At 37.5% G+C, this 72,089-nt stretch overlaps 2 protein-coding genes across 2 annotated transcripts; one reads left to right on the forward strand and one right to left on the reverse strand.

The window, feature by feature from the left end:
• The first annotated feature begins 23,952 nt into the window (after positions 1-23,952).
• LOC101441973 (olfactory receptor 7A10-like) lies at positions 23,953-24,921 on the forward strand. Its single transcript, XM_004484411.4, has one exon. The coding sequence runs from the start codon at positions 23,953-23,955 to the stop codon at positions 24,919-24,921; it is 969 nt and encodes a 322-aa protein (XP_004484468.4).
• Positions 24,922-54,455: 29,534 nt separating this feature from the next.
• LOC105746784 (olfactory receptor-like protein OLF4) lies at positions 54,456-55,464 on the reverse strand. The gene has a single exon (XM_058290411.1). The coding sequence runs from the start codon at positions 55,452-55,454 to the stop codon at positions 54,456-54,458; it is 999 nt and encodes a 332-aa protein (XP_058146394.1). The 5' UTR covers positions 55,455-55,464.
• Between the last annotated feature and the right edge of the window lie 16,625 nt (positions 55,465-72,089).

A 72,089-nucleotide genomic window follows, 5' to 3' on the forward strand; every position in this document is an offset into this window, starting at 1 on the left:
ACAGAAACTGAAAGAGTATACCAACAAGAAACCTCCCCTTCAAGAAGTTCTAAAGGGAGTTCTGCAGGAAGAAAGGAAAAACCAGGAAAGGCAGAGTTGGAGGAGAGTATAAGACCAGCAACAACAACAAAAAAGACAAAAAAAATATACAAACAAAATATGAGAAAAACAAATCCAATCAAAATATGGCTAACACAAATAATTCCTTGATAGTAATAACACTGAATGTCAATGGATTAAACTCACCTATCAAAAGATTCAGACTGGGACATTGGATAAGGAAATATGACCCATCCATATGCTGTCTACAAGAGACACATCTTAGACCCAGAGACACATGGAGATTGAAAGTGAATGGCTGGAAAACAATCATACAAGCTAACAATAACCAAAAACAGGCAGGAGTAGCTATATTAATATCAGACAAAATAGACTTTAAATGTGAAACAATTGTGAGAGACAAAGAAGGATACTACATTTTAGTGAAAGGGAATATCTGTCAAGAAGATCGAACAATCATAAATATTTATGCCCCTAACAAGGGTGCCTCTAAATACGTCAGGCAAACGCTGGAAAAACTAAGTGAAACAATAGATACATCTACAATTATAGTGGGGGATTTTAATACAACACTATCAACTCTGGACAGAACATCTCAAAAGAGAATCACCAAAGAAACAAAAATCTGAATAGTATATTAGAGGAGCTGGATCTAATAGACATATATAGATCGCTACACCCAAACACAGCAGGATAGACATTTTTCTCAAGTGCACATGTATCATTCTCCAAGATAGATCATATGCTAGGCCACAAAGAAAGGCTGAACGAATTCAGAAAGATTGAAATCATACAAAACATTATCTCTGACCACAGTGGAGTCAAGCTGGAGATTTGCAAGGGACAGAAGCCCAGATTTCACACCACAATTTGGAAATTAAACAGCACACTCTTAGAAAAACAGTGGGTCAAAGAGGAAATCTCAAAAGAAATCAATGACTACCTTGAAACAAATGATAATGATAACATAACATACCAAAATTTATGGGATGCAGCAAAAGCAGTACTGAGAGGAAAGTTTATAGCCATAAATTCATATATCAAAAAAGAAGAAAGAGCAAAAATTGAAGATCTAACTGCACATTTGAAGGAATTAGAAAAACAACAACAAAGTAACCCATCAGGAAGAAGAAGGAAGGAAATAACAAAGATAAGAACAGAACTAAATGAAATAGAAAATAAGAAAGCACTTGAACAGATAAACAAGACCAAGAGCTGGTTTTTTGAGATTAACAAAATTGACAAACCTTTAGCGACAGTAACAAAAAAAAAAGGGGGGGGGGGAGATGCAAATACACAAAATAAGAAATGAGAAAGGCAATATCACCACTGACCCCACAGAAATAAAGACTATCATAAGAGGATATTTTGAAAAACTATATTCCAACAAAAATGACAATCTTGAGGAAATGGACAAATTCCTAGAAACACGTAAGCAGCCCATATTGACAAAACAAGAAATTGATGATCTTAACAAACCAAACACAAGCAGAGGGATAGAATCAGTTATTAAAAATCTCCCAACTAAGTAGAGCCCAGGGCCAGATGGCTTCACAGGCAACTTCTACAAAGCATTCCGGAAAGAACTGACACCAATCCTGCTGAAACTATTCCAAAAAATCGAAACAGAAAGAACATTACCCAACTCCTTCTATGATGCCAACATTAGCCTACTACCAAAGCCAAACAAAGGCATCACAAGAAAGGAAAATTACAGACCAATTTCTCTAATGAACCTAGACGCAAAAATACTTAACAAAATACTTGCTAATCGTATTCAACAACACATTAAACGAATTATACACCATGACCAAGTGGGATTCATCCCAGGTATGCAAGGATGGTTCAACATAAGAAAATCAATCAACATAATACACTATATAAACAGATTGAAGGAAAAAAATCACATGATTATATCTATTGATGCAGAAAAAGCATTTGACAAAATACAGCACCCTTTCTTGATAAAACACTCCAAAAGATTGGAATACAAGGAAATTTTTTGAACATGATAAAGAGTATATATGAAAAACCTAAAGCCAATATTGTGTACAATGGAGAAATTCTAGACTCCTTCCCTCTAAACTCAGGAACAAGACAAGGATGCCCACTGTCTCCGCTCCTATTTAACATTGTCTTAGAAGTACTTGCTCGAGCACTGAGGCAAGAACCAGAAATAAAAGGCATTCAAATTGGAAAGGAAGAAGTCAAAATTTCATTATTTGCAGATGACATGATCCTATACATAGAAAACCCTGAGAGATCTACAACGAAGATTCTAGAACTCATAAATGAGTTTAGTAAAGTTGCAGGTTATAAGATCAATGCGCAAAAATCAGTAGCATTTCTGTACACCAATAATGAGCAAGATCAGGAGTAAATCAAGAAACAAATACCATTCACAATAGTAAATAAAAAAATCAAATACTTAGGAATAAATTTAACTAAAGAGGTAAAGAACTTATACACCGATAACTATACAAGATTGTTCAAGGAAATCAAGGAAGACCTAAATAAATGGAAGACAATTCCTTGTTCATGGATAGGAAGACTGAACATTATTAAGATGTCTATCCTACCAAAACTGATATACACATTCAATGCAATCCCAATAAAAATCAACACAGCCTTCTTTAAGGAACTAGAAAAACTAACTATGAAATTTATTTGGAAAGGAAAGAGACCCCGAATAGCCAAAGACATACTGAAAAAGATAAACGAAATTGGAGGAATCACACCACCTGACTTCAAAACATACTACAAAGCTATGGTAGTGAAAACAGCATGGTATTGGCATAAGGAGAGACACATAGACCAATGGAATCGAATTGAAAGCTCTGATATAGAACCTCACATATATAGCCACATAATATTCGATAAAGCCACCAAACCCTCTCAACTGGGAGAGAGTGGCCTATTCAACAAATGGTGTCTGGAGAACTGGATAGCCATATGTAGAAGAATGAAAAAGGATTACCATCTCACACCTTATACAAAGATCAACTCAAGATGGATCAAAGACCTAAATATAAGAGGCAAGACCATAAAAACATTAGAAAGCAGTGTAGGGAAACATCTACAGGACCTTGTAATAGGAAATGGATTTATGAATATCTCACCAAAAGCACGAGCAGCAAAAGAACTTATCTATAAATGAGACTTCCTCAAAATTAAAGTCTTTTGCACCTCAAACGAGTTTGTTAAGAAAGTAAAAAGGGAGCCCACACAGTGGGAGAAAATATTTGGCAACCATATATCTGATAAGAGACTTATAACTTGCATATATAAAGAACTCCTATATCTTGAAAATAAAAAGATAAACAACCCATTTAAAAAATGGGAAAAAGACTTAAACAGACACTTCTCCAAAGAAGAAATACAAATGGCAAAAAAGCACATGAAAAAATGTTCCAAATCTCTAGCTATCAGGGAAATGCAAATCAAAACCACAATGAGATACCATCTTCCCCCCTAAGATTGGGAGCTATGAAAACAACAGAAGAATACAAGTGCTGGAGAGGATGTGAAGAAAGGGGAACACTCATCCACTGCTGGTGGGAATGCAGAAGGATCCAACCATTCTGGAGGACAGTATGCCGGTTTCTCAAAAAACTAGCCATAGATTTGCCATATGACCCAGCAATACCACTGCTGGGTATATACCCAGCAGAACTGAAAACAAGGATGCAAACCGATATATGTACACCAATGTTCATAGCAGCACTGTTCACTATCACCAAAAGTTGGAATCAACCCAAATGCCCATCAACAGATGAGTGGATCAATAAAATGTGGTATATACACACAATGGAATACTACTCGGCTGTAAGAACAAACACACTACAAACACATGTGATAACATGGATGAATCTTGAGAACCTTATGTTGAGTGAAGCAACCCAGACATTGAAGGACAAATACTACATGACCTCAATGATTTGAAATAACCAAGCTGCCCTAGATAGCAAGAGACTGAACGATAGGCTTACAGGAAATCGGAGGGTGGAGGAAGGATGTGAGCCGATGTCTGCAGGGTTGGAATTTAAGACGAGATGGTCAAGAGGAGGCTCAGATTCCACCTGGATGCTGGATGCAATCCTCCCATTTTCAGTTGATTAGGGGACATAATGGACAAAGGGTATGGGGAAAGGCAGGAAGAGATGAGAGGTGCAGGCGTCTTCGGGACATGGAGCTGCCCTGGATGGTGCTTCAGAGGTAATCACTGGACATTGTAAATCCTCACAGGGCCTACTTGATGGAATAGAGGAGAGTATGGGCCATGATGTGAACCAATGTATATGAGGTGCAGAGGTGCCCAAAGATGTACTTACCAAATCCAATGGATATGTCATGATGATGGGAACGAGTGTTGTTGGGGGGGGGGAGAGGGGGGTGGGGGGGTGGGGTTGAATGGGACCTCACATATATATTTTTAATGTAATATTATTACAAAGTCAATAAAAAATAAAAAAATTTAAATAAAAAAAAAAAAAGACGAGATGGTGGTAAGTATGAACACAAAGAAGAGATAAAAGGGGGGCAAGGGGTTGCCTTTGGTTGGGGCTTTGCGGGTTTGAGGGAGGCTGGGGATGGTTGGATGGGTAACATTGCCCAAAGGTGGGTGGAGGGAGGGGTAGCATACGAACACAGGAGAGGGTCAGGTGTTGGTGGAGAGTAGAATGCCGAGAAAATCATATCAAAATATAATAAAGAGGGTTACCTGTTTAGAATGCTCGGAGGGGAGGGTCTGATGCAGGACAGTCTCCTGGGGAATGTCTAAATGCTCATTCTGCCAGAGTGGGTGACACCATGGGGTAGAAACCCAAGTAGTGAGAGTGGGGGTGGACCCACATCCTGGGGAGGACTAATGCCATCAAATAGAGGGAACTGTATCCCTCGAAAGAAAGGGTGGCTCCCAGGGCATTGGGGTAGTTGAGCAAGTTAGGCCCTGAACACTATTCCATCTATATCTGGAAGTGGCTCCTCGGGAAACGGAGGTTGGCTGTCACTGTGGGCAACAAGGTGGAAGGGAAAATGGACGTTAAATGTGTGTAACCAAGGTAAATGGGGGGTAAGAGAGGAGTTTCGTGAGAGTACACAAGGATGGATATAAAACATGTAATATTACACCATAACATATAGGAGATGACAGACTGATAATGTAAACCATAATGTAAAACATAGGATAACTAAGAATGTAAAAAACTGTGTATCCTAAAGTATGCACCACGATGTAAGCACAGATGTCACCTTGTTTGAAAACTATTGTCTCAGACTCTGTACATCACGTTAAGTAAATATTATGTGAATAGGGCGTAAGAGTATCGCTGTGGAAGGGAAAAGGTTTTGTGATAGATGTATGGGAGTGCTGTATACTATATATATGCATTTCTGTGGTCTAGGGCTCCTGAGAAGAGAAGCTCAATAATTGGGTGTGGGGGGGGGAAAGATAGGATGTAGAATTTTTTCCAAGTCAACACGTATTCTTTATCTAACCTTTAAACCCATCGCTATGTGCCATTTCCTAGTAAAGACCCTGACATTATATTGGGCTTCAAATTTCAGGGAGTTCTGGATCACAGAGTGGTTCAACAAAGGCAATGGAAGAATACTGGTATGGGATACCATTGACAGGGGATATATGGCTGACAGGGAGCTGTACAGAACATATGTCCAGGGTGCATGGCAATGTTTGGATATACTCATAGTGACAACAATTAAAAACCACAGCAGGGGGGGTACTGGGTTCCTGGTCAGTGGTGCTCTGTCGTGGTCCCTAGGGGAGCAGCGACAGTCTCCAAGGTGCAGCGGCGGGGACCGGGAGGGAGTGAGGGTTCAACAGTGAGCCCATAACGCTAATGACTATGCTTGTGAGCTGATAAGCCTAAAATAAGAACAAGGCCTAGAGCAGCATTGTGCCTGGGAATTTCCTCCTGTCAGCCTTCATGTTACTCAAATGTGGCCAGTCTCGAATCCAAACTCAGCATGTAAATGCAATGCCTTCCCCCCAGCGTGGGACATGACACCCGGGGATGAGTCTCCCTAGCACCGAGGGACCACTATCAACTACCAACTGATGATGCAACTGGAAAATGACCTCATACGGAAGGTTCAACGCGGATCAGCGGAATATCCCTGTCTACATAAAATAACATGACTTTAAAATGCTGTTTGACCTAATGTAAGGGGGAAATGGAAAGGAGAAATGAGTTTATATGGCTACGAGTCTCTAAAAAAGAGTCTGGAGGCTGTCAGAAGGATTGCCCTTATGCACAACTGAGCAGAGTCAGAGAAACAGATAAAGCAGATACAACCCCCAGATATCGTTTCCTTTGAGGGCTAAAGAGACCCATGGGAGTTATGGTCATGGCCGATGGAGTTAACTACCAGGTCAGATGGCCCCTCTTTGGAATTGGTGTTTATGTGTGACGAATCTGGACTCAGATGGGATCTCTCTTCATAAGACTTTCATGCTAATGTGCTGGAGGTGCAGTTAGTGTCGGGGTTTAAGATATATTTAGGGGATTTGAATCTCTGGACTGACAATGTGATAGCCAGGTCCTGAGCCTCAACAGACTCCAGCACCTACAATCTGACTTATTGGGCTCGCCACACTCAGCTAAGATGGAGTTGAAGAAGGACAACCACCACACCATGCAGCCTAGAGTGATTACAACTGAAAGTGGGAGGATTGTATCCAGCATCCAGGTGGAATCTGAGCCTCCTCTTGACATAGAGGTGCAATGGACACAACCAATCCAATGTCCACATAGAAAAGGTGGCATTGGATTGAGAAAAGTGGACATGATGGCTGATGGGTATGGGGAAAGGCAGGAAGAGATGACAGGTGGAGGCATCTTTGGGACATGGAGCTGCCCTGGCTGGTGCTTCAGGGGCAATCACCGGACATTGTAAATCCTCACAGGGCCCACTGGATGGAATGGGGGAGAGTGTGGGCCATGGTGTGAACCGTTGACCATGGGGTGTGGGGGTGCCCAGAGATATACTTGCCAAATGCAATGGCTGTGTCATGATGATGGAAGGGAGTGTTGCTGGGGGGGGGGAGAGGTGGGGTGGGGGACGTAGGGTTCAATGGGACCTCATATATATATATTTTTAATGTAATATTATTACAAAGTAAATAAAATAAAAAAAAATAAAAAAATAAAAAAAAAAAGAAAAGATGTTTTTAGAGCAGGTCCTGAGTGAGTGATGGAGACTGTTTCAATCCTACTGTACACTACAAGATTTCTACTAATTTCCAAATTCTTCCTCTTCCTATTTTTATCTCATCAAATAGTCTCTGGACGTTAGCAATGAAACTGTATTCCTCTCCAAAACTCTTAAAATATGTAGTAACAATAATGATTCATGTTGAATTGAGGGCATAAATTTGTTCCCACAGAAAACTAAATTTTATTCTTGAAGAATCTATAAATGGCTTAAAGAAAAGTAATCCAAATGCTTGTTATTTGTAAAACCTTGGAGTTTGGATTTTGTTAAAGGGATAACATGAAGAGAGATATTTTAATATTAATTTCTACTAAAGACACTTTTTCGAATTGAGTGAGAGATAAATATCATGTTACTGAGGGAAATACTATTATTTTCCTGGAGAAATGGGGGATTTGATTGCTGTCTTTGAACCATAAATATATGTTATATAGAAGGAGCAAAAGATTCATTTAGTTTTCTTCAGCATTTAGGTTATATTTTAATTTCTTTATTTCTTATTTTTTAATTTTCTTTTTTTAAGTTAATAGATCAGATAAAATGTTACATTAAAAAACATAGAAGGTTCCCATATATCCTACCCCACCCACCCAACCCATCATTTTATGGTATTTTTGGAAGATACACAGATCACAAAAAATGTTACATTAAAAAAAAACACAAGAGGTCCCCATATACCCCACACCCTCCCATCCTCACTCCTCCCACATCAACAACCTCTTTCATCACTGAGGCACATTCATTGTATTTGGTGAATACATTTTGGAGCACTGCTGCACTACATGGATAATAGTTTATATTTTAGTTTACACTCTCACTCAGTATATTCAGTGGGTCATGGTAGGATATATAATGTCTAGCATCTGACCCTGAAATATCATTTAGGACAACTCCAAATCCCAAAAATTCCCCCACAGCACTTTTTTTCTTCCCTCTTCCTGCCCTCAGCAACTACTGTGGCCATTTTCTCCACATCAATGCTACAATTTCTTCCATTACTAGTCGCAATAGTTCTATAGGAGAATATCAGTAAGTGCACTCTAATCCTATTTTATTTTTCCATTCTGTGGACCCTCAGATGGTGATGTCCACCTCTATATTGAGAGGGGGCTCAGGTCCCACATGGATGATGGATGCAATTCTCCTGCTTGCAGGGTAGGCACTCTCACTTCCCTGGTGTAGTGGTTGACCATATTCACATCCCTGTTAGCTGACCTGAGAGGTAAGTCCAACCAGCCAGAGAGTAGGAGTTGCGACTCTGTTGAGGCTCAGGGTCCAGATGGCACATGGATAGCCCAGAGATTCAAGTCTCCTTAGTATACATCAACCCTAGCACCAACCACTGGTTCAGTAAAAGTGACAGAAGAGGCATGTGTAGAAAGGTCACATCTGATTCCAACTCCATCAAACTCAGGAACACAAATTCCAAAGGAAGGTCCACTGATGTGGCACTGAACACCAGAACCATCTGCCATGACCAAAGAACCTGTGTGTGTCTGTAGCCCTCAGTAGCACCAGTACCTGGCCTTGTATCTACTTTGGCTGTCTCTGGGGTTCTGCTGAGGTGTGCATAAGTGCAACCCCTCTGATGACCCCCAACTTTATTTTGAAGATTCTTAGTCATGTAAACTCACTTGTCTTTGCCATTTCCCCCTTGTATTCAAGGTCAAAAAGCAGTTTTTGACTCATGATCCGACATGAGATATTCTGGTGGTGTATGTTGACCTTTTTATTCAAGGTCTCTTTCTAATTGCAACACCACTTATTGTTTTGTAGTAATCCTTCATGATCTCTGTTCTTTTGAATTGTATTATGTTGAGTAATTTGAATAATTGTTTATTGGAACCCATCCAATTTCAAAAAAGATGAATGATTTTCCAGAGTTTGGAATTCAAAATAAAGGTACATGGGTAGAGAGAACACTATTTAAACTAAAACCCAGAAAGCAGTAAAAGAGCCCTTACCTTTTATAGCATGTCATAAATATGTAGCTAGAGCCAAAATATGTATATATCAAACATAGGAACAGTTATTCCATCCTCCACCACAAAGAGCTGAGTTTCCAAGGGAAGCAAATGTTTAGGTGTATTGCCTGAGAAGGTCTTGGATATCATTGCCTAGTGTCTTTTACTAATTTTAACCTTCTATTTTCTGCTCACTTCCATTTCACTCTTCTCAGAGGAACTGGAAGAACTCACATATTTTTGATATACATCATACAAACTGTAGTTCATATCAGTTTTATTGCTTGTGTTTCCAAAAAGCACATCTTTTGTACTTTTCTATTATCCAAGGAGGAAAGAGCAAGTGGGACAAAAAAAAAAAAATCTCTGGAATGAACTAGAGCATCTCTGTTCTGTTGTGTGGTGTAAATATCATGGGAGGGGATGCTTAACAGGTATTAAGTGCAGAGCACAGAAAAATAGATAGAGAGAAAATTCAGAGATATAAATTTGTTTTATTTTTTAATTTCTGCTTAATGGTGGGGAGGGACTTTGGTTTTAATTGTACTTTCATTTCTCTCAGTTCCTCTACATGGATATTTTTAATTTAACATGGTATATTTTGAACATACAGGTTCTATTTGATTCACTATTTAAATTTTCATGTCTTTTTAGATATTTACAATATTGTTATAACTTTCAAATACTCATTAAAAAGAGTTGTTTCATGATCTCTGCCTGAATAATGTCAACATCTTTAAGACGTAAAAGCTCTTTTCCCCACTTATACTTTTCTTCTGGCTCTGATCTATTGTACCATCTTTTTAGTGAATATGGAGACTTTAAAAATTGTGTTCTGTTTTATTTTGTGGGCCCAAATATGTGAGAATTCTTTGAGGAATAGACAGAGGGGAGAGGATGTACATTTGATTTCATTTTGCCATTAACATGTTAGAAGAAATTAATGTTAAGGTTTCCACCTAGGGCTTTTAAGGTCACATAGCTGCTGTGATTTCAGAATGCATGCTAACTGGTCATCCAGAGTGCTTTTCGCACCAGGTAGCACCAAGGTCATAGAAAGTGTGTAGCTTGATACACAATGTTGATTACTGTGTCTTACATCATTAACTTTTAAATTGCAGCTATAAAATCAAGCTGTCTTAGAGCTGTAGACTGGACAACGGGCTTACAGGAAAGTGGGGGAAGGTAAGGTTGTGAGCTGATGCCTACATGGGCAAAATCTATGATGCAGTGGAGGTAAGTCGTTGTGCAGTGAAGGGATAAGATAGGGGCATTGGGATACTATTGGGCAGGGATTTGCAGGTTTGAGTGGGGCTAGGGTTGGGGGGAGGGTCACATGGCCCGCAAAATTCAGAGGAGGGTTTGGGGTGAATGGGTGAACCTGAGAGATTGTCAGGTATATGGTTGAAACTATAATGTTGAGAAAACACTTTAGAAAATAAAATAAAAGGAAGTGTTACTTGTTTGGGGTATTTGACAGCAGGCATTTGCAGAGCGTGCATGTGGGGCAGTCTTCTAGGGAGTGTGTGATTGTTCATCTTGTCATGTTGTATTATATCAGTGGATGGAGAAACCTACAATGAGGGAGAAAGTGTAATACCCCCATCCTGGGGAGGCTTGATGTTCTTAACCTGAGGAGAGGTTGTCTCTCAAGAACATGAGTGGCTCCCAGTTGGGGAGGACAGACTAGAAAGTCAAGCATTCAGCATTGTTTCAAATATCTAGGATTCCTATCCTTCAAGAGGTGAAGAGTCGTTGTCACTGTGGGCCCTGAGAGGAGGAGCAGAGAGGGACAGAATGTGTGGAAGTGGGGGTAAGTGGGGAGCAAAGGAAGTGTCCAACAATTTTGTGAAATGATGTATATATAAGCCATGTTAAATTTCACCCAAAATTTGTAAAAGTGCATAGCCTAAAACTTAAACCACAATGTAACCAAAAACTTAGAAAAAGGTACAGCCTCAAATATAAACCGTAATATAAACTATAATGGAACCATGATTGATAGCTATGTTTCAATATCTGTACATAGCTGTAGCAAATCTAAAATCTACATGTAAAAAGGTCGTTGCTGGGGAAGTGGGAAAAGGTTTTGATGTTGGATAAAAGGTAGTCCCCTATATTGTACATGTGAATTTACTATTATCTAAAACTTCTTGGAAGGCAAAATTAAAGACATAAAAAGACTATAGACACTGAGGTAGAAATGGGGGAGATTGCCTGCCCACTCTACATGCAGGGAAACACCTATTAGTGTAACGAAAGGCAAAATGTCAAAAACAAAGATTTATGATATTTTTCATTTTTAATTCACCATTTTATTTTTTACTTTCTTTTAGTATTTCTAAATTATTACATGTTCTGTTTCTAATCTTTATTCTTTCAAAATTATTTCATTATCCTACTGATTGAATTTGACAATATATTAGGCTTCATTTTTGACGAAGTTTTGGATCACAGAGGGGTTCATCTATGGCAGGGGAGGAGCACTGGTGTGGTGTGTCCTTCATGGACAATGCATGGGGATGAGGGAGTTCTCCATGGCATGCATATCTAGGATAAAGACATGTTCGGATGTTTGTTAGGTATTTTCATAGTGGATAGTGTTACACATGACAACTGAGGGAGTACTGAATTCCCATATGGGGAATTTCTGTCACATTCCCCAATGGAACAACAAAAATCCCTCAATTGCAAAGGGCAAAGACCAGTGAAGAAGGATGGTCCAATGATGGGCCCTTGATATTGACGATTATGCTTATGAGTCTGTGTGCTTGAAATTTCATCTAGGCCTAGAGATGCATGGTGCCTAAGAGTTACTTCCTGAGGGCCTCCATGGTGCTCAAATGGGGTCATTCTCTAAGCCAAACTCAGTAACTAAATGCATTACCTTTCCTCCAGCATGGGGCATGACTCCTGGTGATGAGCCTCCCTGACACTGAGGGATTACTACCATCAATAGCTAGTGATACAACTACAAAAAGATATTGAATAAAAGGGGGAAATGTAAAGACAACTGAATTTGTATGGTTAAGGACTTCAAAATGATTTGGAATGTCATCGGGGGCCACGCTTAAACACATCTCAGAAGGATCCCAATAGAGAGCCAAAGTAGACACAAGCTGAGTTAGTGGTACTTCTGAGGGCTATGGAGACACCCAGGTTCTATGGTCATGACAGATGGCTCTGGAGTTCTATGCCTTGCCAGTGAGCCCTATTATTGAATTTGTGCTCCTGAATGTGATGGACTTGAACTCATATGTGACCTTTCTACACATGCCTCTTCTGTGAATTTTACTGAACTGTGATTGGTACTGGGATTTGTTTATGCTCAAGAGACTTGAACCTCTGAACAGTCCATGTATCAGCTGGGCCCTGAACCTCACCTGAGTTGCAAATCCTACTATCTGATTCATTGGATATGTCCAGATCAACTGATGGGGAGGTGAGAATGGTCAACCACTACACCAGGGAACTGAGAGAGTCTCCAACTGCATGCAGGAGAATAACATCCATCAGCCATGTGGGACCTAAGTTCCACCTCGATTTAGAGGTGGAATGGACATTGCCATCCCAGGGTCCACAAGGGTAGGATTTTAATATCAATGGAGTGGGTTTGCTGGTATTCTTGTTTAGAATTTCATGACTCTAACACTTGAAGTACTTGTATCGTTGATGTGGAGTCAGTAGCCACAGAGGTTCCTGAGGGCAGGAAGAAGGGGGAAGAGTTGTGATGTCGGCTGTTTTTGGGACTTGGAGTTATGCTGAATGATATTTCAGGGACAGATGTAGGACCTTGTTTATTCTGCAAAAACCCACTGGATGGACTGGTGGAGAGTGTGAACTATAATGTAAACTATGGTCCATGCAGTTTAGCTGTGCTCCAGGGTGTGTTCACCAAATGCAAAGAATGTGCCCTAAGGATGAAAGAGGATGTTGATGTGGGAGGAGTGGTGGGGTTAGGAAGTCAGGTATACAGGAATCTCCTATGTTTTTTAATGTAACTTTTTTTGAGATCTATTTATCTTTTTCAAAAAAAGAAAAACAATAAAAGAATATATTCAACAGGAAAAAAAGTGCAGCTATAATTCCAAGGGCCCCACATTTAACCAGGATTTTTTTTAGTAGAATTTCCACTTAGGAGAGATGTGGGATTTTTCTTATTATGGACCCTATTCACTAATGTAGAATCTAAAGCCCTTCGGAGTTAACAGTCTACCAGAACTGCAGCTGGCATTTGAAGTGCTCTCCCTAGCAAGGTTCATTTCAATTTTTCATTTTGTCTTAATTAAATCCTTTCATTAGATCATATTAGGGATGCACTTAAAAGAATCAGAGAAATTATAGATATGAGTGCCCATGTTAAAGAAGAAGAATGATCTTTAATCAGTAAGCTATCTACGGATCTGGGTGAGCTAGAAAAAGAAGGGCACACTGAACCTAAACTACCAAATGTTATTGCTGCCCAAGGTGGAGAAAGGAAATCGATGACACAAGGGAAAATTCTCTTAAGAGATGGTGGCCCCATGCATGGAAGCCAACTCCAGAGGAACAGACTGGAGGCAGAAGGTATCTTCATGTACCCAGATTCCCTCTCCAAATCAAAGGTAAAGAAATCATTTTGGAAAATCTTGCAATATTAGAGCACACATCTATAGAGAGATGACAACATCTTGAGAGGAAGGAATCCACCGAGATAAGACATGAAAATGGAGCTCCATAGCTGTCTCCCATGGGACAAAACTGGCACAAGTTTTCATTGTATTTTTCTTTCTTACCTCCAGAGAAGTAAATTACAGAAAGTAGAAAAACAAAAGAATACTTCATTAATGAGACATATGGGAATGAAATCCCTAAAGGCACGGAATCTCTAAATGTTTCCTCTGCATTCTCTCAAATCTATTTTACTACTAACTGGTCTTGAGAAAACAGATTTCTTCTCCCTGCCCTTCCTGGAGCAGAGTTTCCAATTTCATCCACTTCATTCAAAGAATAATCTGTATTGGTGAACTCAGACTCTGCTTTGATAATTTCTAGGTAAGTCACAGAGTCTTCAAAGGTTTTGGGGGAATATATCATGGCTTCAGGGACCCTGTTATTGGTAGAAACGTTAGGGACATCAAAAGGTTATGCACATAAAGAATGCTTAAAATATAAAGTTCTGCCTTCTTAAAAAGCCTGATCGTGGAGGGAGATAATGGATACAACAAATGATCTTCTCTCTCCAATCTGATTCCTCGGCATTAGCTCTCATTCATGGGGCTTCACTCTCCAAGCTGCATTTTTCACTGCTTCTTCTTTGTTTACGTTGTTCCAAGTATCTGCTTAACCACATTCATTCATGTTTTAAAGATATATTTTATTTATTTCTCCCTCACCCCAATGCCCCATTGTCTGCTCTCTGTGACCATTTGCTGCGTGTTCTTTTCTGTGTCTGCATGTATTCTCATTAGGTGGCTCTGGGAAGTGATCCTGGGACCTTCCAGAGTGTGAGAGAGGAAATCTTTCTCTTAGCACCACCTCAGCTCCCTGTTATGCTTTGTCTTCTCACTCTCTCTCCTCTTTGTCTCTTGTAGTGTCATCTTGCTGTGCCAGCTTCTCCGTGTTGACCAGCATACACACATGGGGCTGTATTCCTGTGCAAGGCAGCACTCCCATGTGGGGTGGCACTCCTACATGAGGTGGCCCTCCTGCTTGGGCCAGCACTCCGTGGGGCCCAGCTCACCATGCAGGCCAGCTTGCCTTCTCCAGGAGCCCTTGGGCACTGAACCCTGGACCCTCCATATGGTTGACAGAAGCCCAAATACTGGAGCCACATCTCTTTCCCTCATTCATCTTTAATTTTTGTCATTCAACAACCATTTATTCATCAAACACCTCATGGTAGTCACTAAGTAATACTTTGTGAATAAAGAGATGAGTTAAACATTGTTCCTTATCTCAAAAGTTATGTGCAACAAGAAATAGAATTGACTATATGAAATATCCTCTGGTTATTGATATCCTGTTGAAGTGACTCCAAAAGTTTAAACTCATTCTGTGAAGACTAGTGAAGCCTTCACAAGGGAGACGATTGCACTGTGTCTGGAAATTGGGATTGGGGTAACTTCAAGAGGAGAAAGGGAAAGAAGCATGCCAAGAAGAAGTGAGAGGAACAAAGACCAATCGATATAACCATATGGTGTTGTGAGGTTTTAAAAATAGGGTGGGGTTATATGGGGACCTCTTATATTTTTCAAATGTAACATTTAAAAAAATAGAGAGAAAAAAGTACTTCTTGATATCTGATGAAAAATGAAGGGGCAGGATGTGAAAAGGGGAAAATGAAGCTGGCCGGTTTGGCAGCAACCAGATAATTGAGAGCCGGGTGTTTTGTCCACAAGGTGGATATTTATGTTTGAAGTTATTGAGAGTCAGAGCAGGTTTATAGATGGTGATGATTGTGAAATGACTTGCTATGATAAAATCTCACTCTGGGTCAATGTGACTATCACTGTTGCCAAAACCCTGCAGAGAGTAGAAGGGAAGGAAATAGCGCAGTGATTGTGGGAAGTGAATTAGTGTGGGCTTGAACTACAATGGAAAAATATTCATTATTATACTAGGCACAAAGTAAAATATTTTATATTCATTATTTTATTTAATTCAATTATTTGGTGAAATTGTTTTTCACTATTCTGGTTTAATGGAAAAATAATGTGAGACATAAATGCTGCATTCTTATCCAAAGTGTGCAAATGTAATTGTGATGGATTGAATCTTGGGATTCAATGTTTCTAGGATTTTGCACTTCACTAATAATTTATTTCTTATTAAAATTAATATTTTAAAACAGTGTTAGATTTACAGAAAAAAAATTGCAAGGATAGTACAGAGGATTTTCAAGAAATTCTCACCTACTTTCCCTTCTTCTTATGCCAGAATAGCACATTACATTTATTTTCAAAAATTCTTAAGCCATTCAGGCAGTGATGGCTTCTCAGTATCACCTATTTTTGATGACCTATATGCTTTTGAGGAATATAGGTTGGGTATTTTGTGAATCGCCCCTCAGTCTGAATTTGCCTGATGTTCTTCTCTTGATTTGACTGGATAATGGGATTTTGGAGCAAGACACCAGGATAATGTGCCATTTTCAATGCATCATATCCAGGCTGCACCCTCTCAAGGTGACTTATTTTACCACTGTTAATGTTGACTTTGATCAACAATGTTTTGAGGTTATATTTCCTCAATTCCCTGCATTTCCAAATATGACCATTGGAAAGAAATAAATATGTGAATCCCACATTCAGGAGTGTGATGTTTGTGACACTGCCTTGAGAGAAATGTATCTCCAAATATTATGGAATTCATCTTCATAGTAAATATATATTATTTATTTATTCAATTATTTATATCAGGTTTAATTCATGACATTTATTTTTTTACTTTAGTATGTGATACAGTACTACTTTATTTCGTTTTTCAGTTTATTCCAATTTTGAACATTGGGGCCCTCTTGGCTGTGCCTTGTGTCTATTTGAAATTATTCCCATAATTGCCAGTTTTATTTTTCCACATATTTACTTTTTGGTACTACGAGATGTTCCACGCTCTTTTTGTTAATTTTTCGACGAATTCCTGCAGGCAGCTATTTTTCTAAGAAAATACTTGCAAAGAAGTTGTTAATATCCAAAGTGTGGACACTATATGTGCCTTGCTACTGAGCCATTTCCATGGATATTACAAAGAAATACACATATGTACACAATTCTATGTATATACATTTATTTGTAAATATTTCCACACACAACTCTGTGGAGCTATATTCACCTCCACATGAGTTCGCACTGATGTGTCTACCTCTAAACCATTCACAGAACACTCCAGCATCCTCCCCGTGATTATCTGTAATCCTTAACACCACAGAGAGTAGCATATTTCCCATATTCTATTCATTTACTTCATTACTTGATTCCAGTGTATATGTATAGAAGTAAAAGAATTTTTAACCCATACCCTGATGGGAGACATTGTTAACTAGAGTACCATACTGGTGTACAGTGTCCACTGATTTCATTTTACAGACTCTGCTCATATCTAATATTACTATGTCAGCATCTTTTCCTCCCATTCCCTTGTCAGGGTATTTCATGCCTTAGCAATACAGTTAGATTATTTGCAAATTTGGATGTTGTCAATTTCAGTAGGTTTTAACAAATGCATCATGTCATATGTGTTCAGTTACAGTATAATAGAGTCTCACTCTTCTGAAAATTCCTGAGCTTCACCTATTCAATGCCCCTTCCCTCTCCCTAAAGCCTGGGCAACCAGTGATCATTCTAATGTCCCTGTTTTTTAGTCTCATCCTATTTAGACTGGTTTCTTTTATTTTAAATATTTTTTTAAAAACTTTTATAGATACAAAGATTACATAAATGCTCCATGAAAAGCATAGGTCTGAGTATACACCAAACTCAGTGCCAACCACAGGTCCAGTAAAAGTAACAGAAGAGGCATGTGTAGAAAGGTCACATCTGAGTCCAACTCCATACTCAGGGTCACAAACTCCAAAGTAGGGCCAACTGACATGGCACTGAACTCCAGAGTCATCTGCTGTGACCATAGAACATGTGGGTCTCTGTAGCCCTCGGGAGAACCAGTACCGGCTTGTATATATTTGGCTGTCATGACAGCCAGGCCCTGAACCTAAGCAGACTTAAAACTCCTACCGTCTGGTTTATTGGCCTTACCCCAGCCAGCTAACATGGAGGTGAAGATGGTCAACCATCACCACAAGGAGTCAAGAGTGCCTACAACTGCAAGTAGAATTGCATCCATCATCCACCTCTCGATAAAGAGGTGGAGTGGACATAACCATCCCAGGGTCCACAGGATGGAAGAGGCGAGTATAAATTAGAGTGGACTTACTGATATTCTACTATGGAAATATTGTGATTAGTAATGGCATAAATTGTAGCATTGGTGTGGAGAAAGTGGCCACGGTAGCTGCTGATGATGATAGGGAAAGGGAAGAAGAGATATGAGGTGGGGGCATTTTCAGGACTTGGAGTTGTCCTGACTGCTACTGCAGGGACAGATGCTTGATGTTATATGTCCTGCCATGGCCCACTGGGTGGACTGGGGGATAGTGTAAACTACAATATAAACCATTATCTATGTGGTGCAGCAATGCTCCAAAATGTAATAACCGAATGCAATTAATGTCCCACGATGATGAAAGAAGTTGTTGATGTGGGAAGATTGGGATCAGGACAATGAGGTGTATATGGCGATATCTTAAATTTTTTGAATGTAACATTAAAAAAAATAGAGAAAAAAAGCATAGGAATTTTCATATATACCCCAATCCCCATAGCTCCCACGTTTTCCCAAAGATACAACATCTTTCATTAGTGAGGTACATTCATTGCAATTGATAAACACATTTTGGGACATTGCTACTGAGCATGTATTATAGTTTATACTGTAGTTGACCCTCTCTCCCACACAATCCTTTAGGTTATGGGAAGATATATAATGGCCTATATCTGTCTTTATGAAGTTATTCAGGTCAAGGTCAAGTCCATGCCCACAAAATGCATCCCTGTAAAAAACTGTTTTTCCCTCTCCTTGCCCTAAGAGCCTCCAGTGGTCATTGTCTCTATTTGAGAACATCAATGGGGCCTCTCCTTTATGGGCGTACAACAATTCCTATTCATTGTATTGGTCTACACTCACTGATATAACATGCTGGGTTGGATGGTCCATGGAATTGTGAGTGTGTTGGGTGTGGAACAGGTGAACACAGGGGATTGGTGGGTGAGGGTTGAGACTACAATGTTGAGAAAATGTTTTAGACAATATAATAAGGAAGGGTTACTGATTTAGGGTATTGGCTGGGTGCCTCTGACACAGGGTGCAACTGGGGCAAGCTTCTAGGGAGTGTGTGAGTGCTCATCCCTTGGCTTTTAAAACTGTGAACAGTTTGTGAGGAAACACAGTACCTTTGTCTTCTCTTCATTACCAGAATGTAGTATAGGTTTACCAAATGGTATTACTGAATAAATATTTGTTGAATGACTGAGAAATCAAATGGTTGTCTGGGTTGAACAGATATTGATATCTATGGGGGAGAAAGGAGAAGCAGTTAGACAAGAGGAAATCCTCTTGTGAGTGGGTGGCTCCATTCATTAGAGCCAACTCCAGAGAAGAAAAATTGGGAAATAAAATAATTTAGTGTACCCAGGATCTTTCTCCACAATCAACAAGAGGGACATCAATATGGTAAACCTGGCAATACTAGATCCCGCAAGTTAATAGGGGTGACCTCCTTCTGTGAGGTAGGTGTCCACAGGGATAAAAGGTAAACAGGGAGCTCCAAAACTGTCAAAAGTGACAAAACTGGCACAAGTTTGCATTGTGATTTCTTTTCTTATTTCCAAAGAATAAATTATCTTAGTGAGTATTGAGACAAAAGAATACTTCATTAATGTGGCTCATGAGAATGGAATCCCTAATTGCACAGAAACTCTATGTGCTTCCTCTTCCCTATATCAAATCAAGTATGCTTATCTCTGGAGAAAAGAAAACACAATTTGTCTTCTATAGACCTTATGACTCTTTCCATCTCACTTTTATTCCTGGGAGCAGCGCTTCCAACTTCTTCCATCATTCAAGGATGAACCTGCATTGGTGAACATAGACCCTGTCTTGGTAATTTCAATCTTGGTAATTTCAAGCTTGGAATCTTTGCAGGCACTGAGGGAAAGTATTTTGGCTCCAAGAATGCCATTTATTGGTAGAAGCTTTAAGGACATCAACAGATTATGACCATAGAGAAAACTTAAAACACAAAGTCCTGTCTTATTCAAAAGCCTGAGCAGAAATAGATAGCAGATACACTAAAATAGATTTTTTTTCCAATCTGTCTTCTCTGACCTCTCATTCTTGGGTCTACCCTCTCTCAAAAGCATTTTTCCTTGTTTCACTTTTTCTTCTTTCTCTACAATTCCTGAAATTATCTCTTTAACTGCATTTTTTCATTTTTTTCTTTTAGTCATTCAACATATGTTTAGCTATCAGTTACTTCATGGTGAGCTGTAAATATGATTTTGGGGATAAAGAAATGAGTAAGATTTTGTTCCTCATGTTAAGGAGATTACATCCAAATGGGGTTACACACATAGAAATGAGTATGTCCAATATCTTGAAGTGGCTCTGGAATCCTGGTGAAGTGGATCAAAAAGTATAGACTCATCCTGTGGGGGTTAGTGAAGTCATCACAAGGGAGATTTTAATTGTAATAAGAATTGAAGGAGGATTTTGAGTAATTTCAGAAGGAGAAGGGGATAGAATTGCACCAATAATAGATGACATGGACACAAAAGTACAATCAATATAACCATAAGATGTGGTGAGGGTTTAAAATAAGTTCTTTTTTATTTAAGGATACAATTCCTCTTATATGCACAATCTGTTGTATTTGAAATGATTACATAGTTGTGCATTCATTACTTCAGTCATTATTAGATTATGTTCACTAAGAGATGAAGACTTTCCTTGTTAGTTTTTATAAATGGGCTAGGAGATTTTTTAGCAGATTTTAAAATTGTCTTCTTTATTAAAGATACACATATCACACCAAATTTTAACTTTAAAAATATAAGAGTTTCTCATATACCCAACTCCTCATTCTCCCCAATCCTCCCCCATTAGCAACTTCTTTCATCAGTGTGGCACCTTTCTTTCTTTTGATGAATAGATTTTGGAACATTGCTACACAGCTTGGGTTATAGTTTACATGTGAGTTTACATTCTCTCAGTCTATTCAGTGCGTTATGTCAGAATATATAATGCCCTGCATCTTTCCCTGTGATATCATTCAGGACAATTCCAAGTCCCAAAAAAGCAACCATATCTCATCCTCTTCATCCCTCTCCCTGCCCTCAGCAACTCCAATGGTCACAGTCTCCACAAAAATGATACAGTTTCTTCCATTGCTAGAGTCACAATAAGTCCATAGTAAAATACCATTAAGTACACTCTAATCTTTATTTTATTCCTCCATCCTGAGGACCCTGGGATGGTGATGTCCACTCCACCTCTCAATCTAGAGGGGCCTTAGATCCCACATGGATCTAATTCTCCTGCTTCCACTCTTGGTCTCTCTCAGTTCCCTGGTGTATTGGTTGAGCAACATTTTGTTTGCTTTCAGATTTGGAGGTTACAAATACATCTTCTGTAAACATTCACGTGTGGACTTTTGTGTGGACTCCAGTTTTCATATCACCCACATATATACCTAAAAGCACAACTGTTGGATTGTATTTTAAGACAATGTTTAGTTTTAAAAGAAACTGCTTAACTGTCTTCTGACAGAAAAATTTTGTGTTCTCACTAGCAATGAACAAGAGATGTATTGCTCCACATACTCAATAGCAATTGATATTCTTAGTTTTTAGGTTTTTATCTCTTCTAATAAGCATGTGGGCCTATATCATTTTGGTTTTCGTCTTGCAATTCTCTAATGACAAATGGTGTTTAACTGTTTAAAAGATTTTAATTAATTTATTTATTCATTTATTTATTTAAATTTTTAAGTTTTTAAAGTAAGTTTAGCTTACTGAAATGCTACATAAAACAAAGAGGGGTCCCATATGCCCCACCCCTTCTCTCTCCCACTCTTTTCCATTGTAACATCTTTCATTAGAACAGTACATTGGCTACAATTGATGAACACATATTGAAGCAGTACTATTAACTGTGGACTATAGTTTATATCACAGTTAATATAGTCTGTCCTGCAAAAATGTAGGTAATGACAAAACATATAATGGCCTGTGTCCATCATTGCAGCGTCATGCAGAAAATCCCAATGTCCTGAAAATGCCCTGACTTTACACCTATTCTTCACTCTCCCTCCTCTCAGAATCTCTGGTGGCCATGGCCTTTATATCAATGATAAACATTCTTCCATTGCTAGAATAATAATGTCTATAATAGGAAAATATTAAGTCTGCTTTAGTCCATTGTTCATTCCCCATTCTTGAGGATTTTGTGATCGTGATGCCTACTCTGTTTCTAATTGAGAGGGGGCTTAGGCCCCATGTGGTATATGGGCGGTACTATCTTGCTTGCAGTTGCAGACACTCTTACTTCCTTGTGATGGGTGTTGTCTATTATCATCTCCTTGTTAGTCATTCTGCATATGTCCAATGAATGGAGGAGAAGGTTTTGAAACTCTGTTTAGATTGACGGCTCAACAGGCACATTGAACAGACCAAAGATTTAAGGCTTTGGGACATATATTTAAGAAGGATAGAGCCAACACATGGTTCTTATGTAAATAAAATGTAGAGAAGAGCCACATGTTGGAAATCTACAAATGAGTCTAACTCTTTTACACTGGAAAGCATAAATTCCAAAGTAAGGCCTACTGATAGGGTGCCAAATTCCTGAGATTTTCTGCACTGCTTTTAGTGTCTAGGTATCTGTAGAACCATCAGGATTCCTGCTGTTTGAGGCACTGTTTACTGTAACAGTCAGTGAGATTCTGCTGAGACGTGTATTACTGTAACCTCTGAAATGACTTCCAAACTCACTTTGAAAACTCTTAGTCATAAAACTCATCTGCCTTTAATATTTCCCGTTTTTGATCAAGGTCATTTTCCAGATGCATTGCTAGTTGGCACTTGGTAATAATACCTAGGTGCCAGTGAGGTTGAATTTCTTTTTGTATGCTTATTTGGGAAGTGTATATCTTCTTATATTAGGATTCTGTTCATATGTATTGACAATTTTTTTTTAAAAATTCAGCATTAGCTTTCTTATTTTGTGGTATTAATATTAATTTGTACATTTGTATGTGTAGATACAAAATCATTTATCAGATATATTTTGTAAATATTTTTCCATATTTGTACATTTTCTTACAACCCCTTACCAATGTCTTTTACAGAACCAATCTTTTACATTATAATAAACACTGACTTATAAATTTTAATCTCTCATGGATTATGCTTTCATTACTATACCTAAAAACTCATTACCATCCTATGGATCCTTAGATATTCTTTAGGTTTTAGTCTAGCACTTTTACAATGCATTTTACTATAAAGTGGTATGATTAATTTTTATTCAATTTTTGTGAAATAAATTCAATCAGTGCCTAAATTCCTTTTTTGTTTGATATCAGTACATCCTATTTTTCCAACAATGCTTTTTGAGAAGACCATACTTTCTACAATGAATTGCCCTTGTCCTTTGCAAAACATCAGTGGAACCCATTTGCATGAGGTCATTTGTCCATTACACCAATAGGATTATTTTAATTATTTTTTTAAGTAACTTGCAACCAAATAATATGGTTCCTACAACTTAGTTCTTCTTCTTTACTATTTTGTCACAGGGTATCAAATACTGGTCATAGCGTTTGTTGCTCAAAATAAAGTCTGAGAGTATTTATCATGGAAAATATTGCCTTGCCAAAATCATGGACAGGGATTTCTAGTCAGCAAAACTATCAAGGAGAAGGAGGAACATATGTTTTTTCTGACATGTTCAGAAAAGAGTACGAAATCTATATAAAATACATAAAAATATTAATTTACTGTAATTACAATACAAACAATACCATTTATTATATTTTTCTGATCACTGCTTGTGGCTAAAATTGCATTGCTTTGATATCTCTTCCAGGAAATTCAACATCTACATGGAAACAGAAAACCAAACATATGTTTTAGAATTCATCCTCCTGGGGCTCTCAGAAGATACAGAGGTTCAGTCTCTACTCTTTGGGCTGTTCCTGTCCATGTACCTGGTTACCTTCTTTGGAAACCTGCTCATCATCCTGGCCATCATCTCAGACTCCCACCTCCACACACCCATGTATTTCTTCCTCTCCAACCTGTCTTTTACAGATATCTGTTTCACCTCCACCACTGTACCAAAGATGCTGCTGAATATACGGACAGGAAACAAAATCATAACTTTTGAAAACTGTCTCACCCAGATGTATTTTTTCATGTTTTTTGGACAATTAGATAACTTCTATTTGACTGCGATGGCTTATGACCGCTTCGTGGCAATCTGTCACCCCCTGCATTATACGGTCATCGTGAACCCACAGGTTTGTGTACTCCTGCTACTGGCATCCTGGTTATTGAGTGTGCTGAACTCTCTTTTGCTTGACTTAATGATTTTGCGATTGTCCTTTTGTACAGAGTTGGAAATGTCCCACTTTTTCTGTGAACTTAATCAGGTAGTCAGACGTGCTTGTTCTGACACCTTCCTCAATGACATAGTGATGTATTTTGCAACTGGACTTCTGGGGTTTGTACCACTCACTGGGATCTTTTTCTCTTACTATAAGATTATATCCTCTATTTTGAGAATCTCAACAGCTGGTGGTAAATATAAAGCATTTTCTACTTGTGGGTCTCACCTCTCAGTAGTGACCTTGTTTTATGGTACAAGTCTTGGAGTGTATCTTAGCTCTGCTGCTTCCCAAAACTCAAGGGCAAATGCAGTAGCCTCAGTGATGTACACGGTGGTCACTCCCATGCTGAACCCTTTTATCTACAGTCTTAGAAACAAGGACATAAAGCAGGCCTTTAAAAAGCTGAGAAACCTTCTGTCTATAAAAGGATACTTTGTCTCAACTTTACAAAAGTGCTCATGATTAACAGAAATCAAACCCTAGGGTTTTTTTTTTTCCCCTTGGGAATGAAATTTTTGTTGTCCTTTTAAAGATACATAGATCTCACAAAATGAAAGAGTAAAAAATATGAGTTTCCCATATATGCAACTCCCCATCCCCCACTCCTCCCACATCAACAACCTCTTTCATCAGTGTGGCACATTCATTGCATTTGATGAGTACATTTTGAAGCAATGCTGCACAGCATGGATTATAATTTGCATTGTAATTTGCACTCTCCCCCAGTCCATTTAGTGGGTTATGGCAGTATATGTAATATCGTGCATCTGTCTCTGCAATATCATTCAGTACAACTCCAAGCATTGAAACTGTCCCCATATCACACCTCTTCTTTGCTCACCCTGCCCTCAGAAACTCCCATAGCAACTGTCTCCAGACAGAATAGTGTATCAAACCCTCTGCATTGTTGCAATATCTGTGAATCTTGTCCTTCAAGCAATGAGGCTTGGTTGTCACTGTGGACCCCAAGGGGTGGGGAAGAGAGGAATAGAATAGATGGAAGAGGATTAACCAAGGGCAATGGAAGTGTTCCACAAAATCATGCAATGATGGATATAGGCCATGTTAAATTTCACCAAAAAATTTTAAAAGTGTGTAGTCTAAAATATAAACCATAACACAAACAAATTGTTATAAAATTGTAGAGTTTAATATGTAAAACATAGTGAAACCACAGTTAGTAGCTCTGTTTTAATAACTGTACATCAGCTATAGCAAATATTACATCCACCTGTTAAAAGATAATGGCTGAGAAGGGAGAGAAGCATTTGATGTTGGGCATATGGGAGTCCCCTATATTGTACATGTAACTTTATTGTGATCTAAAACTTTTTGAAGACCTAATAAAAATTGTTTTAATAAAGGATGAAAACACTGATAAAGGAATGGAAGAGATGGCTTTGCTACTGTACATACAAGGCAACGCTTACTACAATAATGAAAGGCAAAATTTCAAAAAAGTTTATGATATTTTTCATTTTTAATACCCAATTTATTTTTCACTTTATTTTAGTTTTTCTTAATTAGTATGCATTCTATTTCTAATCTTTAAACCTATCACTACTATTTCATTTTCCTACTAATTGCATTTAAAAATATATTACCTTCCATTTTTTTAAGAAGTGTTGGATCACAGAGCATTTTAACCATTTCAGGGCAGGAGCACTGGTGTAGGATGTCATTGATGGGGATGCATGGGTGAGAGGGAGTTCTCCAGACCATTCATATAGGGTATATAGATATATTTGGATATTCATTGGATATTGTCATTGTAGGTAAAGATTCACACAGTGAAGGAGTACTGAGTTCTGATTCTGGAAAACTATGTTGCACTCCCCAATTGAGGAGCAACTATCCCCCAAGTGTAAGGACAAAGACCAGTGAGGAAGGATGGCCCAATGATGGGCCATTGATACTGATGACTATACTCATGAGCCTGTGTGCTTGAAATTTCAACTAGGTATAGAGCTGCAAGGTGCTTAAGTGTTACCTCCTGAAAGCATCCATGTTGCTCAAATGTGGCCACTCCCTAAGCCAACTCAATATTACCTTCCCCCCCCCAGTTTGGGACATGACCCCTGGGTTGAGCATCTCTGGTGCAGAGGGATTACTAACAAGCATCAATTGGAGATACAACTAGAAAAAGACCTTGAATATAAAGGGGAAATGTGAAAGACAAATGAGTTCTTGTGGGTAAGAGACTTCAAAATGAATCAGGAGGTCATCCGATGGGTTGGGCTTATGCACCCCTCGGCAGGATTTCAGAGATAGCCCAAGTAGATACTACCCCAAGTTGTGGTGCTCCTGAGGGCTACAGAGACACCTCATTCCTATGGTCATCGCAGATGGCTCTGAAGTTCTGTGCCTGGTCAGAAGGCCCTACTTTGGAATTTGTGCTCTGAAGTGTGATGCAGTTGGACTCAGATGTGACCTCTCTGCACATTCCTCGTCTGTCACTTTTACTGAACCTGTGGTTGGTGCTGGGGTTGTTGTATGCTCAGGAGACTAGAATGAGTCACAACAGAATTACAACACCTGCTCCCCAATTCATTGAACTTTCCCGTGTCAGGTAACAGGGAGGTTAGGATGGTCATCCACCATACCAGGGATCTGAGAGAGACTACAACTGCAAGCAGGAGACTTCCATCCATCCACCATGTGAGATCTAAGCCTTCTCCCAATTTAGAGTGGAGTGGACACTGCCATCCCAGGGACTACAGGATGGAGGAATAAAATATGGGTTAGAGGAGGTATTAATCTATGTACATTATAAGTGTATAGAGAGATGATCTTGTATTTGCTTAAGAAAAAATATATATTTCTTAATTTTTGTACATCAAGGATACCTGTTTATTTTGTATTATTTTACATCATGTGTTCTCTCATTGTATTCCCCAGGATCATGATTGAAGGTAGAAACTGCTGACTGGATTTTCAGCAGTAAAATTTTTCATTCAGGTTATTCTGTATATAAAACTATAGCAGGTGCTGGAGGGATGAAGGTGTACTACATTCACTGCCAGATGAAAGAAACTGCTTGTGTTTTATGGTGTGAGTGAAAAATAAGCTCACCTAACAAAGGCTCTGTACCAGCTACCAAGGTTTTTGTTCATTGGTTCCTGAAAGAGGTCATATCCTGAACTGGAGATATCATCTGACTGCTTTACAATAATCGACATTCCATCTGCAATATGTGCCTTTCTCCTGCACATTCAATATCATAAGTTAAGTGAGGTTGTAATCAACAACACAATCCCTGATTCTTCAAACAATAATGGTCTCAATATATTCTATCATTCTTCTGGTGACATAAGGCTGCCCTTTAAAAATTATTTTCATAATGAAGGATATTATCTGGGAATTTCTTTCAGCACTCCCTATAATACTTGTCTCATTTACACACTTTAAAAAGCAAACGTGTGCTTTTCTCCACCTCCTACTATATCTATTTCTACTATTAAAACTAGATATTAGGACATAATTTCAGATTTTTATGTAGGCTTGCTATTTTCTTTCTAAGGTAGACTAAGATGAATGTGTCATTCATCAACTGATTTACGTGCCATCTTTACAAATGTCAAACCAGAGTGGCATTTTGGAATTAGTGATTTCTCTGACCTAATGGTCATTTTTGAAAATATTCAGAATTGCTTATATATTTGTATTCACTTCATATTCTTTGGGAATGCTGTGAATTCATTTTCAATTGCACTTTACTAATGCACTGGTTCAGTCTATTATGTAAGTCATAAACACATCAGAACTGCAATTTTCTATGAATGATAGTTCATTCATGTAGTTTCATAAAATGTCTATGTTTTGATTGCACCATAATCTGAGAATTAAAAATCCTCAGCTTGTCATTTCTTTGTGGAATTCCGTCCAGTGTAAGAGCCCCATCTTATTACACATTACTTGAATTAGGATTCTCAGTAAAATTGTTTATCACATAAACCTATTTGTCAAAATCTTTCCTAGGTACTCTCTTTAGATGTTACTGCAAACGATGTATTATGAATCATTTTTTCCAAGCTATACAAGCATAATCATTTACATTTATCCAGTGGAAATAGTATCATTAGTCTTCTCACCGACAAGAATTTGACGTATCAATTTCCAGTTACTACCCTACAAGACTGTTATTTTGCAATCAGTTCTTGTACAAGAATAGTTTATATGAAAGGCTTATTTTTAAGCAGAAATCTCTTTCCAAATAAAAGCTTTTAAGAATTTTGACTTAATCCTGTTGTTCATTATAATAAATAGACTTATTTCTTTTTCTATTATAGATGGATATTCCATCAATGGAAGAACATTTATCATTGATATAAAGGCAGAGGCCACCAGAGGTTCTGAGGGGAGGGAAGGGAAGAAGAATAAGTGTAATATTGGAGACATTTTGGAGACATGGGAATTCTACATGACATTGCAGTGATGGAAACAGGGCCATTATACTTTTTGTCATAACTTAGAAAGTTGTGTGAGACTGAGTGTAAAGTATAATAAAAAATATAGTCCATGGTTAGTACTAATATTTCAATATGTGTTCTTCGAGGTTAACAAATGTACAACTCTAATGAAACATGTTGTTAATGTGGTGAAGTGTGGGAGGTTAATTGAGCGTGGCATATGGGAATCTCCTACAATTTTTAAGTAACATTTATATAATCTAAAGCTTCTTTAAAAATAAAAAAGGTCAACTAATTTTTGAAAAAGAATTTTGAGAAAAAAACATAGTAAGCATGCACACTTATCTTATAGAAGAAACTAGAGTTATATCTTTCAATAATTGGAAGTTAGATAACACCGAAAACAGGCCAGGTATGAAAGTTGATACTTCTGTTATAATCAGGAACACCGTATAATCAAGAAGACTCAACCGAAATTGTTGGCTACACAAATATGCCCCCTTTCTGCAGTCAGGTAGGAGGAGGCTCATGACTTTAGTATTGATTAAATAGGCATCACATCTGCAATTTCCCCGTCTTCTGGAGGACAGCAACACAAGCCACAAAGAGGGAGAAAAGGCTGCTAAGAGCCTTGTACGGTAACACCCTCACAACCTAAGAAGACTCAATTGTGGATGCCAAACTTACTTAAAATTTGCGTGTATTTTTGGAGAGAGGGTGATTGTATATCTTTCAAAATCCACTAAGAAGCTTCGCTGTTGCCTTTCTAAATACTTAGCTGGTAATTTGAGTCATAAGATTTTTTATTAAGTAAATGTCATCTGTGAGTGATGGAGACCTTTTCAACTCTATTATATTTTCCTAGAACTTATGTTTTACAAATATCTTTTCTTACTTCCCCATTCCTGCATGTTCTCTTTTTCTCCAAAAAAAAAAGTATTCCTGGTGTTGTCAGTAGAATCCAGGACCCTAAAACATGTGGAAACAATGATTCAATCTAAACTAAGGATATAAATTTGTTCTCCTGTAAAACTAAATTTATTGTTTAAGAATCTATAAATGACTACAAGGAAAAAACAAAACATCATATTGTCTATTACCAGTGAAACTTAAGTGAAGTTTAGGGTTTTTTGTGTGTTTTCTTTAAAGGGAAAACTTGAAGAGAGTTCCTAAAATATAGCTTTCAGCCAAAGGCACTTACATAAATTCAGTGAGGGATAAATACCAAGCTACAAAGGGAAACATGAGCATTTTTCCTGGAGAAGTGGGAGATTTGATTACTGCCTGTAAACCATGAAATGTATGTTATATAGAAGGAGGACAAGATACATTTTGAGTGAACTCTGTTCTGTTTAATTGTATTATATTCCAAGATTTGAATAAATATTTTGGTACTCTATCATGAGAAATTTAGAAAAGATCAACACTGTCACTTCCAGAGGGTGGAAGTGAGAATAAACGCTCTCAGGTACAAGGCAAATCATTTAAACCAAGACACAGTAGAAAATTATGGCAGAGCCTTTGCCTCTTATAATGCATCATAGGGTAGCCCCCGTCTAAGTGAGTATATTACAAACATAGAAGTAATAATTCCTTCCTCCATTGCCAAGAACTGAGTTTAAAAGAGAAACAAATTCCAGAGTAGCAGTATTGGATGAGAAGTTCCTGGATTTCACCTCTTAATGTCTTTCCCCAATGCCACTCTTCCCATTTCTTCTCACTTCCAGTTCACCCCTCTTAGAAGAATTGGAAGCACCCACATATTAATAGCTCTAAGATACATCATCCTAAGTCTGGTTAGGTTTATGTTTCATCTCCTGGAGTTTCCTGAATAAAGACATATTGTATTTATTTATTATGGAAGGAGGAAACCATCTGTGGAACAATAAATGACTGAAATCAGTCTGTGGATCTGTTTTGCTGTGATAAGAAAATATCATGAGAGGCAATGTTTTATGGGCAATAAATGGAAGGACACAGAGAAATTGTCAAATGTAGGAAAGTCCACAGAAATAAATTTGGTTTATTTTCCATTTCTGCTTCAGGGTTGGTGGGTCTTTGGTTTCCACTGCAAATAAATTTCTCCCACTCCCACTAGTTGGATATTTTAAATTTTCATCATTGTAAATTTCAGCTTAAGAGGTTCTCTTTATTTCATTATTGAAATATACTATTTTATATAATTGCAACATTTTTAATTTTCTAAAACTCATTAAAAAGCGTTGTTTCATATTCTCTGAATATTTTCAAAATCTGAAACACTTAAAGACTTTTTTCTTACTGTTTTTTTTTTCTGTTTCTTAGCCATCGTAACTTGCTTTCTCAGGATCTATATTGATTAAAAAATATTTTAAAAGTTACTTATATTACACAAATATCACATTAAAAAGAGGGGATTCTCATATGCCCCACTCACCACACCTCCCTCATTTTTCCTCATTAACATCTTTCATTAGTGAAATACATTCATTGCAATTGATAAGCACATTATGAAGCATTGTCACTAAGCATGGACTAATATTTACATTGTAGTTTACACTCTCTTGCACTCAATTCTGTAGGTTATTGTAAGATATATGATGGTCTGCATCTGTCACTGCAATGTCTTTCAGGACAATTCCCAAGTTCTTAAAATGCCCCCGTATTACACCTGTTTTTCCCATTTCCTGCCCTCAGAACCTCCAGTGACCACCACCTCCATATTCCCTACACGTTGCTTTTCTGCCCTTTCATTTGAACCTAGAATTAGTACTAGAGTTGGTAGGAGTACGTACAAGAGACTAAAATCTTGGTGCTGTCCCTGTGCCAGCTGGGCCCTGAATCTCAATGGAATTCCAACACCTACTCTCCAGTTCAATGATTTCACCAGGACAACTGGCAAGGAGACGATGATGGACAACTACCATACCAATGATCTGAGAGAGTATACACCCATAAGTAAGAGAGTCCCATCCATCAGCCCTAAAGGATCACAGCTCCTCTCAATTAGGTGTGGCATAGACATCACCATCCCAGAATTCTCTGGATTGGGGAATGAACTTTGGACTACAGTAGACATACTGTTATCCTACTATAGACATATTGTGATTTTAGCAATGGAAGAAATTATGGATTGATATATTGATTTTTATTTGTGGGAAATAGAAAAAGAAGGGCAAACTGGACCTATATCTTGTAGAAGGAAAGAAATAATATAGATTAAATGAAGAGAAATGACATAGAATATAGAAAAAACAATTGTGTAAACCAATGAAATTGTTTCTTGGTAAAGATCAATAAAATAGCGAAGGTTTATTTAGATGGAAAAAGAAACAATAAATAGCATGTGAATTACCAAAATCAAAAATGAAATCAGGGATGTTGCTAGATATTGCTGACATTAAAGGTATTATGAGTGAAATCTATGAACAATTGTCTGCCAACAATCTAGAAAATGTTGAAGAAATGGACCAAATCCTAGAAATGTGCAATTTGTCTAAATTGACTGAAAAGAAATAAAACTCAACAAAAACATAATAGTGAAGAGATTCAATTAGTTATCAAAAAAACTCCCAAAACTAGAAGTCAAGGATCAGCAACTTCCATAATGAAATCTATGAAATAGTCAAATAAGAATTAATTACAATATTTTTCTAAACATTGCAATTTGAATTCAAGATATATAAAGCATACAAACTCATTCTATAAGGCTAAAGCGATTGTGATGCCAAAACTACGTAAAACATAACAAAGAAAAACAAGAACATTTTCTCTCATAAATATAGAAGCAAAACCCTTATCAAATGCCAGCATGTCAAATCCAAGAGAATATTACAAGAATTATTATCCAAGACAAAATGGGATTCAAAATGGGTGTTCAATTTAAGAAAATCAATGTAATACACCCCATTAACCCAATGAAGAGGAAATCACTTGAAAATCTCAATTGGTGAAGAAAATGTGAATAATAAATTCCAACACCTTTTTCTGATAAAATACTTAGAAAAATAAGAATATGAATAACTTCCTGGACAGGATAAACAAAATATATATTAAAAACACAGGTAATCTTATCCTCAATCCTGAAAGAGTAAACACCATCTCCTTGAGGTCTGAAAGAAAACAAGGATTACTGTTTTCAATATTGGTATTCATTATTGTCCTGGAAGTTAAGAAATTAGATCATAAAACTAAATAATGTGTACCCAAATTAGAAACGAAGAAGTAAAACCATCTGTTTTCAGAGATGTGATGAGTCTTTATATAGATCATGACAAGTTTCTCTGAGTAAACTTTAGAGCTCATAAATGAATTCAGCCAAATGAAACTTATCAGATTAACATGCATAAATTAGTTGTGTTTTATACACCATAAAGAACATTCTTAAACGGGCAATAAAAAAACCCATTCAACATAGCATCTAAAAGAACAAAATACATAGGAATAATTATAACTAAGCAGGTTGTGCAATAAAAACTTCAAAAAATGTTGGAAGAAATTAGAAAAGAGCTAATTAAATGGCAAGGCATTCTGTGTTAATGAATAGGAAGAATTAATTTTACTAAGATGTCAGTACTATCCAAAGTTATTTATAGCTTCAATACAATTCCCGTCTAAGTCCTAAGAGCCTTTTTAGCTGAACTGGAAAAGCTGATCCTGATTTATATGTAAATAAACTTCAGGAGTACTCCAGTACATCTTATGGTGTTGCATTTATTTATTTGCTTATCTCTTGCCTTATGAAGACTGTGAGGTGTTTGAGCTGAAGCAAAATATCTTACTCTTCTATTCATTCCCAGAACACAACTTATTATTTACCATACAGTAATGCTGTATTTACCATAGAGTAATGTTGTATTTGTTGAAATACTGAAAAATAAATGATTGAGTGATTTCAACATATATTGCTAAGTTTTTGGGAGAATTCAGAATCAGTGAGAGAAAAGCAAATCCTGTTGAAAGAGGGAAGTCCCATGACTCCAGAGGAGACAAACTGGAAACCGAAGATATTTTATTGTACCCAGAATATTACTCCAGAATCAGTGAGAGAGAAACCATTTTTGGGAAACCTTGTAATATAAGAGTTCACATTTAAAGAAAGGCAACTTTCTCCTGGGAAGGAAGGAGTTCACTTGGAAAAAATATATGATAATGGAGCCCTATGGCTGTCTCCTAAGTGTCGAAACTGGCCCAAGTTTTGTTGTGTTTTTCCTTCTTAGCCCAAGAGAAGTAAATATCTTATGGAGAAGAGAGACAAAAGAGTGCTTCATTAATGAGTTTCATGGGAACAAAACCCCTAAAAGGCCTGTGTGGCAGGTTGATACAATTCACGAATTCCAATAAAGAGATTTAATTTATGTTTGTAAACTGCTCTGTTCCTCTGCATGATACCAGTTGATTGATTTAAATAAAAAGTTTTTACATTTATTTGATTAAATCAAGTTGGGGTTTTGATTTGAGCATATCATTAGTGGGACTCAGGGCTGAGTTCTGCCCCCTTGGTGTCTTATATCACTTAAGAAGATAGGCAAGAGAAGATACCCAGAGGAACAGAGAGAGCTTCATAGATATAGAAGAGGAGAAAAAGTCATCATTTTGGTTCTGCCATGAGACAGAAAGGAGAAGGCTCAAAGAGCAAAGGACCTGGGAAGAGAAATGAGCCCTATGCCTGGCTACAACTGACACCAGAAGAATCTAGAACCATGGAACCTTAAGAGGTAGAAGGAAGGTGGAACCCTTGCAGAGCAGCAATCATCTTTGTGAGTAAGTACCTCATATTGTACAGTGATTTGGACTCTTTATGAACTGGTAACTGTAAGGTTTTACCCCAAAAATATACCATTTATAGAAGCCTACAAACTTCTGGTACTTTGCATCAACACCCCTTTGGCTGACTAATACAACATGGAAAATCTAAATTCTATTCCTACAATTTCTCAAGTCTACTTTACTAATCTCTGGTGAAGAGAGAACACAAACACTTCTTCTAGAGACTTCCTGGGTTGTTTCATCTCATTTCACCCCCTGGCAGTTAAGTTTTTGCTTCATCCATCATTCTAGAAATAGTCTGCATTGCTGAACACTGCCATGACAATTTCTTGATGAGTCAGAGAACCTTAACAGTTGCTGGGGAAATGTGATATGGCCGCATTGACCCTTTATTTTTGGTAACTTTAGGGGATTAACAGGATAAATACATAAAGAGAATAAGCATTACAAAGCCCTATAGTTTAAAAAACTTAAGGGAGGGACATAACATACACACACAAAAAAACTTCTTTCTCTGATTTCCTTCTTTGGCCTTATTTTTCACTCATGTGACTTCCATCTCCCAGCAAGATTTTTGTTTCATTGCTTCTTTTTCACAATTTTTGGAAGAATCTGGTTCAACACATCTATCCATTTTTTCTTTTAGTAATTCAACTGACGTTTAGTTATCAAACAATGTGAGAATTAAATATTAATCTGGGAATGCAGGAATGAGTAACACATTGAGCCTTCTACAGGGAGATTATATCTAAACAGGTTAAGATACATAGACATGAGTACATGCAATATTCTGAGCTGGCTTTGAAATCCTGGTGAAGAGGATCTAGAAATTTGGACTCACCCTGTGGAGGTTAGTGGAGGTGTCACATGGGAGCTAATGATTGAACTGAGTCTAGAAGAAGGAATTGGAGTAATTCCATGAGGAGGTGGAGGTCGAAGCACAGCAAAAAGAGATAGCAGGGGCACAAATGTGGGTTCAGTATAAGCATAAGATGTAATACGGTTTGAAAAATAGTTCTCAGTATCTGATGAACAATGAGAGGCATGCATGAAAAGTGGAAAATGAGCCTGGACAGATTAGAAGCAGTCAATTAACAGAGAGCCTTGTATTCTTTCCACAAGTTGGATATTTTTGTTTGAGGTTATTGGAGAGTCTATGTAGGATCTAGAGACAATGATGCTCATGAAAATCCTTGCCCAGTAGAAAGATTTCTCTGGGTTCATATGACTCTAGCTTTTGTTAAAACTTTGGAGAGATGATGAGGAATGAAAATCGAACAGTTGACGTGGTGAAGGAGGTTTGATGAGTGAGTGTACCTGGGGTTGAATCATAATGTGTAAAGTATTCACTATTAATACTAGGCACAATTCCAGTCATTTCATATTCAACATTTTATTCAGTTATATCAATTACTCTATGAAATCAAAGTAATTTTCCAATGCATGCAATTGTGTCTGGATTGAATCTTAGAGTTTGATGTTCCTAAGAATTAGCACTTCACTAAAAATTTTACTTCTTAATAAACTTAATATTTGGAAGAATGTTCGATTTTCTGAAAGTGTGGAAGGATGTACTGGATAGTTTCTAAGAACCTTCCAAACCCCTTCCCTTGTTTTTAACATTTACCCTATAAATTAACATATATACATCTGTTTCCATAACTTCTCAGTCACTTTGTGATAGTGACAGCTTCTCAGACTCAACTTCGTTTTGATAACCTGGATACTTTTGAGGAGTGGAGGTGAGGTATATCGTAAAGTCTCCTTCAGTTTGAATTTTCTGATTTTCTTCTCATGATTAGACTGAGTTTATGTTTTGTGCTTGTGTGGTAATACACCAGAGATAAAGTGTCCTTTTCATCATATAACAAGCAGGGTTCATCCTATCAACATGACTTATAACTGTTGATATCGACTTCTTTCAGCAGTGTTTTGAGGCCCCCCAGTGTCAAGTTCCTCATTTCTCTGCCCTACCTTATATCACCCTTGGAAAGAAGTAACTAAGTTAATCCCATACTTGAAAAGTGGGATATTTTTCTATCGCCTTGTAACAGAAATATCTATATACATTTTAAAAAAATTTTTCTGCGTGAGAGATTTGTTTCTTCTTATTTATTTAATCAATAATTTATTAATATCAGGATTGACTCATGACATTTATTTCATACTTTGGGTTGTGATACAATACTACTTTTCTTGTTTAATTTATTCCACTTTTGACAATGGGAGAACTATCAGCTATACTCTGCATCTCTACTATAACCCCATCATTGAGAGTTTGATTTTAGTACCTATTTACTTTTTGGTACTACAAGTTGTGCCAGTTACTTCTTGCATATTTCTCTCCTAGAGTCAACAATTTCTCCAAGAAGATACTTATTGGATAATGGTAATAAATTCCAAGTTTTGAGCTCCATGCTCTTAGCCTTCTAGGGCTTCTCTGCAGAGAGCATCAGGAAATATATGTGTGTGGCATACTAAGCTTGTATGTACACATGTATAGAAATATGTCTCCATACACTCTATATCTATATTTATCTATACATAAGTTCATAACTCTAAACCATTATCCCATAGAACATTCTAACCTCCTCACCTTGTTTATCTGTAAGCTCCTACTTCACAGTATGAAAAACATTCCCTCATCTGTCAACTATCTATGAAACTTGATTCCAGTGTAAGTGCATGGATGTATTAGAATTGTTAATCCATATATGGAGGAATGCTACATTATTAATTAGAGTGCTGTACTTTTGCAGTTTCTTTTTACTTTATTTTACATACTTCATTCATATCCAAATTATTACTTTCAGTACATTTGCTCCCATCCCCTCCGGTAAGGACAAGTTATGCATTTGTAATATGCTAGTGAGATTTGCAACATTTTCATTCTATCTGGGATTCGCTTGACTTGTAAATGTTTTTTTCATTTGCATACATATGGTTCACTCTCTGTGCTGTCAAGTTCTCTGGGTTTGAAACCCTGCATAATGTCAGGCTGCAGATAGTTCTGGATGTTTTCTAACAACCCTGTAGCAGGAGCTGACTCTAGGAGCTCTTTACTCCACTGCCATCTTGCTTGTTGCCTCACAGCATTTTTAAAGAACTAGAAAGATTAACTATGAAATTTATTTGGAAGGAATGGAGTTCCTGAATGGCGAAAGACATATTGAAAAAGAAAAATGAAAGTGGAAATATCACACTACCTGACTTTAAAACACACTACAAATCTATAATGATTAAAATGGAATGGTATTGGCACAAGGATAGACATACTAAACAATGGAACCAAATTTACAGTTCCGATATAGATCCTCACATATACAGTCATCTAATATTCAACAAGGATAATGAGGCCACTCAACTGGGAGAAAATGGGCCCTTCAACAAATAGTGCCTGGAGAATTGGATATCCATATGCAAAAGAATGCAAGATGATTACCATTTCACACTTTATACAAAAACAAAGTCATGATGGATCAAAGATCTAACCCCAGTTACTGGTGCTCCAGAGGGCTATGGAGAAACACAGGTTCTACGGTCATGACAGATGGCTCTAGTATTCAGTGCTTTGCTAGTGGGCCCTACTTTGGAATATGTGTTTCTGAATGTGATGACGTTGTACTCAGATGTGACCTCTGTACACATGACTCTTCTGTCACTTTTACTGAACCTGTGGTTGGCACTGGGATTGGTTGTATGTTCAGGAGACTTGAATCTCTGGACTGTCCATGTGCCAGCTGGACTCTGAGCCTCAACAGAGCTAGAGTTGCAACACCTATACTCCAGTTCGTTAGACTTACCTAGGCCAGTTGGCAGGGAGTTGAGAATGGTCAACCACCACACCAGGGAACCAAGGGAGTCTATAACTGAAAGCAGAAGAATTGCATTCATGAGGATGTGGGATCTAAGGCCCTCTTGTTTTATAGGTGGAGTGGACATCTCCATCCTAGGGTCCACAGGATTGAGGAATATAATATTGCTTGGAATTGACTTCCTGATATTCTATCATAGAACTTTTGTGACCCTAGCAATGGAAATAACTGTATCATTGATGTGGAGATGGTGGCCATGGGAGTTACTGAGGCCAGGTAGAGGGAGGAAAAGATGATATGGGGCATTTTTAGGACTTGGAGTTATCCTGGATGATGCTGCAGGGACAAATGCAGGACATTTTATATCTTGCCATAACCCACTGGATGTACTGGGGAGAGTGTGCACTACAATGGAAACTGCGGTCCGTGAAGTGTGGCAGTGCTTCATGGTGCATTCACCAAACACAATGAATGTGCCTTACTAATGAAAGGGGATGTGCTGTGGGAGGGGCAGAGGGTTGGGACATGAGGTATACGGGAACCACTTACGCATTTTAAAGTGATGTTTTGGGCAATCAATTTATCTTTTTTTTTAAAAAAAGGACAATAATAAAAATAAAAATAATTAAAAATATTAAAACTTCAACTAGGCCTTGAACTGCATGGTGCCTGACAGTTACCTCCTGAGATGATCCGTGTTGCTTAAATGTGGCCACTCTCTAAGCCTAACTCAGTAGGTAAATGCTTTACCATGCCCAGCATGAGACATGACACCCAGGGATGAGCCTTTCTAACACTGAAAGATTACTGCCATCACCAGCTATTGATGCGTCTAGGAAAAAGACCTCAATAAAAGGGGGAAATGGTAAAGGCAAATGAGTTTATATGACTAAAACATTTCAAAATGAGTCTGGAAGTCATCAGAGGGGTCATGATTGTGCACATCTTAGCAGGGTCTCAAAAATAGCTAAAGCAGATAAGAACCCAAGTAGGGGTGCTCCTGAGGGCTATGGACACACCAAGGTCATATGGTCATGACAGATGGTTCTGGAGTTTGGTGCCTTGCCAGTGTGTCTAACAATGGAATTTGTGCTCCTGAGTGTTATGGAGATGGATTCATATGTGACCTTTCTACAGGTGCCTCTTCTGTCAGTATTACTGAACCTGTTGGTGCTGGGGTTGATGTATGCTCAGGAGATTTGAATCTCTGAACTGTCCATGGGCATTTAGACCCTGAGCCTCAGCAGAGTTGCAAACATACTCTCCAATTCATTGGATGTACACAGGTCAGGTAACATGGAGATGAGTATGGTAAACTACCATACCAGGCAAACAAGAGAATATACAACTGCATGCTGGAGAGAATCACATCCATTAGGATGTGGTATCTAAGCCCCCCTCTCAATTTAGAAGTTGAGTGAACACCACCACCCCAGATTCCACAGGATAGATTAATTAACTATGGATTAGAGTGAACTTACAGGTATTCTACTATAGAATTATTGTGACTCTAGAAATGGAAGAAGTAGTATCATTAATGTGGAGACAGTGGCCACGGGGTTTGCTGAGGGCGGAGAGGGAAGGAGAGGTGTGATATGAAGGCAGTTTCAGGACTTGAATTTGTCCTGAACGTTATTGCAGGGACAGATACAGGGCATTATATATCCAGCCATAACTCCCTGAATGGACTGGGGGAGTGTACCAACTACAATGTAAACTGTAATCCTTGCAATGTAGCAGTCCTCCAAAATATATTCATCAAATCCATTTAATGTTCAACACTCAAGAAAGAGGTTATTGATGTGAGAGGAGTGGGGGGTGAGGGTGGGAATCTCACATTTTTTATGTAACATTTTGCGTGATCCATGTAACTTTTAAAAAACAATAAAAAATAAATAATACAATTTCAATAATACAATTAGGACAATTTCCCATCAGTACAATTACCTACACATATCTATTGGTATATAAAAATATATAAATAAAGTTCACAATTTTTGTAATTAAAATACATGCATGCAATAATGACACATATATTTCAAATAAAATAGTTATACTTGAAAAATAAATATTAATTTGTAAGTTCCTATTACCAGATAACACAGAATAAAGGAAATATCTTACTGAATTTTCAATGCTAATCAACATACTCTTTTCACAGTTCTTTGAGTTCTGTCTTTTAAGACTGTAAGCCCATTTTAGCAGATAACACAAATAAAATAAGTATCTCATTCACTTGTCACATGTAAACAATGTAGTGTTTTCACAGTTCACTAAGTGTCTCTGTGTTATAACACAAATTGTAAGGCCATATTAGTAGATAAAGTTAAAGCAGTACTACATTGCTTTCAATATAGTGATTTCACAGTTCACTGATAGATTTCTGTGTTTTATAATTGACTTTAAGTCCATTTAACCAGATAACACTAATAAAGGAAGTATTTACTTAGTTTTAAAATCTAATCTATACAGTGCTTTCAGAGCTCACTAAGTGAGTTTATTGTTTTAACATAGATTCCAAGTCCACATTAGCATATAACAGTGAATAAAGAGAATATCTTGATTAGTTTTCAAAACATCATTATAGTATTTTTACAGTTCATTAAGTGAGTTCTGTCTTTTAAATTTTTAAATCAGATTTTGAAGATTACACTGAATATAGAAAGTATATTACTGAGTTTACAAAGCTAAAAAATATTGTGCATTCACAATTCAGTAAATGTGTTCTGGGTTGTAACGCTGATTGTCTATATCAAGAGATAAGACTGTATAAAGCAAGTAACCTATCTACATTCAAAACTAATCAATACAGTGTTTTAACAAATAAAAATGCTGGAGAATTCAAAATAGTCACAGATAAACAGAAATTAAGTTAGTATACCAATAAGCAACCTGCCATTCAAGAAATACTGAACAGGGTGAAGCATGTTAAAAGGAAAGAAAAAAGGAGAGAAAGAGATTTGAAGAAGAGTCTAAGAAAAAAAATATTCAAAAAGATTAAATATCCACATATGACATACACAAACCCCTAGAAAGTTTGGCTAATGTAAGTAATTCCTTGACAGTAATAATGCTAAATATGATTGGATTAACTCAACAGTCAAGAGACACTGATTGGAAAAATGGATAAGGAAATATAAACCATCAATATGCTGTCTACAAGAAATCAACCTTAATTTATAGCAGAGTGGTCATGTAGTATTTGTCCTTCACTCCCTGGCTTGCTTCACTCAATATAAGGTCTTCAAGACTCATCCATGTTATCCCATGTGTTAGTACTGTATTCCTTCTTACAGCTGAGTAGTATTCCATTGTGTTTATCCATTCATCTATTGATGGGCTTTTGGGTTGATTCCAACTTTTGGTAATAGTGAATAATGTGACTATGAACATTGTTGTGCATATATTACTTCATGTTCTTGTTTTCAGTTCTTCTGCGTATATATACAGCAGTGGAATTGCTGAGTCATATGGCACATCTAAGACTATTTTGGTGAGGAACCACCCAACTATCCTCCGGAATGGCTGGATCTTCTACATTCCCATCAGCAGTGGATGAGGTTTCTCATTCCACCACATTCAGACCAACACTTGTAGTCTTCTGTATTATTAATAGCCACCAGTCTAATGGGTGTAAATCTCTTTGTAGTTTTATTTCCACTTCCCTAAAGCTAGTGATGTTAGTATCCTTTCATTCACTTTATAGCAATTTGTATATCCTTTTATGTACTTTTTATGTGCTTTTTAGTAATTTGTTTAACAATGGAAAAAATTGTATCATAGATATGTAAATGGTGGCCATGGGAGTTGCTGAGGGCAGGGAGAGGGAGGAAGATTGTGGCATGGGGCAATTTTGGGACTTGAAATTATCCAGAATGACATTGCAGGGCCAGATGCAGGACATTATTTATCTTGCCCTAACCCACTGGATGAATTGGGAGAGAGGGTGCACTACAAGGTAGACTCCGTTTCGTGCAGTGTGGCAGTGCTCCAGGATATATTCACCAAATGCAATGAATATGCATCCCTGATGAAAGGGGATGTTGATGTGGGCAGAGTGGAGGTTTGGGGAGTTGCCTATATGGGAAACTCTTAAGTATTTTAATGTAATATTTAGAGCGATCTATTTATCTTTTTTAAAAAGCCAATTAAAATAAATAAATACATACATAAACAAACAAATAAATAATTATACCATCTCCGATGAGATATCCTCACAAAAACAAAACAGAATAAAATTAATTAATTAATTAATTAATTAAAAACAACAACAAAAAGAAACCCACCTTAGACTCAGGGATTCAGCATCTGAAAGTGAATGGCTAAAAAACTATTTTAAAGCAAAGAACTACCAAATAAAGCAGCAGTAGCTATATGAATTTTGAACAAAATACTCTTTAAATTATTTTAAGAGCTAAAGATGGACTCTATATTAGTATCTATATACTATCTATAGATATCTATAGATATATACTATCTATATACTATCTATATTAGTATCTATATTAGTTATCTTTCAAGAAGAAAGAAGAGTCATAAACATTTATGCACCTAACCAAGAGACCTCAAAATTCATAAGGCAAAAACTGGAAAAACTAAGAAAGAGATGCTTCTATAATCATTTTGGGGGACTTTAAGACACCATTATCATGATTAGAGAAAATGTCTCAACATAGAATCAATAAAGAAACAAACACTCTGAATAATATATTAGTGTGTCAGGACTAATAGACATACACAGAACTGTACATCCAAATACAGCAGGATAAACTTTCTTCTTGAGTGCACATGGACCGTTCTCCAATATAGACAACATTCTAAGCCAAAGAACAACTCTCATCGCATTCAGAAAGATTGAAAATATAAGAAATAATTTACGTGACTAAAAAGGAATCAAGCTTGGAATTAACAAGGGTCAGAAAACCAGAGTAGGCACAAAGAAATGCAAATTAAACCACACTCTACAACAAACACTGGGCAAGAGGAAATTACAAAAGAAATTAGTAACTACCTTGAAACAAATGAAAATGACAATACAACATATCAAACTTAATGGGTTGCAGCAAAATCTGTAATGAAAAGGAAATTCATATCCATAAATGCATATATATAAAAGAAGAAAGCTAAAATTGAAGACATACCTGCACACCTGGGAATTAGAAAAACAACAACAAACACCAAATGAAGTAGAAAGATGAAAGCAAAACTAAATGACATATAAAATAAAAAGGCACTAGAATAAATTTGCAAAACCAAAAGCTGATTTTTTGAGAAGATCAATAAAATTGACAAATTCTTAGCTAGTCCAATAAAGAAAAAAAGAGAGAAGATGAAGATACAGAAAATAAGAAATGAGGAAGGGGAAATCACCACTGTCCCCACAGAAATAAATTATAACATAAGGGGATACTTTGAAAAACTATATGCCAACAAGAAGTTTAACTCAGAGGAAATGGACAAATTCTTAGAAACACACACAGAGTCTACCTTGATGAAAGAAGAAATTGATGAATTTAACAGAAACATCACAAATAAAGAGATAGAATCTGTCATCAAAAACCTTCCAAGTAAGAAGAGCCCAGGTGTAGACATCTTCACAGGTGAATTCTACCAAAATTTCTGTAGAGAACTAACACCAACCTTGCTTAAGCGCTTCGAGATAATAGAAGTAGAAGGAAATTGCCTAACACATTCTATAATGTCAACTTTACCTTAATAACAAAGCCAAAAAGATATACCACAAGAAAGGAAAATTATTGGCCAATCTTTCTAATTAACCTAGATGTTAAAATCCTCTACGAAATACCTGCTAATAGTGTTCAACAGTACATCAAATGAATTATACACCATGATCAAGTGGGTTTCATCCCTGATAAGCAAGGATGGTTTAAATTTTTAAAAAATCAATCAATTTAATACATTGCATAAACAGATAAAAAAATCAAATGATCACCTCTATAGACACAGAAAAAGCATTCGACAAAATACAGCACACTATCCTGATAAAAGCACTGCAAAGGAACATAATAGAAGGAAACTGCATCAAAATGACCAAGGTCATATATGAAAAACTCACAGCTAACATCATATGCAATGCTGAAATCCTCAAAGTTTACCCTCTAAGATTGGGAACAAGACAAGAATGCCCACTACCACTGCTCTTATTTAATGTTATGGCAGAAGTACTTACCTGAGCACTTAGGCAATTAAAAGACATAAAAGGCATCCGAATTGGAAAGGAAGAAATCAAAGTTCCGTTATTTGCAGATGACATGATCCTATACAGGGAAAGCCCTGAGAAATCTACATCAAAGCTTCTAGAGCTTATAAATGATTTCAGTAATGTCACAGGTTCAATGCACTAAATCAATAGCATTTCTGTACATCAAATAATGAGCAATTTGAGAGGAAATCTCAAAAAACATCTCATTTATTAGAGCAAATAAAAGAATCAAATACCTAGGAATAAATTTAATTAAAGATGTAAACAATTACTACAAAGAAAATTACACAACCCTGTTAAAGGAAATCCAACTGTTGTGGACCCTGGAGGAGCAGCGGCAGTCCCCCAGGTGCAACGGCAAGAACCAGGAAGGAAGGAGGGTCCAACAGTGGGCTCCTGATCCTAATGGCTATGCTTTTGAGCCTGTACACCTGCAATAAGAACAAGACCTAGAGTAGCACTGTGTCTGGGAGTTTCCTCCTGACAGCCTTCATGTTACTCAAGTGTGGCCACTCTCACAGCCAAATTCATCATGTAGATGCAGTGCATTCCCCCCAGCGAGGGACATGACACCCGGGGATGAGGCTCCCTGGCACTGAGGGACCACTACCACATACCAGCTGAAGATACAACTAGAAAATGACCTTGAATTAAAGGTTCAATACGGATCAGCAGAATATCCCTGTCTACATATAATAACATGACTTCAAAATGCTGATTGACCTAATGTAAGGGGGAAATGGAAAGGAGAAATGAGATTATAAGGCTGTGAGTCTCTAAAAAAGAGTCTGGAGGTTGTCAGAAGGAATACCCTTGTGCACAACTGAGCAGAGTCTGAGAGACAGACAAAGTAGATACAACCCCAGGTATTGGTTCTTTTGAGGGATAAAGAGACCCACGGTTTCTAGGGTCATGGCAGATGGGGTTCACTGTCATGGCAGATGGCCCTTCTTTGGAGCCTGTGTTTCTGCATGATGGAATTGGACTCAGAGGGGATCTCTTTTCACAAGACTTCCATGCTACTTTATAGGAATTGTAATAGGTGCTGGGGTTTAAGATATATTTAGGGGATTTGAATCTCTGGACTGATAATATGACACCCAGGCCCAGAGCCTCAACAGACTTCAGCTCCTACACTTTGAATTATTGGACTTACCCCACTCAGCTAACATGGAGTTGAAGAAGGTCAACCATCACACCATGGAGCCTAGAGTGTCTACAACTGGAAGAGGGAGGAGTGCATCCAGTATCCATGTGGAATCTAAGCCCCCACTTGACATAGATGTGCAATGGACACAACCAATCCAATGTCCACAGAGAAAATGTGGAATGGGTGTGGGAAGGGTAGCCATGGTGGCTGCTGGGTTTGGGGAATGGGAGGAAGAGATGAGAGGTGGAGCCGGTTACGGGACGTCGAGTTGTCCTGGGTGGTGTTTCACGGACAACTACGGGACATTGTAGATCCCCCCAGGGCCCACTGGATGGAACGTGGGAGAGTGTGGGCTATGATGTGGATCATTGACTATGGGGTGCAGTGATGCTCAGAGATGTTCTTACCAGGTGCAATGGATGTGTCACAATGATGGGAGCAAGTGTTGCTGCGGGGGGAGTGGGGGGTTGGGGCGGTGGGGTTAAATGGGACCTCATATTTTTTTAATGTAATTTTTAAAAATAAATAAATAATTTAAAAAAAAGGAAATCCAAGAAGACTTATTATAAATGTAAGAATATTCCCTCTTCATGGATGGGAAGACAAAACTTCATTAAGATATCTATCCTACCCAAAGTGATCTACACATTTAATACAATTCCCATAGAAATCAACACTGAATTTTTACTGAATTGGAGAAAGTAATTATGAAATTTATTTGGAAGTGCAAGGCACCCGCAAATAGCCAAAGACATATTGCAAAAGAAAAATGAAATCAGAGGAGTCACACTTTGTGTCTTTAAAACATTCTACAAAGATACAGTGGTCAAACTGCATGTTTTTGAAACACGGATAGACATACTGACCAATGGAATCAAATTGAGAGCTCTGATACAGATTCTTACACATAGAGTAATCAGATATTCAATAAGACCATCAAACAGACTCAACTGGGATAGAATGATCTCTTCAACAAATGGTACTTGAAAAACTGGAATCTTGATATAGAGGGACTCTGGACATAACCATCCTAGGGTCCACAGGATGGAAGAAGAGAGTATGGATTAGAGTGGACTTACTGATATTTGACTATGGATCAATTGTGATTAGTGATGGAAGAAATTGTAGCATTGATGTGAAGAAACTGGTCATGCTAGCTGCAAAGGGTAGGGAGAGGGAAGAAGAGATATGATGTGGGGGCATTTTCAAGCCTTGGAGTTGTCCTGGGTGGTACTGCAGGGACAGATGATGGACACTGTATATCCTGCCATGCCCACTGGGTGGACTGGGAGAGAGCATAATCTACAATGTAAACCACTATACATGTGGTGCAGCAGTGCTTCAAAATGTACTCACCAAATGCAATAAAAGTGCCACGATGATGAAAGAGTTTGTTGATGTGGTAGGAGTGGGGTGCGGGGGATGGGGTTTTTTTCAAGATCTCTTATATTTTTTAATGTAATTTTTAAAAAATAAAGAAGTTAAAAAAGAATAAGAGAGGAACACCATCTCACAATTTATACAAAAATCAACTCAAAATGAATAAAAGATCTAAATATAAGAGCCAAGACCGTAAAGACCTTGGGAGATAATCTAGTGAAGCATCTACAGGACATTGTAATAAGAAATGGTTTCATGAAGTTCACATCCAAATCATGAGCAGCAAAAGAACAAATAGATCACTGATACCTCCTCAAAATTACAAATTTTGCACCTCAAAGTAGATTGTTAGAAAGTGAAAAGACATCCTACACAATGGGAGACAATATTTGGTAATCATATTTCTGATAGGATCTTAATATCCAGCATATATAAAGAAAAAAAAATCTCAAAAAACAAAAAGAAAAACAGCTCATCTAAAAATGGTCAAGTGATTTGAATAGACATTTCTCCAAAGAAGATATACAAATGGCTAAATAGGACATGAAATGATCCTCAAAATCACTAGCTATTAGATCAAAACTACAAAGAGATACCATGTTACACCCATTAGACTAGTGGCCATTAAGTTTATATGGCTAAGAGAATTCAAAGTGAGCTGGGAGTTCATCAGAGAGGTAACATATATGCGAGTCTCACCACGATCTCATCCACAGTCAAAGTAAACACTACCTCAAATAGCGGGGCTCCTGAGTTCTCCTGAGGAACCAAGTCCTACAATCATGGTGGATAGCTCTGGAGTTTTGTGCCTTGCCAGTGGGCTCTACTTTGGAATTTGTGTTTCTGATTGTGACTGAGTTGGCTCAGATATGACTTCTCTGCACATACCTCTTTTGTCCCTTTTATTGAACCTATAGTTGGGGCTGAAGGTGGTAGGTTTATGTCCAAGAGACTTGAATCTCTAGGCTGTCCATGTGCCACCTGGGCCCTGAGTCACAGCATAATTGCTACACCTACACTCCATATGATTGGAATCACCAGGGACAGCTAACGAGGAGGTGAGGAAGGACAACAACCACACCAAGGAATCAAGAGGGTCTACAGCTGCAAGGAGAATCCCATTTATCAGCCATATGGGATTGAAGCTCCCTCTCAACTAGAGGTAGAATGGGCATCACCAATCCGGAATCCTCAGGATTAGTGAAAAATATGGGCTAAAGTGGACTTACTAGTATTCTCCTACAGACTTATTGTGATGTTAGTAATGGAAGAAATTATATCATTGATGTAGAGACAAAGGCCACTGGAGGTGCTGAAGGCAGGGGTAGGAAAAAAGAGGTGTAATATGGGGGCATTTTCACAAATGGGAATTGACCTAAATGACATTGCAATAACAGATACAGGCCATTATATATCCTGCTATAACCTCCAGAATTGAGTGGGAGAGAGTGTTTACTACAATGTAAACTGTAATATGGGTTTAGTGGCCATGCTCCAAAGTGTGTTCATCAGTTGCAATGAAAGTACCACACTAATGAAAGACATTGATAATGTGGGGAAAAATCTAAATCTCTTTTTGGAATTCATAAGTACTATCCAACTGCCACACAGGTCTTTCAGCATTTCATACCCATGAGCCTCATTAATGAAGTATTCTTTTTTCTCTCTGCTCCATAAGCTGTTCAGTTCTCTGGAGGTAAGAAAGAAAAACACAATGCAAACTTGTGCCTGTTTAGATCCTTAGGAGACAGCCATTCAGAGGGTTATGGCAGGATATATAATGTCCTACATCAGTTGATGCGATATCGTTCAGGGCAACTCCAAGTCCCTAAATGCCCCTATATCACACCTTTTTCAAACTCCCTGCCCTCAGGAAATCCCATGGTCACTGTCTCCACAACAATGATACAATTTCTTCCATTCCTAGAGTAACAATAATTCTATAGTAGAATACAAGTAAGTCCACTCTAATCCATATTTTATTCCTCTGTCCTGAGGACATTGGGGTGGGAGTACCCACTGACCTTCAAATCAAGAGGGGTCTTAAAACATGCAACATGTCCAAAAATAAAGTTCAAAATGACATTAAAAAAATAAGTAAATAAATCAAGAGGGGTCTTAGATCTCCCATGACTGGTGAATGGTATTCTGCTTTTGACTGTAGTCTCTTTCGGTTCCTTGGTGTGGTGGTTGACTGATCTCACCTCCTTTTTAGCTGACCTGGGTTATTCCAAAGAACTGGAGAGTAAGTTTTCCAACTCTGCTGAGGCTTAGGGTCCAACTGGCACATGGACAGTCCAGAGATTAAAGTCTCCTGGGCATACACCAACCCCAACACCAACCAGAAGTTCAGCAAATGTGACAGAAGAGGCATGTATAGAGAAGTCACATCTGAGTCTACCGCCATCACAGTCAGGAGCACAAATTCCAAAGTAGGGCCCACTGGCAAGGCACTAAACTTCAGAAATACCTGCCATGACCATAGCACCTGGACGTCTCTGTAACCAACAGGAGAATCATTACTTGGAGTCGTATCTACTTTGGCTGTCTCTGAGTTCCTGCTGAGACATGCATAAGTGTGACCCATCTGATGAACTCCTGACTCATTTTGAGGTCTCTTAATCATATGAACACATTTGTCTTTATCATTTCTATCTTTTATTTAAGGTCTTTTACTAGTTGCATCTCAAACTGGTGCTTTGTTTTAAACCCTCAGCACTAGGGAGGCTCATCCCCAGTACTCATGTTCCACAGTGGGCTGAAGGTAATGCATTTACATGCCAAGTTTGGCTTAGAGAATTGCCACATTTGAGCAATATGGAGGGATTCAGGAGGTAAATCTTAGGCATCCTGCAACTCCAGGCCAAGTTGAAATTTTAAGCACACGGGATCGTAAGCATAGTCATCAGTATCAAGGTCCCACCCCTGGGCCATTCTTCTTCAATAGTCTTAGCCCTTGCACCTGGAGGATTGTTGCTCTTCCACTGGAGAATGCAACAAAGCTCTCCAGGATGGGAACTCAGCATTCACTCATTTGTAGTGTGAAATTTTATCCACTATGTCAATACCCAATGAATATCTGAACATTTCTATATACCCTATATGCATCCCCTGGAAAAATCCCTCCCACCCATGCATCCCCGTCAATGACATCCCACACAAATGCTCCTACCCTGCCATAGAATACCCCTCTGAGGTCCAAAACTTCTTCAAAAATGAAACATAATATATCGCTAAATTATATTAATAGGTAAATGAAATTGTAATGATAGGTTTTAGATTAGAAATAAAATACATAATAATTTAGAAAAACTAAAATAAAGTAAAAAATAAATTGAGGTATTGAAAAAATGAAAAATATCATAAAAAATGCTTGGCATTTTACCTTTCTTTATTGTAAGAGGTCTTGCCCTCTATGTACAGTGTCAAGACAATCTCTTCCATTTCTTCCTCAATGTCTTACATCTTTTTTTAAAAAAATATTTATTTATTATTATTATTATTATTTTTTAATTACATTAAAAAAAATATATGAGGTCCCATTCAACCCCACCACCCCCGCCCCCCACTCCCCCCACAGCAACACTCTCTCCCATCATCGTGATACATCCATTGCACCTGGTAAGTTCATCTCTGAGCATCACTGCACCCCATAGTCAATGGTCCACATCATAGCCCAGACTCTCTCACGTTCCATCCAGTGGGCCCTGGGGCAATTACGGGACACTGTAGATCTTACATCTTTTTTGTATTATTTTGTCTTCAAAAAAGTTTTAGGTTGCAGTAAAGTCACTTACAGAATACAGGAGACGCCCACAGAACCAACGTCTTCCCCATCTTCCTATCTCCTCAGCAATGATCTTTCTACATGTGGATGCTTCATTTACTACAATTAATGTACAAATATTGAAGCATAACTACTAAGCATGGTTACAAATGGTTTATATTATGGTTTACATTTTATATTGTACACTTTCATACATTTTTGATTACATTATGCTTTACATTATGGTTTTCATTTTAGACCATATACTTCACCTCCACTTTATCATAGATTTTGCCCATATGGGTGATGCCTCACAACATTCCTCTATCCTTTCTTTCCTTTAAGCTTATCTTCCAGTCTCTAGCTCTCTGAGACAGCTCAATTTGCTTATTTCATATCAGAGAAGTCATGCATTTGTCTTTCAATGCCTGACTTGCTTCACGCAATATGAGGGCCTCAAGTTTCATCCATGTTATCCCGTGTATTAGTTTGTTTTGTTTTGTTTTTTACATATACAGGACCTCTATATTCTATACTTTCTTTAGATGTCCAGAATTCCAGGGACCTCCTTATTTAATATTGTTCCTCTAGAATTTGCTTCTATTGGAAAATCAGGTCTTGGTAGTGGTGGACGGAATCATTGTCCCTAGGTTTGAAACATACTCACTGAGACACTAGCTACATTATCATGATGCAGTATAAGAGGTAAGGCTCTGTTACAGTTTTCGACTGTGTCCCAGTTGAAATGATGTTCCTTGGAACTGAGGATGTTTATTCTCACTTCACCCACTCTGGGCAGTTAATCTTCAATTAACAGTGTTCATCTTTTCTAAATTTCTCATGATAGGTTCCCAAAATAATTATTCTACTCACAAAATGTAATACAATTTAACAGATCTGAGCTCACTCAAAATAAGTCTTGTTCTCCTTCTATAAACATACATTTCATGGTTTACAGATAGTAACTAAGTCTCCAAATTCTCCAGGATAAAAACAACAAAAACAATCTAGTTTTTCCCTCTGTGACCTGGTATTTATCCCACACTGAATTTATGGAAGTGTCTTTAGCTGAAATCTATGTTTTACAGACTCTTTCCAAGTTTTCCTTTAAAAAAAAAAAACTAAACTGCAGTTAAGTTTCACCGATAGCAGACAATATGATGTTTTTTTTCTTGTAGCCATTTATTTATAGATTATTATGGAATAAATATAGTTTCCCATGAGAACAAATGTATACCCTCAGTTTAGAGTGAATCATTATTGTTTCCACGTATTTTAGGGTCCTGGAGAAGAGTAAAAATCTACTGACAAAACCAGGAATGCATTTTTTTTTAAATAAAAATAGAAAATGCAGGAATGGAGATATAAGAAAGGACCTAGGTAAGAACATAAGTTCCAGGAGAATATAAAAGATTCATGAACGTCTCTATCACTCACAGTTGGCATGTGCTTAATAAAAATCTTATCTTATGAATCAATATAATAGCTAGGTATTTAGAAAGGCAACAGGGGAAGTTCTAGGGGATTTTGAAAGATATGCAATCACCCTCTGTCCATAAATACACTCAAAGTGCAAGTAAGTTTGGCATCCACCATCGAGTCTTCATGAAACGGTATGAAGTCACTAGGGTACATGGCTCTAAGCAGCATTTTCTCCCACTTTCTGTCTTGTTTTTCTGTCATCCAGTAAATGGGGAAAGTGTTGCTACTAACCATAGACTCTAGTTTTGATTACAGTTTACACTCTGTCTCACACAACTTTATAGGTTATGTCAAAATGTATAATGGCCTGTTTCCATCATTGCATTGTCATGCAGGAGAAGTCCAATGTCTCCAATATGACCCTACATTACTCCTATTCTTCCCTGTCCCTCTCCTCAGAGCCTCTTGTGGCCACTGCCTTTATATCAATGATGAAAGTTCTTCCATTGCCTGAATAATAAGTGTACTTATAATGATCAGTGGTCTAAAGTCAGAATTCTTAAAAGCTTATATTTTGGAAAGATATTTCACTTTGACAATAGCCTTTCCTATGAACAATTTTGCACAAGAACTGATTCCACAATAAATATTTGAATGTTACATTTTTAATTAAAAAAACATAGCTTAGGAAAAAAAATATAAGTCTTGCAGGGCATCAGTCTGGGAATTGATACATCAAATTGTTTGGAGTGATAACACCAGTGATTCTATTTCCACTGGATAAATATACACAATTGTATATGTATAGCTTGAAAAAAAAAGATTCATTTTTAATTCACAATATATTGTTTGCTGTATCATCTAAAGAAAGCACCTAGGAAATATTTTGACAAACTGAATGATTTTTGTGATAAATGATTTTACTGAGAATCCTAATTCAAGTAATGTTGAAATAAGGTGGGGCTCTTACTTTCACTGGAGAGAATTCCAGACAGAAATGAAAGGCTGAATATTTTTAATAATCAGATAATGGTGCAAACAAAACAAAGATATTATATAATACCGTGTGAATTAAATATCTTTCCCTGAAGATTGCAGTTCTGATGTGCATATGACACATCATAGTCTGAACTTGTGTGGCAATAAATTACAGTTGAAAATAAATTCATTGCTTTCCCAAAGAATGCAAAGTGAATACAAAATATAACCAATTATGAATATTTTTTAAAAATGTCAATTGGCTCAGAGAAATCACTGATTCCAAAATGCCACTCTGGTGTGCCATTTTTAGTCATAGCACAGACATTTCTTTATGAATGAAGTATTCACCTTTGTCTACCACAGAAAGAAAAGAGCAAGCCTACATAAAAATCTGAAATGATGTCCTAATATCTGGGTTTAATAGTAGAATAATATATAGTGGGAAATGGGGAAAACACACACTGCTTTTTATGATCTGTGTATGTGGACTATTATTGTAGGGAGTGCTGAAAGAAATTTCCAGAAAATTTCCTCAACTATGAAAATAATTTTTAAATGTCAACCTTACATCACTGGAAGAATGATAGAAAGTATTGAGACCATGAATGTTTGAAAAATCAGAGATTGTGTTGTTGATTGCAATCTCACTTAACTTATGATCGGGAATGTGCAGGAGAAAGGCACATATTAGAGATGGAATTGGGTTATTGTAAACCAGGCAGATGATGTCTGCAGTTCAGGAAGGACCTCTTTCAGGAACCAGTGAATGGACACTTGTTAGCTAATACACAGTCTTTGCTATGAGAGCTTATTTTTCACTAAAACTGTAAAACACAAGCAGTTTCTTTCATCTGGCATGCCTGCAGTACATCTTTATTCATCCAGAATCTGCTATAATTTATATATACTGCATCTCCTGTATGAAATACATTACTACTGAAAATCCAGGCAACAGTTTTTGCTTTCAAACTTAATTTCAGGGAATACAATGAGAGAACACATGATGTGAAATAATAAAAAAGAATCAGGTGTCCTTGGTATATAAAAATTAAATAAATAGAATTCTGTTATTAGGAAAACAACGAATTATCTCTCTATACACTTATAAAGTATCTAGGGTTTGACCTCTTAATCGTGAGCACTTTTGTAAACTTGAGACAAAGTATAATTTTATAGACAGAGTGATTCTCATCTTTTTAAATGTCTGCTTTATGTCCTTGTTTCTAAGACTGTAGATAAACGGGTTCAGCATGGGAGTGACAACAGTGTACATCACTGAGGCTATTGCATTTGCCCTTGAGTTTTGAGAAACAGCAGAGCTAATATATACTCCAAGACCTGTACCATAAAACAAGGTCACTACTGAGAGGTGAGACCCACAAGTAGAAAATGTTTTATACTTGCCCTCGGTTGTAGAAATTCTCAAAATAGAGGATATATTTTTATAGTAAGAGAAAAGGATCCCAGTGAGTGGAATAACACCCAGAAGTCCAGATGCAAAATATATCACTAGGTCATTGAGGAAGGTGTCAGAACAAGCAAATTGGACCACCTGATTAAGTTCACAGAAAAAGTGGGGGATTTCCAACTCTGTACAAAAAGACAATCGCAAAACCATTAAAACATGTAAAAGTGAGATGAAAACACTCAATATCAAGGAGGTCAGTAGCAGGAGGCCACAGATCTGGGGGTTCATGATGACTGTGTAGTGCAGTGGGTGACAGATGGCCACAAAGCGGTCATAGGCCATTGCAGTCAAGAAGCAGTTATCTAATTGTGCAAAAAGTATGAAAAAATACAACTGGATGAGACAGTTTTCAAAAGTTATGATTTTGCTGCCTATCTGGATGTTCAGCAGCATCTTTGGTACCGTGGTGGAAGTGAAACAGATATCTGTAAAAGACAGGTTAGAAAGGAAGAAGTACATGGGTGTGTGGAGGCGGGAGTCAGTGATGATGGCCAGGATGATGAGCAGATTCCCAATGAAGGTGACCAGGTACATGGCGAGGAACAGGCCAAACAGGAGGGGCTGCACCTCTGTATCTTCTGAGAGCCCCAAGAGGGCAAATTCTAAAACATATGTTTGGTTTTCTGTTTCCATGTAGATGATGAATTTCCTGGAAGAGGTATCAGAGCAATGCAATTTTAGCCACAAGCACTTAGCAGAAAAGTATAATAAATGGTATGGTTTGTACTATAAATATATTAAGTTAATATTTTTACTGTTTTTAGATAGATCTAGTATCTTTATCTGAAAATGTCAGGGAGAACTTATTCTTGCTTCTCCTTGATAGTTTTTCTGACTAGAAATCTTTGTCCTTAATAGAAAACATTTTGTCAAAGCAATATTTTCCATGCTAAATTCTCTCAGACTTTATTTTAAACAACCAACATTATGACCAATCTTTATTGCATCCTTTGACAAAATAGTAAAGAAGAACAAAGTTGTAGAAACCATATTACCTGGTTGCAACGCTTATTATAAAAACACAATAATTAAACAGTATCCTCTTAAAGAAATAGACAATTGACCACACATTAATGGGGTCAACTGATGTTTCACAGAGGAAAATGGCAATTTGAGTTAGGAAGTATGGTCTTCTCAAGATGAGGTGCTGGAACAATAAGATGTACTCATGCCAAAGAAAAAAGGAACTTAGACTCAGATTTTATTCATTTCACAAAATCAAATCAAAGTGAATCATGCCATTTAAAAGTAAAATGCATTGTAAAAGTGCTAGACTAAAAGATGAAGAAAATCTAGGGGCCTGTATTAGGGTTGTGAGTTTTAGATATAGTAATCAAAGCACAATACATGATAGGTTAAACTTTATAAATTAGTTTTTATTCAAACATAAAGTTGCGGTTTTGGGTTAAACTTTGATAAGGGGATGTAAGGAAAATTTGCAGTTTTGGAAAAAGTATTTACAAGCTCATTGGATAAATGATTCGTATACAAATGTACTAATTACTATTAGCACCACAAAATAAGAAAACAAATGCTGAATTGAAAAATGGGCAAAAGATCTGAATTGAATCCTAACATAAGAAGATATACAGGCGGCGGACTTGGTCCAGTGGTTAGGGCGTCCGTCTAACACATGGGAAGTCCATGGTTCAAATCCCGGGCCTCCTTGACCTGTGTGGAGCTGGCCCATGCACAGTGCTGATGCATGCAAGGAGTGCTATGCCAAACGGGGGTGTCCCCCATGTGGGGGAGCCCCACGTGCAAGGAGTGCACCTCGTAGGGAGAGCCTCCCAGCGTGAAGGAGAGTGCAGCCTGCCCAGGAATGATGCCACACACATGGAGAGCTGACACAACAAGATGATGCAACAAAAAGAAACACAGTTTGCCGTGCCACTGGCAACAACCGAAGCAGACAAAGAGAAGACTCAGCAAATAAACAGAGAACAGACAACCGGGGTTGAGGGGGGAGGGAAATAAATAAATAAATAAATAAATCTTTTTAAAAAATCCTAAAGAACCCACTAAAACACTATTAGAAACAAAAAAATAAATAAAACAAGTCCAGTCAAGTGACAGGGTATAAGATCAACATGTAAAAAACATCCATAAAAAAAAAAAAGAAGATATACAGTTCCCAAATAAGTATACAAAAAGAAACTCAAACTCACAAGCACCTTGGTACTATCACCAAGTGTCAACCACCAATGCATCTGGAAAAAGACCTTGACCAAAAGGAGGAAATATTAAATACAAATGAGTTTTTATGACTAAAAGATTTCAAATTGAGTCAGAAGGTCATTCCAGAGGTGACAGTTATACATATCTTAGCAGAATCTGACTGCTACACTAAACAGTGCCTAAAACAGCAGTGCTCCTGATGGCTCTAGAGACATCTAGACACTATAAGCAGTGCAGATCATGTTAGGAATTCAGCACCTTGGCAGTAGGCCTTAACTTAAAATTTATACTCTCCAGAGTAAAAGAGTTAGAATCAATTGTAGATTCCCAATATGGAGCTCTTCTGTACATTTTATTTGAATGTAAAATTAGCAGTATACTTACTAATCATGTGTCACAGATTCTTAAATCTTTGGTCTCTTAATGTGCCAGTTGAACCCATAATCTAAGCAGAGTTTCCACACCTATGTTCCAGTTCATTGATCCTACCCAGGACAACTAACAAGGAGATGATAATGGACAATGCCCATTCCAAGGAACAAAGAGTGTTTGCAACTGCAAGCAAGATAGTTCCATCCATATTCCCCATGAAATCTAAGCACCCTCTCCATTAGTAACATAGTGGGCATCGCCATCACAAAATCCTCAAACTTGGGGAATGAACAAGGGACCAAATAGACTTACTGTTTTTCTATTATGACTTATAATTTTAGCAATGGAAGAACTTTTGACATTGTTATAAATGCCATGGCCACCAGAGATTCTGAATGGAGGGAGAGGGAAGAATAGGTGTAACATGGGGGTATTTTCAGGACATTGGGATTGTCCTGCATGATACTGCAATGATGGATACAGGCCATTAAATATTTTGTCATAACCTAAAATAGTGCAGGACACACAGTTAACTCTAATATAAACTATAGTCCACGGTTAGTAGAGTTGCTTCAATATGTGTTCATCAATTGTAACATTAACCACATTAATGAAAGAATTTGTTAATATGGGAAAGAATGGGAGGGAGAAGGGGTGATGCATATGGAAACTCCTATATTTTTATGTGACATTTATGTAATCTAAACCTATGCTAAAATTTAAAAATTAAAATAAATAAATAAACATCTTTTAAAAGATAAAAACATCATTCATCTTTAGGAAATTGCAAAATTAAACCACAATGATATATCATCACACACTTATTAAAAGATGAAAAAAAACTAAACACTGATAATACCAATTGCTGTTGAGTATGTGGAGCAATACGTCTTTCATTCATTGGTAGTGAGAACATAAAATGGATCAGCTAGAAGACAGTTTAGCATTTTCTTGTAAAACTAAACTTTGTCTTATCATACAATCCAGCAATTGTCCTTTTAGGTGTAAATGTGCTTGATATGAAAACTGGAGTCCTCACAAAAGGCCACACATGAATATTTAGAGAAGCTGTATTTGTAATTGCCAAATCTGAAAGCGAAAAATATCATGTTCAATAGCTTCATAGGTAAACTCATTGTGCTATGTCTATACAATGGAACATTACTGAGATAAAGAGAAATGTTCCATCCAGCCAAAACTGATATGGATGAATTTTAAATAATCATTGCTAATTAAAAGAAAACAGTTTTTAAATGCTGCATATGTTGGTATCAATTTTATTACCTTCTGGATATGAAAAAAAGAAATGCGAATATAATGTTCTCTAGTTGCTACAGGACTGAGGGGAGAGAAGATTTTAATAGGTGAAATACAAGGGAATTTTTAGAGCAGCGAATCTGTTCTTTGTAATACTGTAGTTGTAGACAAATGACATTATCCCTTTGTTAAAACACATTAAACTTGACAACACAAAGAGTGCCTTTTAGGTATGCAAGTGAAATTCATTTAAAAGGTCAAGTGAATGCCAGATAGAATGAAAATGTTGCAAATCTACCTAATATATAGCAAATATATAATTGCCCTAACAGTAGGGGCTGAGCACAAAGGTGCTGAAAACGTAATATTAGATATGAATGGAGCCTATAAAATGAAGTCAAAGAAACTATACATAAAGATTGTACACCATTTAATAAAGTAGCATTCCACCATGTATGGATTAACAATTTTAATAATTCAAACCCTATACACTGGAATCAAGAAATCCATAGAAAGATGGCAGATGAGGGAATATTTTTCTCACTGTGAAATGGAAGCTTAAAGATAAATAAGAGGAGGAGGCTAGAAAGCTTTATGTGATAGTGGTTTAGAGTTAGATACAACAGAATGAACTCATGTGTAGGTGAACAAAGATAATGATGGTTGTGTGTAGACACATTTTTATACATTAATAGGTACAAGCTTAGTATACACACATATACATGTATACCTTACACTCTCTGCCAAGAGGACCTAGAGTCCACAGTAGCAAGGAGCACATATAGTGCCCGGAACTTACAATTTAGCACCATTCTCCAATAAATGTCTTCTTGGAGAAAACAGCTGTAGGATAGAAATATGCAAGAAATATCTGGCAAATCTTGTAGTATCAATGAGTAAATAGTCACTAAAGTAAACCACTCCGAGAGAAAGAGGGTGAATCTGAAAGAGTTCCTATGGCTAAAAGTGGAAAAATTGAACAACAAGAAAAAAAGTAGTATTGTTTCACAACCCAAAGTATGAAAAAAGTGTCATGAGTCCATCCTGAAATAACTAATTTATTGATTAAGTAAATAACAAGAGGTAAATATCTCATGTGGAAGAATGTAATAATTGATATACATACATTACTCTCTAGCCCCGGGAACAAAATTTCCACTTCTGAAGACCTCCTCATGACTCTTTCCAAAGTTGATAAAGGAAAGGATGAGAAATGAAGAACCTAATACTGGGCAACCTCAAAACACTGCTGATCAAGGTCAACCTCAATAGTGATAAGTCCCTTTGATCGGCTGCACCCTGGGTAGGATGTGTTTAAAATGACACTTCATCTCAGGTGTCTTCCTCCAAAAACTCATAAACAAAATCTAATTATGAATAGAACATCAGAAAATACTGAAAGAGACTTTACAGTATACCTAATCTCCACTCCTCAAAACTATCCAAGTTGTCAAAAACAAGGATAGCCTGAGAAGATGCCACAATCAAAAAGGATAAAGAGCTATGACAAATAAATGTAAGGTGTTATTTTGGATGGCAGATGTTAAGAACAGTGTGAAGGGGGTGAGATGTTCTTGGAAACTATCTCTAACGTCCTTGAAATTTTTCTATACATCTAACTCTGTTCTAATATATTAAGTTTTTAATTAGTTTAATGCAAAATCCTAGGAACTTGGAATGCCAAGATTCAATCCAGACACAATTACATGCCTTGTACAAGAATATAACACTGTGCTCAATCTCGCATTCTTCATCCCTTGAATTAGAATAGTGAAACCGATTTCGTGGAATGATTGAAAGAATTAAATAATGAATATAAAATGTATGATATTGTGCCCAGTATTAATAGCCAATATGTTACACATTATGATTCAACCCCAAACAGATTCAGTCCTCACACCTCCATCCCCATGTCCATGGTGCAATTTCCAACTCTTATCATCAATGTGGGGTTTTAACAAGAGCAATACTCACATTGACCCAGCGTGAGCTTTCCTCAGGGCAAGACTTTTCATGATCATCACCTTCTATAAACCAGCACTGACTCTCCAATAACTCCAAACATAAATATCCATTTTGTGGACAAAACACAAGGCTCTCTGCTCTCTGACTCCTTCCCACCCAGCCAGGCTCATGTATCCCTTTTTAAGTCCCTGCCCTTCATTGTCCATCAGATATTAAGAACTATTTTTAAAACCTCACCAAACCTAATGGTTATATTGATTGTACATTTGTATCCCTGTCATCACTTCTTGGTTTACTTCTACCCCTTTCTCTTCCTGAAATTACCCTAAATCCTTCAAGTGTCATTACAATGAAAGGTTCCTTGTGATGTCTTCACTAACCTCCACAGGATAATTCTGTACTTTTTGATCCACTTCACCAGGATTTCAGAGCCACCTCAAGATACAGGATATATTCATTTGTATGTGTATTACCCCATTTGGATGTAATTTCTTTAATATGAGGACCAATGTCTTACTCATTTCTCTATTCCTGAAATAATGTTTATAGCTCATTATGAAGTAATCGATGACTAAACATTGGTTTTATGACTAAAAGAGAAAATGAATGAATGCAGTTAAACACATACGTTCAACAATTGAAGAGAAAGAAGAATGAGTGAAACATGGAAAAATGCTGCTGAGAGTGGGAATACCCAAAAGGAGAGGTAAGAGGAGACAGTTTGGAAAAAGAAAATATTTTAGTGTATCAGCTATCTATTTCCACACAGCCTTTTTAATAAGGCAGGACTTCTGTATTTTAAGCTTTCTCTATGCTCATAACCTGTTGATGTCCTTATAGCTTATACCAATAAAAGGGGTTCATGGAGCCAAAATACATTCCCCTCAGTACCTGTGAAGGTTCTATAACTCATCCTGAAATAATCAAGACAGGGTCTAAGTTCGTCAATGCAGGTTCTTCCTTGAATGATGGATGAAGTTGGAAGCTCTACTCCCAGGAAGAAAAGGGAGATCAAAACAGTCTCGAGATCTCTAAAAGACAAATTGTGTTTTCTCTTCACCAGAGGTTAATAAAGTAAATTTTATATAGTCAGAATTTCTGAGCAATTAGAGGTTCCATTCCCATGAGCTGCATTAATGAAGTATTCTTTTGTCTCAATATCCCCTGAGATATTTACTTCTCTGGAGGTAAGAAAGGAAAGCAGAAGGAAAACTTGCATCAATTTTGTCCCTTTTGACAGTTTGGAGCTCCATATTCATCTTTTATCCCTGTGGACACCTACATCCCAGGAGGAGGTCATCTCTCTCAAGGGGTGGGCTCTATTATTGCCAGGTTTCATATTGATTTCCCTGTTGCTGATTCGGTACAATGATTCTGGATACAGTAAAATATCTTATTTTGCTGATCTTTCTCCTCTTGAGATGGTTTTCACAAATGGAGCCACCCACACTCAAGAAGATTTCATTGCTAGAGTCACAATAGGATTATTGTGACTCTAGCAATAGAAGAAACTCTATCACTTATTTGGAGGCAGTGGCCACAGCTGTTGCTGAAGGCAGGGAGAAGGAAAAGGAGGTGTGATATGTGGAAATTTTGGGGACTTGGAATTGTCCTGAATGTTACTGCAGGGACAGATGCAGGACATTGTATATCCTGCCATAACCCACTGAATGGACTGACAGAAAGTATAAACTACAATGCAAACTATAATCCATGCTGTGTAGCAGTGCTGCAAAATGTATTCATCAAATGCAATGAATGTTCCACACTAATGAAAAAGGAAATTTATGTGTATTTAATATTTACTCCATTTGATCAAGGTATTTTTCATGGGGTATATGGGAATACATTATATTTTCTCTGTGACTTTTTTGTAACCTAAATCTTCTTTGAAGATAAAATAGAAAAAATAAGACACTTGGGAAATATAAGGAAGAAATTGTCATTGTATATAAAAGACAACATCCAGCATCCATGTGGAATCTGAGCCTCCTCTTGACATAGAGGTACAATGGACACAACCAATCCAATGTCCACATAGAAAAGGTGGCATTGGATTGGGAACAGTGGACATGGTGGCTGATGGGTATGGGGAAAGGCAGGAAGAGATGAGAGGTGGAGGCGTCTTTGGGACATGGAGCTGCCCTGGATGGTGCTCCAGCAGCAATCACCGGACATTGTAAATCCTCACAGGGCCCACTGGATGGAATGGGGGAGAGTGTGGGCCATGATGTGGACCATTGACCATGAGGTGCAGAGGTGCCCAAAGATGTACTTACCAAATGCAATGGATGTGTCATGATGATGGGAATGAGTGTTTCTGGGGGGGGGAGAGGTGGGGTGGGGGTGGTGGGGTTGAATGGGACCTCATATATATATATATTTTTAACGTAATATTATTACAAAGTCAATAAAAAAAGACAACAAATCTTACAGTGATGAAAGAGGAAATTTCTAAAAAAGATTTTATTTCAATTTTTAAAATTATTTTGTATTATATTTGTTATTTTTATAGCTATTATTTCATTTTCTTTTTAATTTTAATTGAGTATTTTGTTGGCTTTGATTTCGGAGAGTTTTTACATCATAGAATCGTCACAACTGTGGCAAAGGAGGATATTTGGTGTGGCTTGTAAGTGATAGGAAATGTGTGGAGGGGTGCAACTCGGACATGCCTCCAAGGCATATGAATATGTTCAAGTATTCACTGGTTATACTCTAAGTGGGTGGAAACCCACATAATAACAGAAAGAAAATTGAACTCCCATCCTGGGGTGTCCTTCTACACTTTAATAGAACTTCAAGAATCTCCTCTGTACAAGGAGAGTGAATAGTGAAGGAAGAACAACCATTACTCCAGGCCCCTCATATTGATGATTATATATATGAACCTTTTCTTGTAAAATTGAAACTTAGCCTAGTATTATACAATGTATACATATACATACACACACACACACACACACACACACATATATATAAAACTCTATCATGTTGAGGAATGTACCTTGTATTCTTATTTTTCTGAGTGTTTTTTGTGAAAATGCATTGGATTCTGTCAAATGCATTTTCTACATCAACAGAGATTTTCATGTGATTTTCCTTCATCAATAGAAATTTTCACATGATTTCCCCAATAATTATGTTATGCGTTTTATTGATTTTCTTATGCTGAAAATCCTTGCATCTTGGGGGTGGTAGTTTGATAATATTTATGAATTCCAAAAAGAAATATAGATTATGTTTGTAAACTTGTCTGATCCTCTGGGATGATCAGACCCTTTCATTTTATTGGATTCAGCTGTCTGATTAAATTCTGTTATGATTAGGGCTTTGATCCAACCACATCTTTAGAATGTGTCTCAGTAATGAGTCATAGTCCCCTTGGTCTGATAAAACAAACTCTCATTTGGAAGGAGACACACAGGAGCAGATGTGCAGGATGAGAGAGTGCTCCATAGGCATGACCCTGGGAAGAGAGATGAGTGATGGTCTACAGCAGACATTGTGGAGAGAGCATAGCAGCTGAGGCCAGAAAGAGATGATCTCCAGGAAGAGAGATGAGCCTTATGCCAGTTCAAAGCTGAAGATTTAAAGAGGCTGGAGCCACAAAGTCTTAAGAGGAAGGAGGAAGGCTGAACCCTCATAGACATTGTCCACTATCTTGCATCAACACATGGCGACAGACTTGGGGTCAAAAAGTACCTCTTCTAATACCTTGGGTTTGACTCTTTAGGGCCTTGTGAATGTAAGCTTCAACCCCAAATAAGTACCCTTTGGGAGGTTTTAAATACGGATTGAATTTGTTAATTTGTTGTAAGTCTGTGAATATCTCTTTTTTCTTGAGTCAATTTAGGTAAGTTGTGTGTTTCTAAGAATTTGTGCATTTCTTCTATATTATCTAGATTGTTGGCATACAATTCTTCATAGTATTCATTCATAATTGCTGTAATACCTACAATATCTAGCAATGTCACCAAATTCATTTTATATTTTAATAATTTGCGTGTTTCTTTTTCTTTTCCAATCTAACTAAATCTTTGCAAATTTATCATCTTTCCAAGTACTTTTAATTTCATTAGATCTACCAATTGTTTTTTGCATTTTCTATTTCATTTCCCTCCACTCATATATTTCTTATTACCTTCCTTCAATTAGGTTTAAGTTCAGTTTGTCCTACTTTTTATAGTTCCCCCAGTTTTTAGATATAATATTGATTGTGATCTTTCTTTTATTATATAGTCATTCAAACTTATAAATTTCCCTTCTTTTAAATTCATCCCTAACCTTGCCTGACATAAATAATTCATTTAGTCACAAAATAAAGATAATAGAGACCTTGCTGTATAGATTTCAAATATGAGCTGAAGATTTGACAAACTTGTCAATGTTGAAGAGTTTGAGATTCTATAATAGTAAAGTGGGTTCACAAGCTCTGAACAATTACTAACCTGAAAATGCCACTCTGGTTTTCCATTCTAAATAATGGCTCTGACATCAGGTGATGAATGAAGCATTAGCCTTTTTCTAACTCACAGAGAATACAGTGGGTTTATATAGAAACACCTTTTTTTTTCCCTAATATCTGAGATAACTACCTGAAAAAAATATTTAGCTGGCAGTGGCCAATATACCTACACTGCTTTTAGAATCAATGGTATTGAAACACATTCATAAACCATATAATCCTGGAAGTGGGTATGACTCAAATCATTACGCACCTGCCTACCAAATGGGAGTTCCTGTGTTTGAATCCTGGTGTCTCCTGGAGAAGAGCAAGACAGTGACCTGTCAATTGGACAGGCTTGGCAAGCAGTTGAAACAAAATGACACAAGGAGACACAACAAAGCAGGGAGCTAAGGCGGCTCAAGTGATTGAGCACATCTCTCCCACACAGTAGATTGCTTGTTCAGTTAGGTTCACTCCCAGTGCCTCTTAAAGAGTAGACAAGTACATAGCAAATGGACTCAGAGAGTAGACAGCAAGAGCAAACAACCAGGGAAGATGGAATAAATAAACTAATCTTTTTTTAAAATGGGGAATAGAAATAACTATGAGATGGGAGAAAGATAGTGTCAGTGTAAGTGGGCACTCACTAGCATTCGTACAAAAAAATGCTGAGGAGGTGCAAGATCCTGCCCGATTGAGCTGTTTTGGGAACTGACAAAGCAGGAGACATCAGGACATCAATCTGGAGAGAACTGGACAAAGACATAAAAAGCATAAGGGAAGGAAGCGGATTTGGCCCAATGGATAGGGCATCTGCCTACCACATGGAAGGTCCATGTTTCAAACCCTGGGCCTCACTGACCCATGTGGAGCTGGCCCATGTGCAGTGCTGATGCTCACAAGGAGTGCCATGCCACACAGGGGTGTCCCTCACATAGGGGAGCCCCATGCACAAGGAGTGCACGCTGTAAGGAGAGCTGGCCAGTGTGAAAGAAAGTTCAGCCTCCCAAGAATGGTGCCACACACATGGAGAGCCGACACTGCAAGATGATGCAACAAAAAGAAACACAGATTCCAGGTGTTGCTGATGAGGATAGAAACAGTCACAGAAGAACATACAGCAAATGGACACAGAGAGCAGACAATTGGGGGTGGGTGAGGAGGGAGAGAAATAAAAAATAAATCTTAAAAGAAAGCCCAAGGGAAAACCATGAGTTTCTCACCCTGCTGGCTGGAAATGGTGGTTTGCTAAGCCCTATCCTCAAGGCAAAAAGCTGCTGCAAAAACCTTCACTCCCACCAGCCAAGGAGCAAGAAGGAGCATTCCTTGGGAGTAAGAGCTATCTGGCAAAGGGTGGAGGGCGCTTCCTTTCAGAGGGTTTGGTTACCTGGACCCCCTTTAAACTTTAGAAAGCATACCAGCTAGCAACAGGGAGCCCCAGGAGGAGGGGCAAGGTTAATCAGCACAGGCAGACATTTACCTTGCCCACCTGAGAGAGAGGAACTTGGGCTTGGAGAGGGCAGGATCAGGTGATTCACTAATCTAGTGCTGTAAGCTATCAAAATTCCAAATTCTATAAGGGAGGCAGGCAGTAGGAAATGCTTAATACCCTTCCAAGGGCCTCCTAGGTGGAGGGGGATGTTGGAAGAGTTGAGATTCATTTCTCTATGGAGAGTTCAGATACCAGTGTCGCATTTGTATTTCAGAAGAGAACTCAACCTGACCAGGAAAGGTAAGTGGGGATCCCATCACACAGGCTATTGAATTCTGCTGCCCTGGGAGAGAAATTAATAAGAATATAAAGGAGCAGGGACACACAGGGTCCTAATCACCAGGAATCAACCCAACTGAAGGAGTCAAACCTGTCCTAAGGAATGCGACTGGATAGCTCTCTAGCTATCAGATCCATCAGAAAATTTAGCTTAGTGGAGGAGTATCTGCCTCGAAAACACAAGGTCTCTGGCTCAATTCCCAGCTCTCTTAGAGTAGTGAGTGATCTGCAGGATTATCAAACACCCATCTGATACCTTATGATGGGGAACACATAGATAATACTTCTGAATTAGCTTCTCCTGGGTCTCTTATTTTTCTTTAAAAAATAAGTTTCATTTCTTTAACTTTAACTTAGCTTACTTGCCAAACCCCAATCCAAAATCTGTGGAGACAGATTTCAAGGCAATTGATAAACACCACCACCTTGAGAAGCTCCTCAGGTGTTTAAGAGAGAAGGCTGCTTTTTCTAAGTTTTGGTTTGACTGCTTGCTTGAGAGTTTGTTTGTTGTGTGTTTTTTAAAATCTCCTTTTACCCACACTCCCTTTTCATTTTATTTAGGTGCTCCTGTCTTGTTTCTTGTTTGCTATATATACCCTTCCTTTGTTTCTCCTTTGGTCTGTATACTAATTTTGCCTACATATGCTATTTCTTTTCCTTTTTTCATCTTCCTATCTTCTGCTTACGGTTTTTCTTCCTAATTTCAACTCTGATTGTTTAGTCTTCAATTTTTCTTGTTTTTATTTCTATCTCTTCTATTCTCTGTTTTCTTTTTTTAAACTTTTTTCTTACTGCCTTTTTTCTCCTCTTTCCCTTTCTTATCATTCTGGCCATTTATATTCATTCTAGATATTTTTTCTCTATTTGTTTTTTTAATTTAATTGTTTGTATACCACTTTATTATCTTATCCCACTGCATTTCTTAGATAAATAAATTATTCACCTTCCTATGTCTTATATGGTTCCTCTCCTTCCTTTTACTACTACTATTATTATTCTTTTTCTTCTCTTACCTCTTTACCTTTCTCTGGACCTAATCTTTTTCTATCGAGGGAACATAGCAGCAAGAAAACAATTAGATCAGCAAAGTGTCAAAGAGAAAACTTACCACACAAACACACATACAGCAACTATATAAAAGCCTAGAATAGAGGGAGAAAACAGTCAACTGAATAAATCCATCAAGATAAAGAGGTACCTAAATATAAACAAAAAATTATAAGCCATACTATGAAACAGATAAATATGTCACAGTCTAATGAACAAACCAAAAACCAGGAGGAGATGCAGAACATGAAACAACTAATCAGGGCTGTCCAAACAAATATCATGACCAATTATGGAGTGAAAGAAGAAATTAAGGATATTGAGAAGACACTGGGAGAACATACTGAAGAAATTGTGGACATAGATAAAATGATAACAGATATGATGGTGATGAAAGGCCCAATCCAAGAAATCAAAAATACTTCGGAAGCACATAACAGCATATTTGAAATGGCAGAGGAAATAATTATCAATGTGGAAAGGAGTACATCTAAAATCAAAGAGGTAATAGAAGAGACAGATAAAAAGATAGGGAAAAAAAAACAGCAGGGAATTAAGGATCTGAACAAAAACACAAAATGCTCAAACATATGTAGCATAGACATCCCAGAGGGAGAAGAAAAGAGAAAGAGAAAAGAAGGGATGTTGGAGGAAATAATAGCTGGAAACTTCCCAAACCTATAGAAGAAATGCATGTACAGTTCAAGAAAGTGCATGGACCCCAAACAGTATAAATCTCAACAGACCTACTCCAAGACATGTACTTGTCAAATTGTCCAATGTTCAAGATAGAGAACAGTGAAAACAGCAAGAGAAAAGACAACCACCACATATACAGGAAATTTAATAAGATTAGGAGCTGATCTCTCATTTGAAACCATGGAGACAGAAAGGCAGGGGTATGACCTATTTAAGGTACTAATTGGGGAAAAAATCCCAGCCAAGAATTCTCTATCCAGAGAAGTTTGCAGTCAAAAATGATAGGGGGAGGGGCGAGATGGCATTGGAGTAAGGGCAGCCACGTCTTCTCTCCTGCAATAAAATGGCTGAGTGGGGACAAAATCTGGCATGAATAAGTTATTTTGGGAACCCACAAAACAGGATGCTTCAAGATACTGCTATGGAGAGAGTACAACAAAAATAGTGATTGCTGAAATTAAAACTGTGCTGTGGGATAGTTTCCTGTTGGATATGTTTCCTCTTCCTTGATCTCCTCTTTTCCATGTGTACAGACTTTGGCTACCAATGACATTTCTTCTCCCTCCTACATCATTTTATCTTCCAACTTCTATTCCACCTTTCTTTGCCTAGACCCCAGTTTTTATGGCTTTTTATTTCTAACACTTCTATTCTCATTTCTATCTTTTGTTTTTAATTTTTTTAAGATTTATATATTTATTTATTTCTCTCCCCTTCCCCCCCCCCCCACCCCAGTTGTCTGTTATCTGTGTCTATTTGCTGTGTCTTCTTTCTCTGCTTCTGTTGTTGTCAGCGGCACAGGAATCTATGCTTCTTTTTGTTGCATCATCTAGCTGTGTCAGCTCTCCATGTGGGTGGCACCATTCCTGGGCAGGCTGCACTTTCTTTCATGATGGGTGGCCCTCTTTACAGGGGCACATTCCTTGTGTGTGGGGTTCCCATACACAGGGACACCCCTGCGTGGCAGGGCACTCCTTGTGCACATTAGCACTGCACATGGGCCAGCTCCAAATGAGTCAAGGAAGCCCAGGGTTTGAACCGTGGACATCCCATGTGGTAGATGAACACTCTAACCACTGGCCAAGTCTGCCATCCATTTCTATCTTTTATTAACACTTTCTGTTATTGTCCTTTCCTTTCTCTTTCCCTCTCTCATCATCACACTGGCCTTTTAATTCATAATATATTCTTCTCCATATTCAGTTTCCCATTTCATTGTGGGCCCTCATTTTTTTTATTCCTGTAACTCTATAATGCTTACATGAGTTTAATTATTCTTTCTTCTAGGTCTTACACAGTTTTTCAGCCAACATTTACTGTCAATACTACTATTATACTTTTTCTTTTCTGACCTCTTTTGCTTTCCCTAGCCTTAATCTTTTTCCTTGATAAAATAAAAAAAACAAAGTGTCAAAGAGACTTAACACACATGGAAAAAGAACAATTAAATAAATCCCAAGAAAGAGAGAAATGCTAATTAACTAAACAATACCATCAAGACAAAATGATGACCAGAGAGCAACAAAAATTACAAACCACCTTTTGGCAATAGTGAACAATGCTGCTATGAACATTGTTGTGCATATATCGGTTTGTGTCCCTGCCTTCAGTTATTCTGGGTATATACCCAGCAGTGGAATTGCTGGGTCAAGTGGTAAATCTATGGTTAGTTTTGTTTTTGTTTTTTTTTAATTTTATTCATTTTGTAAAAATATTACATTAAAAAAATATGAGGTCCCATTCAACCCCACAACCCCCACCCCACCACTCCCCCCCCCCCCAGCAACACTCACTCCCATCATCATGACACATCCACTGCATTTGGTAAGTACATCTCTGGGCATCGCTGCACCCCATGGTCAATGGTCCACATCATAGCCCACACTCTCCCACATTCCAACCACTGGGCCCTGGGAGGATTTACAATGTCTGGTAATTGTCCCTGAAGCACCACCTGGGACAACTCCAAGTCCCAAAAACGCCTCCACATCTCATCTCTTCCTCCCATTCCCCATACCCATCAGCCACCATGGCCACTTTTCCCACATATGGTTAGTTTTTTGAGAAACCGCCAAACTGTCTTCCAGAATGGTTGGATCCTTCTGCATTCCTACCAGCAGTGGATGAACGTTCCCATTTCTTCACATCCTCTCCAGCATTTGTATTCTTCTGTTTTTTTCATAGCTGCCAGTCTTATGGGAGTAAGATGGTATCTCATTGTAGTTTGGATTTGCATTTCCCTGATAGCTAAAGATTTGGAGCATTTTTTTCATGTGCTTTTTAGCCATTTGTGTTTCTTCTTTGGAGAAGTGTCTGTTTAAATCTTTTTCCCATTTTTAAAATGGGATTTTATCTTTTTATTTTCAAGGTATAGGAGTTCTTTATATATGCAGGTTATAAGTCTCTTATCAGATGTATGGTTGCCAAATATTTTCTCCCATTGTGTAGGTTCCCTTTTCACTTTCTTGACAAACTCCTTTGAGGTGCAGAAGGATTTAATTTTGAGAAAGTCCCATTTATTTATTTTTTCTTTTGCTGCTCGTGCTTTTGGTGTGATGTTCATGAAGCCATTTCCTATTACAAGGTCTTGTAGATGTTTCCCTACACTTCTTTCCAAGGTCTTTATGGTCTTGGCTCTTATATTTAGGTCTTTGATCCATCTTGAGTTGATCTTTGTATAAGGTGTGAGATGGTAATCCTCTTTCATTCTTCTACATATGGATATCCAGTTCTCCAGCCACCATTTGCTAAATAGGCCATTCTCTCCCAGTTGAGAGGGTTTGGTGGCTTTATCGAATATTATATGGCTATATATATGAGATTCTATATCAGAACTTTCAATTCGATTCCATTGGTCTGTGTGTCTCTCCTTATGCCAGTACCATGCCATTTTCACTACTGTAGCTTTGTAGTATGTTTTGAAGTCAGGTAGTGTGATTCCTCCAATTTCATTTTTCTTTTTCAATATGTCCTTGACTATTCGGGGCCTCTTTCCTTTCCATATAAATTTCATAGTTAGTTTTTCTAGTTCCTTACAGAAGGCTGTGTTGATTTTTATTGGGATTGCATTGAATGTGTAGATCAGTTTTGGTAGAATAGACATCTTAATAATATTTAGTCTTCCTATTCATGAACAGGGAATATTCTTCCATTTATTTAGGTCTTCTTTGATTTCCTTGAACAGTCTCTTAATAGTAAAATGGAGTATAGTAATGAATTTAAAGTTAGATATAGAATACGTATTGATTTGGAAAAATTCTACATCCTATCTTTTTCTTTTCTTTTTTCCCTAATTATTGAGCTTCTCCTCACAAGAGCCTTAGATCACAGTAATTCTTATATACAATATACAGCACTCCCACATATGCATTATAAAACCTTTTCTCTTCCACAGCGATAATCGTTTAACTTATTCATATCATATTTACTGAAACTGATGTACAGATATTGAGACAGAGTTGGAGGAGAGTAAAAGTACAACTAAAAAGACAAAAAGAGAAATAAAAAACACCATATGACATACACAAAT

The sequence above is a fragment of the Dasypus novemcinctus genome, chromosome 30, assembly GCF_030445035.2.
Source record: "Dasypus novemcinctus isolate mDasNov1 chromosome 30, mDasNov1.1.hap2, whole genome shotgun sequence".
In the NCBI taxonomy this organism is placed as follows: domain Eukaryota; kingdom Metazoa; phylum Chordata; class Mammalia; order Cingulata; family Dasypodidae; genus Dasypus; species Dasypus novemcinctus.

Coding starts and splice junctions, on each gene's coding strand:
- LOC101441973 (XM_004484411.4), top strand. CDS start 23,953: ATGGAAACAGAAAACCAAACATATGTTTTAGAATTCATCCTCCTGGGG.
- LOC105746784 (XM_058290411.1), bottom strand. CDS start 55,454: ATGGAAACAGAAAACCAAACATATGTTTTAGAATTTGCCCTCTTGGGG.